General features: G+C 39.7%; 2 protein-coding genes across 2 annotated transcripts; both read right to left on the bottom strand.

Moving 5' to 3' along the window:
* Positions 1–3,864: 3,864 nt before the first annotated feature.
* crispld1a (cysteine-rich secretory protein LCCL domain containing 1a) lies at positions 3,865–17,464 on the bottom strand. Its single transcript, XM_053342664.1, has 14 exons — positions 17,204–17,464; positions 11,197–11,315; positions 9,755–9,887; positions 9,544–9,659; positions 9,254–9,354; positions 8,978–9,169; positions 8,235–8,295; positions 8,064–8,130; positions 7,827–7,957; positions 7,678–7,721; positions 7,491–7,563; positions 7,321–7,396; positions 7,074–7,207; positions 3,865–3,916 (listed from the first exon to the last, which is right to left on the bottom strand). Exons 1-14 carry the CDS (start codon positions 17,462–17,464, stop codon positions 3,865–3,867), a joined length of 1,560 nt encoding a protein of 519 aa, XP_053198639.1.
* Positions 17,465–28,568: 11,104 nt separating this feature from the next.
* On the bottom strand, positions 28,569–32,597 carry pi15a (peptidase inhibitor 15a). Its single transcript, XM_053342667.1, has 5 exons — positions 32,322–32,597; positions 31,240–31,358; positions 29,964–30,096; positions 29,757–29,872; positions 28,569–28,704 (listed from the first exon to the last, which is right to left on the bottom strand). Exons 1-5 carry the CDS (start codon positions 32,595–32,597, stop codon positions 28,569–28,571), a joined length of 780 nt encoding a protein of 259 aa, XP_053198642.1.
* Between the last annotated feature and the right edge of the window lie 28,351 nt (positions 32,598–60,948).

The following is a 60,948-nucleotide window of genomic DNA, read 5'->3' as shown; positions in this document are numbered from 1 at the left end:
TTTGGCAAAAACACATTCACAGTGTGGCTATGTACATGTAATATTTTTGGATCATGGGGGGAAAAAACCCACTCCCTGTCAAATTTTATGTTTGGTTCATCTGCCAAAGTAAAGGCTTGACAAGAAGGAACACAGTCATTACCACTGGCAACCATAACTTTTCACCTCAGCGCTGACGGCTTCCCTGACTGCATCACTGCTATCTGATTCTCATCCAACCACAGGAGAACAGGCGGCACACACATAGCACATAAACAAACAGGTGAGTAAGCGAAAAGAGCAGCATCCAACGTGAGCAATACAATTAAACCCAAACATACAGCACTTGCGCACACACACACACACATATACACACACATATACAGCACAGACAAATGCAGAACCACATACAAACTCTGTCTGCCTGCCTCCCTCTCTTTTTTCCTCTCCTCAGGTATATATGGTCTCTTTGACACAGTCTGCCAGTCTGCTGCCATTGCAGCGCCACATTTAGCTCCGCAAGACGCGCCAGACTGCAGCTGAGCAGAGCACAGTGAGGAGGTTATTAATGGCCTTCCTTATTTTAAACGACAGTCTGAAAACACTGGTGGCACCATGCAGACCCTGCTAGCTGCAAGCTTGTCTTTCATCCCATCTGTCTTCACGGCATTCAGTCTCCTTGGTCTTAATAAGCCAGTGGCTGTCACTCTGGCCTGTTCACACCCAGCATTAAATTGCATCTTGGGTGATCCAATCACAAGTGGACAGCTCTAAGTACAATGTTAATGCATCCAAGACGCATTGAGGACACATCCGATTGCTCAGACAACAGTTGGATGTTGTCTGGACTACATATGGTCACATTCTTCTTCTGGGCTACAATAAATGACAGACTATGCAAATGACGTCCTCTGCGTAAAGTCATATTAAAGTACATAACAAACAAAAAGCCACAACATGGTCAATGTGGATTCTTGGGGAGAAGTACACATGAAACACGCTGTCTGATTTACATTAGGTCCGAAGAGTTTTGATGTCTGCAAAATTCTTCTTCATTTAATTTCTGGCAGACTAGCCACAAGAAGTGCTGCCTCCCGCCACTCAAAAGCAACAACGCATTTGATCTTTGCCAACAGAAATTATGCACAAATTTTTATATAAAACGGGAAGCGAGATACGATCACAAGTGGTCACTCGAGATGCATGGTGTGAAGTGACATACTTAGAGCTGTCTACTTCTGATCTAATCACTCAATACTATGTCACTGTAATGCCAGGTGTGAACACGGCCTCTGTTTGTTCCTAATGTTCCTAATGCACACATACATTACTTTAAACTGATCTGTTCAGCTTTCTTCTTTAATTATTTGAGAAATTCTGCTATGCCAATGACGGAAAATAAAAACATCAAGTTGTCTCTAGTGTTTAGGTTATCTCTCTGCCCTTTCCTCTGTCCCTCATTTTCTCCCTTTCACTCTCCCCCTCGTCCTCTTGCCTTTCATTCTTCAGAGCCTCTGAACACCACCTATCACCACACCCTGCTGTGAATTTTGACACCTGTCTGATGTATGCCTCTTTTTTTCCCCTCACAGGACTTTGCCGCACATGGACGGCCTATCAATCACTCCACAGCCCTTTCTCCTGTACAGTTCAGCCAATCACAAGTGATCGGGGTTAAGCTAAACATGATGTGTCAGAGTGTGAATGAGTGTGTGCATGTTTGTGGGCACGTACTGAACACGAGTGTATTTTTAAGTGGTCTTTGAGGCTATGAGCCTGCTTCAGACATAGACAGACACACACCCACCCACACACACACACACACACACACACACACACACACACACACACACACACAAAATCATCTTTTTACCTAATCCATCTTCATCGAGTTATTTTGCATTTTTTGTGAATGTCAGCATGTTACATCTGTACACATGTGCAATGACATCTGTTAATATAGATAGATATATAATTACAATGCCCCCACAAAATTCATTCAACAAGGTTGCATTTATATTGTGTCACATCGGTGTCACCAGGCCAGTAGCTGTATATCCCGACCTATCATGTAAGATTTAGTAGCACTTGTCTGGGGGATAACAAAGACTGGCAGCTCGAGTCACAACCCATTGCAGCCCTCCAGACATCATAACACTGTCAGACATGGATATGGTGGAACCCATTATGGATTGGTCATTTCGCTCCATTGCTGCTCAGAAGCAAATGAGGAGTGACGACTGCACTCCCCGGTGACGGAGCCAATGGGAAGCTGGGACATTGAGAATGAGACGCTTCCACTCACTAAGATTTGACACCAAGATTTTAATAACTAACCAGTATTGATATTTGGAGTAAGTGGGGGGTGGGGGGGGCACCTCCTGAAAGACTTTCATGTAAGTTGTGCAGGCCTCTCCCACAAGTAGAGCAAGTATGGGGGATTGGGTTCAGTTGAGAAGCAGTTATTCTTCATCCAACCCACAAAACCTACCACTTCAGTGGCTCCCTGAGGTACTTTGATCTTTGGTGTTTGGCTCAGCGTGCTTATCCATTGGGTTAGAGCAAATGTGAAATGACTCATTGGCAATGGGGTTTTAGTGCAGATTGTCAGCTTTAATATGAAGGTATTATGACCCATATCAGATGAACTGTTCAAGGACTGCTGACATCCATCTGTGTGCATAGTTTGCCCGTTTTGGACTGCTAATATTTAGCAAAATGAAATCTAATACACTGTGGTGTGTGAGGCTAGGATAAATCACTACAAGTAAACCTTTATCTGAGTTATGATCATTTTACAAGAATAGTGTACATATTTGAAATGTGAACTAATTCCTGGTATCTATTTTGGAATAAATAGACAATTGTGAGTGCATTAACGGCACAAGTATTGTGGTTGATGTAATATTTTATTGCAAAATGAACATTTCCAAAAAACCTAGCTTAGGAAAATATATATGATGCACAGAGAAACAGAAACAAAAATACATTTAATTGCCCATTATAATGATGGCAGATTAAAGTAAGCTGAGAGCTGGTATATTTATTGATACTGTATAAAATAAAACTGTTGAATATTATTGTTTCTGTTCATCGATGTTACAAGAAGAGGACCATATATTACCTAAATCAGTTTTGGGTTCAGGCATCCAAATGCAATTCATGGTGAAGTCAGACATAATAGGTTTTGTTTTGTGAGGGTTGACTGTACTTCCCGACCTGCGGGGAGTTTTGACTAAACCACATTATCTGACAAACAAATAAAACCATCACATTGGAAATTACAATAACAATTAAAAAAAACATATAGCAGCATCCTTTATAAACCATATTGATATATATAAGCATAATCATATAAAAATAAATGCAACACTTTGTTCCCCAATCATTAAAAAAGTACAAAATATGATGCAACCCCTTTCCAGAGCACCAGTAAAAATGTGCCAGACAATAAAAATGATATTCATCCTTTAGTGCCATTCAAATGTTATATCATAGGATATCTATAATCAGTATTCATACACAGCTATTTGTTACACAAGGCAAGACAATGGCACAAAGATAAAACAAATGTAGGACTATTGACAAATATGTACAAAATACAACATTAGTGAACAATGCAGAGATATTTACAGTTTATAAAAAAATTCCCGTTAAAGATGACAAATTGAAAACTCCATGTGAGTGAGTCCAGACAGGTTCTCATTGTGTATGTGTCAAGTTTTTGTTGCTCAGTTTGTGTTGTCATGGAGACGACCTCTAACCTCTGGAGTGTAGCAAAAGCCAGAAACATTTCAGTCATTGAGTTTGACAACAGGGCTTGATTACTGCCTATTCACCAGCCCAAGTGCGCTTTCTGTTTGGTGAAGCCGCCCTCTGGGGCACTCAAATCACAGCAAACACCCGGAACGCCTTCCCTCCAGGAGGGTTTTGAAGACTGCAGGGAAGAAAGAAACAAGAGGGAGAGTCAGTCTAAGTGCGGCATGTGTCAAGATACAGAACATGTCCTAGCCTTTTGCAGAGAGACGTATGACAGATACACACAAACAGATAGATTTCAGGGTTTACTGAGAAATGTCCACATCAGTGTGTCGTCTGACACTCTGATGACAGATGGGACACAAACAGATAGAGGCTGAAGCTCCCTGAGAAAACAGATAAACCCTCATTTCTACACAAACACAGGGGACTTCATGTGTTAATCCAACAAAGACAGACATGTTGTGAAGTTAAAGGAGACAGATAAATGATGGGCAGATACTAACAGACGTCAGACCTCTCAGCAGTGTGACAAAGATAAATGTAGTGGTGAGAGACAAGGAAAGACAGAGGGCAGAAAGAGAGAGGGGAGGCTATATAATAAATGAGACTGTGTGTCTGTCCTCTGCACAGGTCACGCTAACAACAGTCATTCTGCAGACAACAGACCAGTCCAAAGTTGGAGAAATTTAATTTTTTCTAAATAAATGGAACAGAATATACAGTACAGTACAGTATGTGGGTCACTTTAGCTTTAAACAGAGGCTGGTACTGACCTGTCACCTTAATGCTGTTGTACTGGTACAGCATGGATTTAAGACATGCTCTCACTGTATTAGCATCAGAAAAGGGTTTCCTGAGTAATCACAAGCTCCCCTCTTTGTTAACAATTGCTTTCAGTTACTGATGAATCATTATGAAGGAATAATAATTTTTGAAGGGTTATGGTGACAGACATCTATGTTACCATGACAGTTATAGGCTAGTCTTTTCCCCAATATTACCAAAGTCATCACTAAAATCTTGGCTTGTAAGTTTAATTACATCCTGCCAAAACAAATCCTATCAATCTTCTAATTCAAAAAAGTTGAAGCTACTTTATTTTCTTAAGGCAGAGGAGCTATGTGACTATGCAGAGTGCCATACTTTTTTACACTCTGAAAATATTTGAATTGGTTGAGTTCTTTATTGCCTGGGTTAAGCTTCTTAACATTCCAACAGCCTCCGTACAAACCAATGATATCTCTCATTTCATACTCTGTTAGCACATGGCACTGAACAGGGTTGTCTACTTGCAACCCTCTTCTTTGAAGCACACATAACAAAAAGATAAGGTGATTTCATCAAAAATATACCCCTATGCTGATGATGCAGTTGTCTGCAGTGCTACAGGTCCTTTATTCTAACTTTGGCGTTGTCTCTGATTATGATATCCCTATGAAGTCCTGCTTTGTGGGCCTTTTTTTTTAAATGGCATCAAGTGAGGTATACTTACCTGAAATCAACAACACATGGGAGTTTAGTAATTGCATCTTACTGTACACTGTCGACATGATACATATGGCCTCAGTGATTTGACCTCTGCATGGGTTCAGATGCAGAGAGTTTATTTTGTTCCCCATAATTGATGCCCACTCTTACTCTGTTAGAGCAATAAAACACTCCATAAACGGTGACAGTTCAGATGTTTTGAATTTTAGGTTACAAGTACTGCCTGAATGAGCACACTCATAGCATTCCATAGCCTTCCCTATTTTCTATCCTTTTACTTCAAGGTTTGAGAGTTTGATGAGATAGCCATTCATCTGAAACTGTTATTAACTAACATCCAAAACTTTGCTGATAGGGGTGGTTTGTTCTGTATCTGAAACATTGATTGAGTTCTCAAGTGGCTTTTTCCTCACCTAAATACCATAGAATATCAATATCAAAAGTCTGTTTTGCAAGGATACTCCTGTTACCAAATATCACTTTTTAAATACCTGAGGCATGTCTTTTTAGATATCACAAAATCAGGTTTTTGTCTTAGAAAGTACACCTTTCATACAATTCATTAAACACCCACCTAAACATAACCAGACAAAGTACTGAACTATAATGTCCATGCATAAAAAGCTGTTTCTATTCCATTCCGCATGACCCAATTTTCATTCCATCTCTTCTCCAATGTGCTACGTGAGAGCAGTTAGGGACTAATTTGAAGTATGTGTTTTCACAGAAAGAAAAGACAGACTCTATGGCAGAATCCATCCCGAGTCCTCCTCCTTCACTATAGCCAACCTCATTTCATCAACCATATTGGTTGGACTAAGCTAAAACTGTCTACACTTTTAACCAATATTGATCTGGTTTGTGATAGATGCTGGAATGATTCTGCCTTCTCAGTGCATATGTTTTGGCTTTTCCCTGTACTGAATTCATTCTGGCATTAAGTTTCCATTATTGGAGTCACTACATTAAGCTTTGGACATTTGTCCCTTTTGGCTTACAATAAATAAACCTTTTTTCTAGAATCACAAAGAGATGCACTCATCTTTTCTACTCTGATTGCCAAGCAATTCATTATTTTAAACTAGAAGCATGCTAATCACCCTCCCATGTACACTGCGTGAGAGATGTAATGAACTGCCTGCATCTTGAAAAGATTAGGTCCACAAGGGAGAGCAGTGGATAAATTTCTCTCTACCTGAAAGCCATTGATTTCTCACTCCTCCTCTCTATGCCCCAGCAAATTAACCCCTTCACTTTCCACCCAAGATCTAAGACAGAATTCCGATGTAGAACCATAAATCTTACAAAACAATTAACTCCATGACAGTATACCAGGAACCTTCTGATGTTAAATTTATTTTCTGTTTTCACATTGTTCTGTTTTAATTTTGTTTGCACATGGCCACAAATGGCTGTCTGTTCCATAGCCCTTATTGCTAAGATTGTTGCATGTTTTTTTGCGTCTGTTTATGTAGCATTTGACATCTGCCAAGATGCAGCTTCCAAAAGCTAACCAATAATAATAGAGTGGGCTCATCGGGGGGGGGGGGGCTTAAAGAGACAGGCGCTAAAATGGCCTGTTTCAGACAGAGGCTGAACTGAGGGGATGCATAATGGGTGAGTATAAAATAAATTAGTTTTTTTTAAACAGTAAATTATGCAATGAAGATATTTCAGCAGAGCCTCAGAATTTAAACATATGCCTGGAAATGTGCTATATGATACAAAAGATTAAAAAATACAAACAAACCCACGTTTGGCAGTGGAACTCATCATGTTCCACCAGCCTGAAAACATACAGGTCAGCTCAGTTATTAGGAGAATAGCCATAAGACATCCCGTACCTTTCAGAGACAATGCCATTCTGATATGAGGCAATGTAGTGTTTCCTCTTTTCCACTGGCATCACATCGATGTAGCCACCCACATCGTTCTTGATGACTCCAGCATGGACAGCTGCCCGGCATATACTGGATTTCTGCAGGAGCAATGCCAGAAGAAAGGTAAGATCTGAGAAAACTTGATTCAGTTCTGTTTACCTGAATGTTGGAAAGGTTTTTACCCATTTAAATTAAAAAAACAGAGACTTACATCAGAGTATACTGTGGTGCCAATTACTCTGGATATGTGTGGGTTCTCTTCTAAACAGTAATTTGGGCAGAATAATCTAAAAAAGGAAAAGTTGAATATAGGTGAATTTACATGAAAGTGAGAACCTTGAGTTATTAAAGAGACTGATGTACATACAATCAGGTTCATACCTTGGGCAATGTTTTGCAGGTTTTTGGTATGAACACAGCTGTGCCACTGTGGCTTCACATGTGATGGCTCTGACTGAAAGACAGAAATACAACGATTTCCAGCACAGCTAATAATGAGTCATTTCATATGAAATGTAACACGTCATAATTAAAGTGTCACATAGTTGTTAGTAGTTGTCACACGTACCTGCTACTCTGGAAACTGTGAAGGAATTAGCGCTCTGATATTTTCTGTCAAGGGAAAACACACAGAGACCACATTATTTCTCCCTATTTTTAGTATATTTTCCTAACATCACACAAATACAGTATAAATTCTAAATATTACAGGCTCACCCTAGAGATCCGATTCCATTCTTGTTGGATTTGATGAAAAAGTCCTTTCTTCCTTGCCTTGTTACATCCATCCATCCTCCATCATTATCTATGACACCAGCATGTAGACCAGCTCTGCACACACTGGATTGCTGCAAAACAGAGAGCACACTATTCAGGCCATTATTTACTTTACATGTCATTTTGCTGACACAGTAATGGGCAAGTAGCACTTCAACGTTTCGCTCAGGGACTCACCATTTCATAGTAAACTGTCCCAACTACTTTTCCTGTAGCATCTAAGCATCCAGCTGGACACTCATATCTGTGGAGTAATACAGAATAAAATAGGTGAAAATGTAGATAGATAGATATATATAGATGTCATTGTGTTTATTTAGTTTTCAATATATTTCATCTTGACTGTACCTATTGCATGTTGTTCCCTTACATTGATCTCGAAGCTTAGTGTCACAGGTCACAAGCTGAGCTGCAACACGAAAACATAAAAGCCTTACAATACTGGTACAGGCACCAACATGCATCAGCTGCTACAGAGCCTGAGTTGAGTGACACTCAGTGAAGAGTATTGTTGTGATGCTTCAAGAACCAAAAGAGACGAATTCCTGCAACAAGGTTCAGGGTGGTCAGCAATACTGGAGGAAGTGTCTCAGCTTACAAGCACAGGCCCCTTGCACTGCAGAGAGGAAGCCATTTAAAAACCACAGCAAGCCCCTCTCACCCCTCAACCCCTCTCAGCCGGGCAAAAGCAAACACACACTCAGGGGATCATGCTAAAATAGAGATCCCCTCCCTTCGCCAAAGAGTGACTTGCAGTATTAAGTATACTTCAGAAACTGTCAGGGTTAATCAGGGAGATGACAGATAAAGGCTACAGAACATCAAGGCAATTTAAGATAAATTGCAAGAAAAACATTTCCGGTCAAGGCCTTTTCTTTTCTTTTTTCTCTCGTTATACATTATTGCTCATTAAGCTATTCATAAATTCTTTGGTTTTGACTCAATTTTGAAAAAGTTTTCTTTTTCTTTAGATCTTGTCCTATACAGTTCTTCTTACCACTCTGTGCACCTCCCATCCCCAAAACCAGATCCTATACCCCCCATTTTGAGATGAAACTGGATCCAGAATAAACAGTTAAATGGCAGCTTACACATCTGCTCTGTGTTGACCACTTCATTCTTTTGCAGGTCCTTTGTGGGGGGCTTGGTGGGGGCTGGGTTGGAGAAACTGGGAGGCTCGGGCCTGGAGACCCGGGGCCAGGACCTCTGCGGAGTACGTGGGGCCTCTGGCTCGATGAAGTTGTTTTCTTCCGTTTCCTCATGTGGAAGGTTGGAATTGTCATCTTCAAGTAAAGTCACAAAAAAAATAATGAACAAATATGTTCCCAGCTTCTCTTCCTCTGTCTTCCTGTTTTGCCAACACATACCTTTGTAGCAGAGGTTGTCCTTGCAGCCTCCTCCATAACTGGGAGGACACGCAGAGCATGGGGTCCCATGTTTATAAGGCGAATGGCCCCACCAGTTTCCCCTGTTAAGGTCACATAACAAGCAAGGCTTATTGAACATACTGCTTTCTGACCTCTTTTTGTGTGACCACTTTGAATTTAGCAGCAAAAAGACACAAAAAGATAATAGCATATCTAACAATTTTGTTATGTTTATAGCCTGTATAAAAGTCATGCATCTGTGAAAGAACATCAAGAAGAAATGTGCTTACTTTGGTGAATAATTGCAGACAAGATAGACAGCTTTGGCCCAAATCTGTCCCCACACATTCATGTTGTAACACATGTTGATGGCACAGCCAATCCGACTGCTGGTGGCCCACACCAACTACAAAAGACATACCAGAGAAAACTAAATTGCAGTACTGATAATAAAACTCCCAGAAATTCCGAAATGAAACTGTATGATCCAGACTTAGTTACCTGTGTGTAATGAGTGCAAACTGGGCCAGAGCATCTGAAGGGGCAGTAGGGGTTACACTCCTGAGGGTAAGGGAAGGAGTAATCTTTCACTTCATCATACCAGGCCTGCACATGGAACGTGGGTGGCTGGTACCTAGACGGAATGAGTAAGCGTACCTGTGATGAGTGTTACAAACAACATTTCTTTTGTCCTGTGTCTCTATTGACGTGGGAGTTAGTATTATGCATCAAAGCTGTTTGAACAGTATTTTTAACATACCCATACAGTATTTGAACTTTAAGTGTTAGAATATGTTTTATTCATAATAAAAATTCAAATGTATCCTTCCCAAAACATGTTTTTATAGCTATTCTTCAAGATGTGTAGATGTGGATGGTACTGTAGAAGAAATAACACACAGCAAACATGTCTGACAGGGTGCCTTTAAACTCTTGATACAAAATGTGGATAAAAAGATAATTTTCACTACTCTCAGCTACACAACAATTATTCAGCAGGCATTCATTGTTAACCGCAGTAATGTGAATACATCTGTTAAGACTGCCATTAAGGTTCAGACTGGCAGTCACACATGTGTGCTCTCTGAATAGGACTGACAGTGATTTTTGCACCAGGTGTTGCTGCTTAATAGAATCAAGTGGCCATCTTGACTGTGGAGTGATATGATTAGATGTGAAACAAGAATCTCTTATGTGAAGCAGTGCTGTATTCAGATACTCTGGGAGGACTAAGTGATTAAGTGAACAAACACATGTAACAGAGTCTGTATGCCACTTGCCATATGTGCAGTGTTGGCTCACAGCACGGTCACTGAGTCTGTAAATACTGCTGGTGTTAACTTTGCCAGTTCATGACAGATTTGCCCAAGGCAGGTTGTTTAGCTTAGTGCTTTGAACAAATATAATGAATTCATATTAATTATCTGTGTAGTTAGTGTTGTTGTAATGCTACTAAGACATGTAACAAGTGGATATAATGCATTTTACAGAGCTAAATTACACATAAAGGGTAATAGTCCAATAGTGCAACAAACAAGCAGCTAAAATAATTGAATATGCTAAGTCTAAGCCAACATATTCTGTTCCTATCCAGGCACATATTTTCATATTATTATATTTGTTATATAATTTCTACTGTGTAACTTTGCCAGTTCCTGAGAAATACACCAGACTGTGCTGGGTCTGAGCCAACCACTGTGACACAGCGGCCTCCCATCCATCATTCCTTCACCCAAGGCAACACAATGCAGAGTCAAAGGGTTGCTTTACAGGGCAGTTTCAGGGGTGTCTGGCTTAACTCAATTACATCAAGTTACATGCATAAAGATGCTGACTTTAAAGACCTTAAATGTTTTCACCAGGGCGAGTTTAACTTCAACTTTTGATAGTATTTAAGCCAGCATACAGTATGCCTAAACTGTACATACTGGATTTTTATTTACCTTCCCCAGTGAGCTCCCAGATTTTGTCCGATCTGTGGCAGTAAGCTGGCGGGACCGTGTTCCCAAAGACAGGTGTCAGCCCACTCTTCTGCTGTACGCTCCAACTCTGTGTCCCACACCTGAGCAAGAGATGAAACAGAAAAACAAAATGATGCATGATTCTGGATCATATTCAATGAGTAGTAGAAATAAACTGATCCAATGTAATGCAAAACTGCTTATATTGCTACTAATGGACTATAAGATACAATGTCAGGTCATAGAACGGCTAGTGAGTAATTGGAGATTTTCACTGCTATTTGCTCAGCTGTCAGTAATGTGATGTGAGGTGTTATGTGAACACACACTGAACCAGTGTTCCTTATCATATGCCATGAGGACTATGAGCTGCTACAGAAAAATATATACAAAAATAAGACATTGATCTCCACTGCTGCTTTATAAAGAGCTTTTCGACTTTCTTGTTGGAGCTCAGCTGACTTACCCCGGATGGGTTTTCCCCTAAGAGTGGGTGTTTTTCAAAAAATGCAAAAGCTGTTTTTCCTTAAGTAATACTTTCCATATGTCTCTGGTGAGATGTCTGGGTGCAAGCTTTTGTTTCACTTTACCTCTCCCTGAATTGCCCTCTTAGTTAAGTTTGGCTCTGGTTGGATACTTAGGGATCATATTCCCATTCTGGGGTTTTCTGGGAATGCAAAGAGTGTCCTTCCTCTTTGCTGACCTACATTCTACCATAAAAAATGCTAAAATAACACTAGCTTTAATTCCTCCGAAGGACACTGTATGTTCCTTTAATTGCACACCTTCACTTTCTCCTTCAGTGTGGGATGTGTAACAGTTTTCTTTAAGAAAGTCAATTAGTTTACATGTATTAGTGTACCAGTGGAGGTGTCAGAAGTTTTCACCTTTCACACATTGGGCCCTGGAAGTCATAGCTTACCCTCAGTGAAATCTCATCCAATAACAGACACTAAAATAACTCCCACACTTCCAGAACCACCGCCTCCTCCATCGCCCGTCACCCACTTTCAGTCCCACCAGAAACAACTGCTGTTCTCTGCATTACTCCCGAAACACACACCTACCTAACAACAGGATGTCTGGCAGCCCTGCAAATTAACTCTTAACTCTGAGCAGTTTCTTCAGCTCTTTCTGGTAATACTGCTCGCTGTTGAGTGGACATGTTTATTTAAATCAACAACACCAAGGTTGTATTGGCAGCCTTGATTACACAGTGTGGTATGTCAAATTGTCAGGTAAAAATGTAGAAATAGAATAGAAATATTACTGACATGTAGAAAAAATAAACAATTTGAGGTGTGGAGTAGGTTTTTCACTCATCTTTACACCTGCATAGATGTAAGGTACCAGTGTTATAACATCTTCATTGATTGTAACTTGTGTTGTGTCTTGCACAATGAGGCCAAATGATGACTGACAGGAACCAGGACTAAAAAAGGAAAGACAGTTTGTTTACCAGGAACAATATCTCGGTTCACAATTGACCTCTGTTGACACTGAGCTGTGAATCAATTTCAGTATGTCATGTCCATGTTGTAATCCTTGGCGGTCATGTTTTGTCTCTATAATAGCTAATGGAGAGATTTAAGCCTGGTCACTATCAGTGGTAGAAGAATGCTGAAGTAAGCTGTTCAGTCATGACCTTGATTTCTAACTATGTCATTTTCTCCTTCGATTTTCTCAACGAGTGACCTCCTCGCATGAGAAGATAATCAATGTTTACACTGATAAGCAGACAGAAACACATTGAATTGAGTTGTGGCAACTGCCATACGATCTGCAAACCACAGCACACTGGACATTCTGTACTTGAGCAGGGTCAACACAATGTTTTTGACCATTAATAAATGGTTATGGGTCTGAAAGCATTTAGCTGTGGCCACAAGTACAGTAGGTTTCCAGCCAGGAGTGGCCAAAACTGGTTACAGTGTCTTGGAGAGGAACATTGCTGATTATGGTTTGACATGATTTGTGACATTCTTGATGCATGTCTTAAATCATAAATAAAAGTAGAACCCTTCCAGATGAGGAACTCCTTCCATTGTCCTCAAACTTGCAGAGAAAGCAGCCAGCTGAGACTGATTTTTTAGCTGCTGAATCTAATACACAGGGCAGCCGGCCTGTCAAGCTGCAGTTGTTTGCACAGTTAGCCCAGCAGGGGAGAACTCGTAACCAAACCACCCCCCCTGCACCCACCCCTCCATCTCAACCGCACTTCTGCTGGGGCCCATAAAAAAAACACCTCCCCTGCTAAAGTCTTTCAACACTGTGCACACTGCATTGTTTATTTCGCTTAACACTTCATTCATGGCCAGATTTTTTTTTTTTTTTCATCCTTGGTCATCTGGTTGCATTCCAAAGGGTACAGAGGGGTACTTCCTTTGCAAGTTTGGGTTTCCTGTTCATAATCAATTGTGCATGCAGAGAAATACTGAAAAGCGGCAAAAAGATATGGGAATTGGAGAAGGTAAATAAATGAAATGAGAAACTTGACAGAGGATGTAGGAGGACAAGGTGTTATGATGTGTGAGAGAGAAGACAGGGTGCAAAGACATGTGATTCATAGGAAAGAATACTGTACGGCATTAGTGAAAAGCAGGTTTGCCATATGTGCTCCTATGTTAAATTGTCTGCCATAACCAAAGCATTGCTTTATTCCCACAGCAATACAGTCTAAGTTGGTATACCATTTTTCATACAGTGCTTTCCAGCTCACAGCTCATATCAAAAGGTCCCGGAACTGACCATTGTCTGAATTTTTTCAACCAGTGAATCCCATTATCTTCCTATTATCATGGAACATGGTTTGACCAGCACAGCACAGCACAGCAAATCATTTTAGGGTTGGAAAATCACATTTCCAAATTTGTGGAAAAAATATTAACCGTCAAGGGAAACTGTCTCAGTTCATAGGCATCAAAAGAAGCTTCACAGGTAAATGGTAGGGATAGACTGGTATTTTGGTTTGGCCTGATATTGGGCTTTAAATCCTCATAATATCAATAAAAACACCATCAACAATGAATAACATATTTTAGTATCATCAGCTACCAATATGAAAGTTCCTCCAGGGTAAAGCTCAAAAGCAGACTGTTTGTTTTTGTTCCCCACATTTTCTTTTTTAGGTGAACCTGCTGCTGGAGACCAACAGTCAGACTCTGAAAACAGAGGCCTTTCCAAGCCCTTCAGTACAGAGGGAGGTACTCTAAGATTCTGATTTGATGTAAATGAACCAGAAGGTGTTTTCCCTGAGTCAAGTTAAACCCCGGCCAAGAAACTCTCAAACATCAGGTGAGAGGTTGCAGATTTAGTTTTTTCAGATTTGGAGTTTTGCGTGTCTGGAGACTTTTATGGTCTTGTTCCCTTCAGTATCCTGTGAAAGTTGCCATTGCAAGTCACTCACTGTAAATGCATTTGCAGCAAAAGCTATTGCTGTTCTTTTTACATTCTTGGCATTACATCAAGCAGGTTCCGCATGGACACTGGACTCCCATAAGGATATATATTGCTACGCTTCATGTTTGCAGTATTTGTGCACAAAATATGGCCAGTGCTACTGAGACTGGAATAATGTCCAGTTCAGTGATATAAGGATGGCATCTCTGCTATTTTTGGATAACATTATCCTTTTGGCTTCACTAGAGCATGACCTCTTCCCCTTCTTTTTCTTAATCTGTGTCTTGTGAGTCCTTTAACTTTTTGGAAGCGCAACACTAAATGGCTGTATTACACTTTTAACATTGAAGCTGTCTAAATACTGTTTTGAAACCTTGTCCTCATTACCGTAATTAAACATCTTGTGAAAAGTTAATTCAAGGCAAATTTATTAGTCTAGACTTTAATTATTGTCTTATTGGCCTTCACAGGTCGTGAATCATAACAGCCACATTATCCACCAATAAATTGAAATGACATACGCCTACAGCATAACTCTGACTCATCCCGAACAAGAAAATGTCACTACAGCTTTATCTTAAACTGCTAATATCACCGCCACCTAAGACCAGACCTGAGTGCAGCCCTTTCTCCCAAGATGCTATCTGTTTGTCTTACAGCGTTCAAACACTGACACTTCTCCGTTTATACCTGTGGGTCAACATTTGAGTAAGAGGCAGAACCGCTGTCCCCTTGCTAAAGCAGCATTGAAGTTTTGTGGATTCCTACGGAGTGTGAATGCTTAATGGAATTTTTTGGGCCTCTGTGTTGGATAATGACAGAATGGGAACGGAGCCACAGGGATAAGAGAGAGGGAGGCAGAGAGAGAGAGAGGGCAAGAAAAGGAAACAGATGAAGAGGGAGGAAAAAGGGGGGATTTGAACTGATGTTATCTCTGAGTCTCTGTGATGATTGCCACAGAGGGTCTGCCGGGTTACAGTTTAATACAATGGTAGACAATAACAGCGCTGATGGGCAATTGGCTATGTATGTGCACAAAGATTCATGGGTGTGGGTGTGGGTGTGCATCTGCATGCATGAGTGTGTAGGGAGAGCAGAGGAGCATGTCGATGAAGTCTTCCAGTACACTGAAGCTGTGAGGTTTCTGAAAGGTGACAGCAGTTCAACACAGACAGATGGAAAATTTGAGAAATATGGAACTCTGTTCAAAAAAATGCTCAGAAAACCACTGAAATCCAAGTTGCATGTGATCAGAACCATTTCTTTTCTTATTAGAAAGATATTGACATCTGCAGGATTGCAAATAACACTTCAGCACTTATCCTCATTGTCTTCTCTTACTTTGCACTCCTTCCAAATGTCTCCATCTTTCATTTCATTTCCTCTCGCTTCACGCAGTCTTTTATTCAACCCTCTCATCTGTTTTTCAATTATTTTGACACCTGTTTTGCTATTCTGTCTCTCCCTCCATCTGTCTCTCATTGCCGCTCCTTTCGCATCTTAAAGACTTCTATTTCTGTTTACCTTTTCCTCGCTAACTTTTACTCTCTTTCTCTCACCTCACATCCTCCTGTTGCATGCCTCTCCATATTTCACCCCTGGGTGCCCCTGCAGCTAAAAAAAAAACAGCCAACTGTAACAGGAGACAGTAGAAAAGAACTGTGTGCTGCTGGCTCAGCATTTCTCCACTAGAGTGTGCCTCAACCAGAGGCCTGCCAGGCAGAGCAGTGCTTTCACGCACGTACTCGTACACACACACAAACACACGCACACACAAGCGGTCCTCAAATCCAACTACTCAATTATACAATTACACAGTCCAGCAATTGCCCCCAGCAGGAACTGTTTATTTGCCTTTACCACAGAATAATGCTGCCTTTTGTTCTCTAGCTCTTTAAGTGGAGATGAAAGGATGATAAAACCTCATTACCTTCTGCACACTGTATTGATTTTTAAACTCCTAAGTACTGTTGGTGGCAACGCACTGTAGTGGTCAAGCAATGCCTACACATGTAGTGTATTAGGAAAAGTTCCAGATGGTTGACTGTGGAGCACTGACTTTCTGAAGGTGTGTGGCGCATGTGTGTGTATGTGTGTGCAGTGGGGGGTGAGACAGCTGGTAAAACAAGCCTTGGTGCCGTGCTCTGATTCTAATTGCGCTGTGAAAAGTGATCTGGCGCTGTACACACACGTGATAGCCAAAGGATAAAGTCAAACAAATCTCTTAGCATGAGTTTAAAAAAAACGCAGTAGTAATGTGATCATTGGCAAGTTGGAGGAATTCTCTTCTGGCAAAACAACCAAAGTCACATGCGTACGGACTAATGTGTGTGGGGGTTCATGTGTGAAGGTGCTTAGATGCTGGCATGCTGCTTGTAAGTGAGCCAAGTGAAACAAGTGCCAGCCGGTCTGGTGACTGGGTCAGTTCACTAATGCTATATGGTCCACAAGTGTACAACACTCTTAGGGAGTTCAGAATGGGGTCAAAGCAATTTAACACAAGGAAACTGCACAGAAACGCATTGTATAGTGTTGTATGTATAAAAGCACTACTTCACAGACAGCTCCTCTGCATCCTCCATCTACCTACCATGTACTCCATGTTTGAAGCAGGAGGGTAGACTTGGCCTCGGAGCTTATTGTGAAGGTCCAGGATGAGCTGAGCGTCACTGTCGGTGATTGCCCTCTTTCCTCTTTGCTTGGCCTCCCACCAGTCCCCGTCCTCTTCTAGATACTTGTCCAGAATCTGCTGCCAGCCGGTGGAATTTGGAAGCATCACCATGGAGATGGCCGTCTGGAGCAGAAGCAGCAGGGACACACCCCTCAGCCAGTGCGGGAACACACCTTTCATCGTGGTAAATACTGTTGACCCTTTCCAAAACGTAGGTAGGATGGATGTGGTGCAATGGGGTACGGATCAGCACAGAAAGACTCTCCTCTACAATGTGAGCTGGTAAGGAAGGGAAAAAAGCATAACAGAATCAATTGAGACAGTTTGGAATTGGAGTTCTGTATCAAATTTACTGGATAACTTGGGTCAATATTGGACTTGGTGAGGACAGCAAATTGGACCGCAGAGCTACTGGCTTGCACACACTTGGTCTGGTGCAACCTCATGGGGTTCACTGGGGGTAAACTGGCAGCTGGGGATGACTAGTGTGGATTAAAGAAATCACTAGCTGTGTTGAACCTACTTGAACTGTTTACAACTTTTTTCTGAATTAAAAGGGAAGAAAAGCTGGAGAGCTGTTAAAAATAACTATTGCATTTCTAATGACATATTAGTTGTACAGCTGTAGCTGATGAATGCTGTAAAATGCACATACTGGTGCTGCATTGTAGCTAAATATTCATAATTCTGTATGTGCATATAGACTTTAAGTTGCATGCTGCAATGCTGACAATGCTGACAGAGGCTGATATAATGAGCCAATACCTAATGGAAAATGTGAAGAGTAATGCATATTGAAATAGAAATGGAGTGGTGTGATTTAATGTAGACATGGGATATAATTTACCTTTAATGAATTGGAGTGGAGCCCGCTGCCTGCTTGAGATCCTGACAGAGATCTGGCCGTGGAAAAAAAAACTTAAGAGGAAAAAAATCCGCCTTCAAAGTGATTCAAAGTGAGTTCAGGTGGACCGGTGAGGACTGTCCTTGGCTGCCATGTGATATAGACCAGAGATGCTGTGGTCGCTTCACTCCGTTTTCATCAGTTTTTGGGGAGAGAGAGTGAACCTTTCTTCTTCCAGGATTCTTGCACCAAAGCCGCTAAAGCATCACTTATCCACATTTTATCCTCAACTTGGCTGCGCTCTGCAGTGCCGCCCCTGACCACGCCTCTCCAAAGGTTGGAAACAGCCCACTCGTTTATGCCAAGACCTCAATGCGCGTCCAAGATGCGTGCGTGTACTATACGGTGTAATTTAAGCAGTTTATGTTTGTTGTCCTTAATGCTGTGCTCAAAAACTTAAACTTAACTTCTCATGACACTAAAATGCACAGAAAGTTTATATTCACTAGCAAAAACACACCAATATTCCTGCGGCAACTATTATTGATTTTGGAGGTTTATTTGACTCTGATACATCTCTTTATTGGTTATGGCACTGGATCTCAAGAGTGTCTCTATGATCTTCCAATAAATCCCTAAAATAACTTTATAATCTCAGATATTATAATAGAAGCAGATATTCTCTCTGCTGTCTGTATAGCATCTTTCTCAACAGGATTTCTCTCATTATTTTATTATGGTTCATCTTCTAAGCCATAACAGGCTCTAAAAACATGGTTTGACTGTTGCCCCCTTACCTGGCAACTTACTTTGTTCAAAAATACATTAATTTGAACCAGGTACACCTCCTGGCAGCTAAAGTGGCCCCCTTCTCTGGAGTCTAACTGTTCACAGGTGACTCCTTGGGGGGATTAAAATACAAACCAACTCTCTGTTAATTCCAAACCCTGAACTTGTCGTCACTGTTTCCCTTCTCATGCTCAAACACAGTGCAAATTCCATAATGGAAACAGGCAGGTTTTTGTCTTTTGTCATCTGGTCATTTTCACTGGTAGCTGGGGCACATGTGGAAACAGTAGCTAATCACCAGGCCTTGTGTGTTTGCCCCCTATACAGACTTTCCACAGGTTGGTGGGGGGACACACAATCTTCTTGTATTTTACCTGACAAACATAATAAACCAAAAGCTGGCCAAGCCAACCATGTGCCAGCAGTGATTTTGCTCCTTGTCTTTGTTAGTAAATCCCCTTGTTTCCATGACTCCCTGGTGTTTTCTAGTTTTGGGGGGCCCTCAGCCCTTTCCTGTCAGGTGAGTCAGCTGAGTGGACAACTCTGTCTATCAATTATATGTGGATGTCTTTGACTATAAAATAGCTTTCTAAGATGTATAATTTGTGTCAGATATGATTCAACATGATCACTGGAAGCAATCAGTTGAGCTTTGCTATTGCGTGGCAGTCTAAATTTAAAAACCATGTATTCACCTAATTAAGATGCACCAGATCAGTGTGTACTAAACACTATAGATATAGAAATAAAACCCTCCCTTTCAGGGCGCCTCTGCTGTCTAACCTACTTCTGAAAATGTGATAGAGAGCTCTCTCACATTGGGGACCCACCGCATTCTGAACTTCCATAAACCCAGGGTTTACTGTCTGCTCCTTGGGTCAGTAGCAGGGGCCTCGGCCACAGCTCTAGCAGCGGCCCTCTCTCTGCGGTCAGACCCGGCAGGCTACCCCCCACCCCCCCGCCCTCCCTTTACACCGCAGCTGAAATAGCAACGCTCTCGCTTTGCTCACAACTCCCAGGAGGGAAGCACTGCCGAAAACATTCATTCATCTGCTATAGAATTAATGCTGCACTACATTTTGGTGTGTGCGTGTGTGCGTGTGTGTGTGTGTGTGTGTGTGTGTGTGTGTGTGTGTGTGTGTGTGTGACAGAGAGAAGAGGAGTGTATGTGTGTATGTCTGACAGTGAGAGAGTGAGAGGTGAGGCAGCATGGAGTGACAGGTTGCATGTACATGTGTGTGTGTGTGTGTGTGTGTGACAGGATGAATTAATGTGTGTGTCAGTACACATGCCTTCACAACATAAATATATGAGTCAATACATAAAACATGTAATATTTTAAATGCTCAAATTAAGTTTTATAGGCTCTGGATATGAAATGACATATATTACATTAAGGTTAGAGCTGAAATACACAAAGACTGACTGTAGGAGTCACAAAAGCATGTCTCTGACCGAGGCTATGAAAATGAAATTGTGTGGATAAAGGAAATATTTACCAACTGCTCAGGGATTTTTATGATTTACAGTGTGGTAATTGAGGTCAGGCCATCTGTAACAGAGTAGACATTCTCTGATTAATGTTTATTACAATGCCTGCCAGTAAATATACACTATTTGCGCCAGCCATGGAGCAATATAAATGATTTCATGCTTCTGCTTCTTGTGTTAGCAGCCTTTCATGTGATTTCTCTCCATCATCCTTTCTTTTTTTTATTGCATCTGTTATTTCCTACTGCTTCTTGCTGTGCTGTTTGTCTCAACATTTCACGATTTTTCTTTGGTTCTCTGATGCAGGATGTCACTATCTGAGTCCTCTCTACCTGTATCTTTCTGTCTGGCATGTGCACATACACACACACACACACACACACACACACACAGACACCAGACCTTTTTATGTTACTCTCTCTCACACACACACACATACACACAAACATTCACTTTCCATTCCTCTTGTCTTTCTCTTCTTGTTGTTCCCCTCCTTGCTCTGTCTACTGTATCTTGTCTACATAGTCATTGTTTAGCCACGGTTCCAGATGCTCCATTTGGTATCTCCTCCATTCAGCATTTGGTCTTGTGAGAAACCCCATGAACCCTGCAGAATGCATCAGCTGTGCCAGGCCCCGCATCCACACAACAGTAGCCTCTGGACACAAAAGCAACCACACAAAACACTCTCGAAGAACACTTTTGTTGGCCCACACATTATCTGGCACATTGCTCCCTAATGGTTCTGGTTGAGCTGAATTGAGGTCAGAGCATTGGAACGGCATCGGGGTGAGAATGGGAGTAAGGAGCGTCAAGGTCATTTGGCAGACGTTCAACATCATTGCTTTTGTGACATTATCAGCAGCGTTCAGCAGAAGGCTGCCTCAGATATCCACTTCAGGTCAGTTTGGGTTAGTTTGTCTGCCTCCACCCCCTTGTGGTGAAGATATGCCAATGCATCTCTGAGCAAATATTGTAGGTGGTAAGTTTCTCTGTGTTTTGGTCACAAGTATTATTGTAGACATCTGCAGTTGTAACAGATGGCTCCAAATAAAATAGAAGTCAGAAAGAAATCAGAATTGTGTAAGATTTCTACTACACCAAAATGATGCTTGCTTGCACTGACTGCAATGTACTGTCTTTTCACCGTCCTGTAACTGTAGCACAGAGCATCACTTTGTATGTTAATTCCCTCTTTTGTCTTTTATTTCCCTCGATATATCCTTGTCTTTCTTATTCTCTGCTAAAACTGTTTGGTTTAACCCCAATTCACCTCTAATTCATTCATGAAATTTACCATTTTGAAGCAAAATTTCACACCTATGATCATTTTTAGTGCACTTTATATACTTCTATACACAGTGTGTGGATATGACCTCCATGATGTGTTCCATATGTTCCTCCATATGCTTTATTTATGTACAAAAATATGAGGCATGAGTTGCATATAAATTGAGCAGTTAATTATAAACAGCAGCCGAAAATAAGCCTGGTTTAGAATTCATTATTTAAAATTAATCAGACTGTTCTTTGATCTTTAATTTGTGATCTATGAAATATCAGTAATTTATCACCGTAGCAGTGCATTCAGTATAAGTCTGAAAAGATCTATGTCATCAATATGGATTTAGGCAGTGGGTGAATAATATGATGTCACTGACTGCAATGACTGCACCCATCAGTGTCTATGACATGCAGTAGTTTATTGAATTGTATTGAATATGTTTTTTCTCCTGTGAAGTAGTGACTTTATAGATTTCTACATGATATCGCTGTAACTTACACTAAAGTTTATAAAGGAAACTTGTGTCATTAGAAATGTTGGAAAACTAGCACACTGCTCACATAACCACCAGGTGTCAGTGTCCTTCAACACACAACCAACATGCAATGAATTCCCAAGTGCATCTCAGTGTGAAAAAAGAAAAGAAACTGCTCATGATCACAAACTAATATCTTTCAGCTCCTTCACTTTTCTACTGCAAAGGGAACTCAGTCTTGCGGTTGATGAGATATTTATCCATCTCTTTCACAGTGAGATCCTAAAGGCTAAAGTTTTGGTAAACTGATACTGTTGAGGCATTGGGAGATGAGGAATTGTGGGTACCCAAATACTGTTTTGTTTTATGTCAAATTTCATGAAGCTAGCTACCAATTAAATAATTGTGCCAGAAACTCTTATTACACTGTTTCACAGTGTATTTTTGCTTCCCTGTTCTGAATGTTTAATGGGTTGCTGCTTGTGGTGCAAACAAATTGAAACCAAGAAATTTTGCAATGATGCCAAATGCAGTCTGGTCAATGTAATCTAATATCATGTTTAAATAGTGGGACAAAATGCAGTAATCATGCATTGTCTTTCATTTGATATGTGGGTTGGTTTGCCAAAAAGGATGTCAAATATAAATATGAAATATGAACATTGCAAAGTGTTCCTGAGTTGAGCTAATAAAATGTGCGTACAACTGATGTTTGTAGTTCTGTTTTGAGTAATGATATCATGAGAGCAAAGAGGCCAGGGTACTTTAAACCAGCACAAGCATCAAAGCTGCAATGAGCTTGTTGTACTTTGGGTAAAAGAGAGTTGAGAGTGAAGGAGGAAAGCCCATCTGATTATGCAGCACTTTTCCCAGCGCTGTGATTCTGAGTGGACATTGATTTTGGCCCACATCTTGCAGCTGCAGGATGTCGCTCGTCTGAAGTCCCTGCTTGGCCCCGCACGGAGGCTAAAGTGGCCCCATCCAAGACAAAGACTACAGTAGGATATGGAGGGTAAACACAGAACACGGGCCACCTTTGCCTCAGTTTGTGTTCTTAGACCGAACCAGAGGGGTCAAGTCTAGACTCTCTCAGGGTTGAGCATACTGTATTCTTATAACCACTGTGTTGGAGCAAAACGGTGCCAGGATCTGACATGTTGGGTTCTCAACATGTGATTACTTTGTGTTATGTTATATACTGTGTATGGGGTGAATACAGACTATACAGTTTCATGACCCAACACCAACTTATGTATTTCATCATAACATAGAATATCCATACTGAAGTATGCCAGATATGCTTTGTTTATGTTTTAGTAGACCATATGAGCAGCTTACTTTGCCAAGGAAAAGTCACTAGACGAGAAAAGTGACCATAACATAAGCGATTCAGCTCAAACTGAAATGGTGTCTTATTTCATTGTGGCTGATTACATGAAACATCAGCACTGCCTGCCTGTGTGTTGTTAATGTAGGGGGTTCATGTAAATACAACCATAAAAACCTGGGAGAAATGAAACATTTCCCCACATGTTAGGGCAAATGTCTTAAATAAACAGCATTACAGACCCAAAATAGGCACCTGAGACACCGCAAATGATTTGTATACGTGAAAAACGTTATTTTTTACTCCTTGTTTGAAGTAAGGGCATCCAACTCAAAAGATGGGAGTGCAAAAACGTGCCCTGCAGTTAACTCTGCTGCCCCAAGAGATTTATAGTTGCAAAAGGGTTTTAACATGTACATGCCAACATTTGAGGAGATCCCAAAACATGCTTCAAGTAGCTGACATCAGTCTCTGGGAAACACATATGTCAACAGGCTCCCACCTGACCCATGCGCATGTTACGGATATGAAAACAGCCACTTTGCTTTAGTTTAAAAGTTATAATGCAAATCTGTGGAAGCTTTTTGTGCAGCATGTAAAAATGTGTCAGATTGGTTTTTAATAATGATGATATATATGTATTTTGTCATTTTCTATGTGTCTTCTATTTAATGCAGTGCCAATGTACAAATGAAAACAAGAATCCCCTGTTGTCTTAATAACCTTAACTCAATGTCCACTCACTTGCTTGTTTCTGAGCTTTCAGCCGTATCACACAGTGTGAAGTGCTCAAAATGACTGGAAGTGCGAAGCTTTCAACTGTATCACATGGCCTTCATTAGCAGATGGAGTATACTATGATAGCATGAAACTAAAGACATAACTTTCAATCATAATTGTTGTCTATGTAATGCGATACAGCTGAAATCTTCAGAACAAGCAAGTAAGTGGTGCTTGAGTTGAAGTCGTTTTTTTTTTAATTGCTTTGTCTAAGGGCCTGAATGAACTGAACAAGCTAAACTTTTAAGGAGTCTTAAAGTGCTCAGAGTAATGGGAAGTTTAAATACCTACAGTTACATGACAACTGCTGATGAAGACCATGTGACTTGGTTAAAATCCCTAGAACAAGCAAGTTATTGAATCTTGGCTTGTACTTGTTTTATCATAGTAATTTGTTGTTTTGTGTGGTACATAATGACAACAATCTATCTGACCTAACAATGCAGCATCTAAACAAAGAGACATGTTTATTTGGCAATAAGTAACCTCTGTGGACTGCCTCTTCTGTTTTATCCTCCCTAGCAAGAGCAGGTAATAAACATCAGTCCAGATGCAAGCATTCACTCTGCCTCTGCAGGACCATCTAAAGATAAGCTGTTGAATGCTTGAATAACGAGGTGAATATTGATATTGTCCGTGACCAGATTTACAGTCTTGTTTTCCTACATTGAGTATTAAGTTCAGCTTTTCCTGTCCTAATAGCAGCTTCATTCTGATGTCCTCAAGCGGCAGTGCTGCTGTGGCAGTGGTGGGTTTTAGGGAGGTTTGTAGACAGAGTGAGGCTTGGACCGGGCACAGGCTGCATTTCCGACGGTTGAGCTGCTAGGGGAGCAAAACAAACATAGTTGTTTTTCTTCCAACAGGGAGAAAAGAAAAAGAAAAATACAACGAATTAGAAAGAGGCCTCGCCCGATATCCCCCTCGAGGCACTGACAAGCCAAGTTTTCAACCATTCAGCGCTTGAAGTCAGGGAGGGCAGAGAGGTTGTAGAGTACAAAGATGGAAAAGAGGAAAGGAGAGAAAAGGAGGGTTTTTTTTCCCCCTGCAACTGCACAACAAACTTCATCCGCAAAAAGATTGATCACCCTTTTTTAGTGTTGTAGTCACTCAAACTGTTGTATGACCTCTTTCTCATACTTCTCACCATTATTGGAGTTGGATGGCTGCTTGCACGTTTGGAAACCCCCAACTTCACCCACTCCCTGTTAATAATCTATCAGCCTGCCGTGGTCCCTATGAAGTCTACATCTTTTTTCCAAATAAATGTTTCACCTCCTTCACGCTTGAGGTAGACAGAACTGTTTCAGCAATAACAGTGTATCTGACAGGTCAGTAATTCACATGTGCAGTTAGAAAAAGTGGTGCACCTTCGGATGAGCACACAGATGCGTGATCTTGAGCCTCAGAAGAAGTTGGCACTGTCTGATAGCATAAGCTGACTGAATGGGATTTATTGCTGTTGCAACTGGAGACTTAAGATATGTCATAAAATAACAATAGAGTATCACCAAAAAAACAACATAAAGCCAAATGAAGAGATTGTGCTCCACTTGCAGGTCTTAACTTGCGTCCTGACCCAAATCTGTACCCTTAACCTTTTCATCTGCATCTGCCACTGATGGATAAGCCAGTTAAATGTCAACAGCAGGTTGTCTAACTCATCAATGCATTCTGCTCCTCATCCCGCTGATGTGCCTTTTAAACATCCACCAATCATCTGTTTGGCTCCAAGTCCAGGCACAGAGATTTTTCCCATGCATACTAATGTGTTCCTCGAAAACGCTCTGCTGGTCGTTTCCAAGGATTGTGCTGTGCTGGTCTGCTCGACTAGATGAGACTTCTTAATAAAATTCAGGAAGTGATTTGAAACCATCACGCTATGCAAAGTGTAGCGTTAAAATGTGAGGTGTTGTATTCCAACCTGCCAAAGTGCATAGTGGAGCAGCAAGCATCTCAGCCTGGATAGATGTTTTCTGCAGCCCAGTTTGCAGCTGAGCTAACACAGATGTTTCACTAACAAATAAAACCCTAGTCTGCATCTAAGTTTGATGCAGGCTGGCTCAGAACCATATCCTACTATCCCAGCTGGAGAAAAGTGCAAGGACTGGAGCATCTGTCCAACACATCAGAGCATTTACGGCTTTGCATCCAAAGCTCTTCTTCTCTGTTTGTCCCTGCCTTTTCCCAAGCTTCTGCTACTTTCTCTATCATCGTCCACACAAAAGGCCTAAAGCTGTAAAAGCAGCAGGAAAATGTCATATTTTTTAAGATTGTCTGTCTGTCTCCTTGCCCACTCTTTGATTTAGTCTCTGTGTCTAGGGGTGACACACATTCTCTCTCTTTCTGCTTCAAGCATTCCATTCTGCTGCCTGTCTCTCCCTCTCTCTCTCTCTCAGTGAGGTCAATGGTTTCATTGGACAAACTCAAACAAGACAGTCCCATGAAACCCTATCAGTTGTCCGTTCATTTGTGTAGACATGGACAGGCGGGGCCAAAGTCAACCATCTCTTATTAGGATTCAGTTGTAGCCCTGGCATGTTTCCCTTGCTCTTTCTAAGCCTTTGATACGCAGGATGTAGGACTTTGCAATGGCACTGTTGAAGCAAAGGAGAAAACTGAGGGGGCAACAACCTCTAATCAATATCAGACACAAGGAAGAGTTCACACAGCTCAGCCAAGACAGCACAAACAATGGACAAAGATACTATTGAGGCCAGAGGCAACATGGGTGGAATTGTGCAAAATAAAAAAAAAGAACACAATCAAAATAGACCATTTTATTACAAATACAAAACACAACAAGAAATGCGCAGTTCATTGCATAAATAGCTTGTTGTTGATTTAAATACAATCAGTGCGGAAAATGTTAATTTCCTATTCTGTAATGCATTATTTTCAACTAAAGTTTGTACCAATAGCAATTTTTTTAGCTTCTTATAGGTTTACATTATTGATATGTTTAACTGTTCCGGGTTGAAAAGGAATTCTGATAGACTTGCAGCTTGAAAATGGTTCAGGCTTTTTCTTGCCACTATTGTGCTAGTGCTTAGCTCATAGAAATCTATCAAGTTCATTTACATTCTAGCAAATGTCTTTCAACATCATAAAAGTTGGCATGCAAATGAATCATACACAGTACCGTTTACATTGTTTAGCTATATATACAATCCTTTTACAAAACAATACAAAAATTAATATCAATTAAATATTTTTCCCATATAAAAATGAATAACTTATTGAATACTTGAAGTTTAAGGATAGTCAAGGTATAATGATTATGTACAAAACAAACAACAATTTCCTGGTATTTTGGAAATGTCCAAACAATTAAGGTGCACTAGAGTGCCTAACTCTGAAAAACTAAATATATCAGTGATCACCACAAAATATAAACAATGGATTTGTCCAATATATCACTAAGTTGGTATAAAATATACCAATATACAGTATAACAAATATGATTATAAAACAAACATCTGGGTCAGAGTTGTTGTGTCCAGCAGAAATATTAGATGAAATATGAATTAAATGCCCCAAAGGGTGAAATGCCTGTAATGACACACAAACGGTGCAGATTTAAACTGCAAACACACTGTGTCAATGTTGTAACAAAGTTTTATGCTGATGTCAGGTGGTAAAATGAAGACTATATGGTTTTATATAGTTCAGTTTACAGTAAGTGCACTTTTGTCAAACTTTTTGCCAATAAGTTGTAGGACACAAATGGGAGTGACAACTGAGCCTGAGTATGAAGTCTGTAGTACTGACAGCAGCAAGTGAGCTGACACCGCCAGTGTAGGTTTTCCCTCTGAGGTTCAAAGCTTTGATCTGTATATCACAACATTCCTATAAAGGCAGAGCACACAACATGAAGATGTGAGGCCCATAGCACCATAGTGAGCAGGTATGAGCAGCTATGTTGGTGTTATGTCCTTAATTACCACATTGTCAACGTTAAAGTGGTCCTGTATAGTAAAATAAAAAAACATGTATGCAGCACCGCATGTACACTGTGTTTAAGGACCCATTCTACACATAAATTATAGTTCATCAATTAAAATAGTCATGGCAATTAAAAAAATCCTGGTAAAAATGTAAGACATTAATTTACAGTTTATATACAAATCATCAACACTAAATCGTCTGCTGCCTTCAAATGTATGTTTGTGTTTTTAAATAAGCCATATATACAAAATAGTGTTGTCCACGACTGTTGTGCAAATCCTTATGGCATTAGAATAATGTCTCTGTGGTATTGCTGGTTGTCAGCTTATGCGGAGAGGAAACCTGTGTTTATTTGAACCAGTGCAGGTAGTTTGTCTTCAGAGCAGGGAAGCACATGTTGTTGCTGCAGGAGCCCCCATAGCTGGGAGGGCAGGTGGAGCAGGGTACACCTACTTTGTAGGGAGCTTCTCCAATCCAGTTACCCCTGGAAGACAGAAATATGTTGGTGTGAATGGACCTGGAAGTGACCAGAGATCCAAGATCAGAATATCCTTCATGTCTAAAAGTACATAAACAATAAACATGTTAAAATACAGGTTGTAAAGACACTTGTGCATAGGGAATAAGTGAATGGAACTGATTACCAGTCCTATCAAAAATGAAGATATTGAAGTTAAACATTAATTCCTGACATTGGAAACAGCGGTTGACAAAACAATGTCAGCTCATGTTCCACTTAGTTACAATTCTGGAGCTTTCAATCATATCACATGGTCTTCGTCAGCGAGTTTATTCAGTTTGACCAGAATTGTTGAGAAAATCTACAATTTACACGTGAATTGTGCACACTCTCTCTGCAGATGAAGATCATGCAATATGACTGAAAGCTCCCGAACAGCTACAATAGATATTTTCAAGAGTAAAGTATAACATAAAAAAGTGATTTATACTCATTTAATGTACACATACATAGAGAATGAGAAGTCAGATTTCAGTTTAGTATCAAAGACTCTATATCTATATCTATTGTGCTAAACCAAGTTTGACCTCTGCAGAGCAAAAGGCTGGGTCACGTCTACACTCAGAAGCTTGTATCTGAATAGAGGTCACATTTTTTCATAATAAAATAGGTCATCAGTGTCTTGAGCGTGTTACTCTTACATATGTCTCAAACTGATGGGATTAAAGAACCAAGGTCACAAGTCAGTCACATGTCCAAGCGTGCTTTGATTCTTGGAATTTTTTTTTTGCTACTTTTTCTTCTGTTTTGTAGGTCTCAAGAGCTTTGGTAATGCAGTACCTGTTCACAGGCTTGTATTGAGGTTATCTGAATCTCCCAGCAACATGGGTGGCATTTCATAACTTAGCACAGAACAGAGCAGTCTGTGTCGAGATTAAGCCTGTCGTCACCCTATCGTCATCAGGTTAATAGGTTCATTAGAATTAACAGATCTCCGTACAGCATGTAATTAACACAACATGAGATGGCCTTAACTGATCCATACAGTAATGCCTGACCTAGCCAAGTATACTTACTTAGGTGAATAGTTGCAAACTAAATACGTTGCCCGTTTCCACACTGAACCCCATACATTCATATTGTGGCACGTGTGAATAGCACAGCCGACTTTGTTAGACGTTGCCCACACCATCTGCGAAAAGAGAAAGAAAGATCATCTGTCAGTAGATAACAATGCTACAGCGATTCATAGGCATTCCACATCATTGTAATCATTTGTCTACCTGTGTATAATGGGTACACATGGGTCCATAGCATCTGAGAGGGCATCTAGGATTGCAGTCACGGGGATACGGAAAAGAGTAATCTTTGACCTCATCGTACCACGGCTTCACCAGCTGAAGAATGGATCGATAGCTGTGAACAAAAGACATGGTGAGTAAGCTAACATCACAACATCTGGTATAACTCTAACAAATAACTCCAACCAGGCTGAGAGTGATATGCCAACTGGGTCAGATTTGTCAATAAAATTTGTCAAAATCAAGCAGTATGTTTTTAAACAAAAAACAAAAAACAAAAAACTTCAATTGTTGTTAGCTCAAAGTTTTAATTTTATAGTTCTACTATGGCGCACAGTAAGAAGCTCCTGGTTTCAAATATTGGCTCTCCTCTAGTGTATGTAACATTTGAATATAACTGTTCTTTTCATGTTTGTGTACATTTTCTCTAAGTACTTCAATTTCTTCCTACAGCATGTACATCCAGAATCTACTGTAAGCCCATCATCTAATCATACTTGGTTTTATGTTTACTTTTTGATTCCTGGAATTTCTTGGACATGCAGCTCAGATAAAGACAAGATTATTTTTTTAAATCAAAATTTTTGCCCCAGGGTGCACTGGGCCTTTAAAGACTGTGTTGTTTAAATGGTGGTTGTTATGGTGTTTAGAACATCTGCTATATTTTTCAAGCTTCTCTGACCGCAATAACAATACAATTATTTGAGGTTCAGGAATACAAAACACTTTGTCTGCAGCATCAAACCACATACATGACTGTAAGAAATAGTATTGAGAAACTGGCTAAATTTCAAGATTTCAAGGCCAATCTGAAGATGATCCAAAATGATGAAATCCCAACATGCTCTGCACTGTGAAATACAGACTTGCCTTCAAAAATGAATTGCAGCGTTCTACTTGTACTAGGTTTAGTGTGTTTTCGGAAAATAGAACAGTCAGAATAAGCTGTACTCCCTTGAGCCTCAATAAAATCTTAAAGTATAGCAATAGGTGTGTTTCCAAATGGAAAGTCAAGACCCACTGAAGGGATGCTCCTTTGTCCTCATGGGTCATGGCTGAAAACACAGCTTTTGTTTATTTGAAGGGTCCCAGGAGCATTCCTCAAGCAGTCACCAGGTCACAGTGCAAAAACTTTTAAGAGAAAAAAGAAGGGGGCTACGACCATGACTGCTGAGAGCGAGTCATCCCTGAGAGGAGCAGCAGATGTCGGGGGAGGAGAGGGGTGGGGGTGGGGGGTAGGGGGTCAAAGGCCACTCACCGTCCTGTCCTGACGGAGAGGTTTTGACCCAGGAACCTGAGAAGGTGAGGTGGTCCATGCTCCCACATGCAGGCCTGAGCCCAGTCCTCAGCTGTCTTAGCCAGAGTTTCATCCCACACCTAAACCACACACACACACAGACAAGGTGGGAACATGGAAACCTATTACATAACTGATGGAAAATATACACACCAGATCTTCTCCATCTATGCTTCATTCAGCAGTGAGATGTGAGATAAGAGTCGGCACTTTCAGAGTTCATAGCACTGCTACAGGTGTTACCATGGCAAGAAGCATCAAGTCATCCATCAAAACAGTTACGTAAGAGGAGTAATTCAGTTGCTTCATCCTCCATGTAACACTTTTACACAGCAGACCTTTGCATGGTGACAGAAAGTTGGATAGCCTCACAACATGATGGTTTAGAGAATGTAGGATTTCCAAACTTGTCAACACCCCATTGCACGTGGTTGCATTGGGAATTGATTATGACTGGAGTAATGGGGAATCTCTTCCTCTGATGACTTCATTCTACAGTTTATTCTACTTATCGCAACTACAGAGAATTAATATTGTGCCCCGTTTTTAAATTTAAACATCAGCCTCAGGTGCTGTTGTCAGCTCAAGAAGTACATTAATCATACAGCTAACTTTGTAACTTAAATTAACATTACACTATAGACTTTTATAGAAAATAACCAAATGATATTTGATGTATACATGAAACATACATTTAACATTTTTACAAGTGTTTTTACTATTGTTCTCTCCATATCATTCTGCCAGCAGAGTACTGGTACCATACATGACCCCTTTTCCCTTTGGAAATGATTACTTTGGTGGTCTACAACAGAGAAATCTGCTGAACAGCTGAAAGTGTCAAGAAACTACAATATATTTGTCACTGCAGCATCTACCAAAAGATCTGTCCATGACATGTTATTTCTTTTAGCTGTTTTGCTTGATTTATACAGGTTGGACACAAACCAAATCAGTAAAAGCAAATATGAGCCCAGTAGAAATCATGCATCGGTTGGTAATATAAAAAAAAAAATAAAGTTTGAATGAAAGCTTTCACTTACCATGTATTCCATATTAGATGCTGGAGGAAACACTTTCCCTCTTACTTTGTTGTGGTAATCAAGAATGGCAAGCATGTCGTTCTGGCTAATATAACGTTTCCGTCTGGTTTTAGAAATAGCCGTGGTGTCTGTTCCATAGCTGTGCGCTACGCCAAGACTGGTGAAATTGGCGGCTGGCAAGGATGTGGACACAGTAGGAATAGTCGTTGCCAATACACTTGCTCGGCAAGATATGCAAAGGAGTATTAGTTCTACGGCAAATAACAGAGGTTTCATGTTTGGTTTTAAGAAACTGCAGACAGAAAATCCCCCGCCTTGGACTGATCTGGAAAGAAAGCAAAAGACAAACTTTGAGTACTGAGCGCACATTACAGATCCGACTAAGCAATCTTTACAAGTCCCGTGCTTTGCAATGCAGGGCAGAAATTCCAGTGACATTCCGCCATACACACACACACACATACACACACAAACACACACACAATCTTTGGTCTTACCTTTTCTCGAGCAGCGTTACCTTGTGCCTGCCTTGCCAGGGATGTATCACAATCTAAAGCCTCGGTAATGGGTTGGAGAGGGAGGGAGGGCTACTGGTGAGGAGTTTTTGCGCTTAGCCAACTGTGTGAGGGCTTCAGGAGAAGTCCTTCTTTGCGGGTTTATATATTGCTGTGGACGATGAAGGAAGTGCGCCTGCCTCGGAGGTAGACGCACAGCCCCTCCTTGTCACCTGAAACACAGCATCATTTGGAGACTCTGTGTTTGGTTTCTTCTAACCCGTATTCCCGGCAAATCATGTCGATTCTTATCAAGACATCTGCTTTAGGTTTGCGCAGCTGCAGAATGTGAAAGGACAATTCATAAGCAAATTAATAATTGAGAGTACCAGACAGGATGGAGCACATTTAATACCCATTAATAGCTCTTTATGTGTTCTCAGCTGGGGATGATACCATTTTACATGTATGTTGTTAATGTGTTTTATGTTGAATGTAATATAGGTGTGACTGCATACTTGAGATGTTACCTTTTTCAATATGGACCCTCAATCTTAAGTAAATTAGTTAAATTGATTGAATGAACTTGACTAAAGAGTTTGATAGTTCTTTGCAATCAAACTGTCACATTAGTTTCATATGCAGGTGATAAATTGTGTGCTTCCCACTGGTCATTGGTCGGAACATCCATTCATGGGTGGAAGCCAGCAGTTTTATTAGTCAAATCAGCGTGAGAGCTGGGTCCATGTGTCTTATCAGTCTTCTTTGTCATATTCATTATACTATAAAGATTACACTTGTTCAGTGTGTGGCTCCAGCTGTGTGTTTTGCCAGGGTAGATGCAGAGCCAAGTGAAAAAAAAGACAAAAACCTTCTGCAGGTCATCATTTTCATTGGCAGCTGCTGAACAAATTAAAGCAACGTGACGCAGGAACAACCCCCCTCCTTTTTTTCTCTTAACTTTATTTCTCTCCTCCTCTTCTGTTGCTGACAACTGTTCTTTTCCCCAAAAATCCTCTTGGAAGTGATGGGCTTTTCAGCTGCTGGAATGGTGGAAGGGATATATCACTCATGAGTGGTTCACAGAAAATATTTTCTGCTCAGTTGCACTTCATCCATACATTTCAGCTCTTTCTCACCACTGCTGCACATCTTCAGTATAGTTAGAGGATCAATCATGACAGATTAGTTGAAAATTTCTGTTTCCGAAACTAGATCTAGTTCTATCCTCAATGCTAAAATAGTGTAGTCTAATAGTCTTTTCCCCCGATAAATCTTGATTTTTTTTTTTAAACAGGAGAATCTTTCAGAAGTTATTGTCAGCCGGAGGTTTGGAGATGCGATGTTGGCTTTATTTATTATTACCTACCAGGCCAGAAAGGATAAGCAGGGATTCCATGAGGATGCATAGGATTTCAGCTTTCATTTTATACTAAAAAAGACTATCAGCTACCTCTGAGTGAACTCTGAAAACTGTAAAGATGAAAATCAAAGCGATCTAATTTAGGCATTGATTTTACAAAAAAACTTGCTAAATTATGCACATATCTTAAAACAATTTCCACAGAATTATATTCAACAACCTACAACCCATTCAATATCTTTTGAGATGTGCTTTCTTGCTCACTATAATGACTCTGCACCATCACATCTGCTCAGTATTTTGACTCATCCTCTCATCTGGAATCAATAGTCAGGCCACTCTCCAGCCAGCATCGGCCTGCCGGCCAAAGATTCTGATCGACACAGTGCAGCGATGATATCCCCAGGTTTATAGCCATATTATAATGCATATCATCAGATTAGCTGACGTCCACCTGTTTCACAGCTTTTCACACTATCTTAATGTTTATTTGGCCATAGGTTTCTCATCCAAGACTAAACAATGGACTCAAAATTTTAGCTTTGCTCTTGAAAAGCTGGAACTGGGAGAGAGTAGAATACTATGCTTCTACAGTATGCCTCTCTCCCTCTCTCTCTCTCTCCCACACACAAACACACACACACACACAGTTTCTTCACATGAAGTCTCCTCAAGGCCCCAGATGATATTCCCTCAGTCTCCGAGAGCTGGTCCTTGTTTTCACAGTGAACCCAGTGACTTTGCAGAGGACGCAGCATTATTATCATATTATCAGTGGAATAATTGGGGCATTATTTGGGGCACATGCTGATCAGAGGGGCCTGGGTCCGTTTTGGAAAGGCATTCTTTTTCAGACAGAGCATTTATTTACCTACAACATATTGTTCCAAGTTTCCCCATGCTTCTCCCCCTCTCCGGAGGCCTCTTGAAGCCCAGTGTTGATGCCAGTACAGCAGACAGAATGAGGTGCAGACAGTAGTGAGCAAGAGGGAAAAGCAAGAAAGAAGAATAGCCTTCAGACTGCAAACAGGCACAGACTCAACAAGTGTTGCACTGGTTATGTTTCTAGATATCCAATCAAGTCAGAAGAATTCAAAACTCAAGTGCAAACAAAATCTGGGTAAATAGAATTTCCATGGTTTTGACTAGTATGAAGCATCACTTACAGTAAAATAGTCCAATGCATGTCCAGAACAACCAGTCATCTGTTTTCACAAGCAAGCTATAGCAAAAAAGTTTTATTAGACAGTTTTTGACCAAGGCCTTGAGCACAGTGTACTGACCTGGGCAATTCAATAAGTAACAAAATCTCCTAAGGATGGCTCTTTGCTCTATGCACTATTCCAGCAATCAAAGCACATGACTCCAGCTCAGCTGTGCACTCCACCCAAGGCTATTGTTACTGTGCTGGCAGAATTCACCGTGCATGGGAAAGCAACTAAGTGATCGGCAGCATGTGATGCATGAATGAAAAAGAGGTCTAATAAGATCAAAACTTTCCGCAGCATTTTGAAAGATGAGATAGTTAGCATATATGATCAAGTTGTTTCAGTGGAATTCAGCATTTTGGGAAATGTATTTCTTTGGTTTCCAGTTGAAAGTTAATGTTAGATGATTAGAACAACACCTCTCTCCTGTCTGTACAGTAAATATATGAAGCTACGGCTGGCCAACAGCCAATTAGCTTAGCTTAGCACAAAGACCAAAAAGTAGGGGAAACTGCTAGTCTTCTTCTGTCTGGCTCGGTTATGTGCCAGACTACCTCATCACCAGTGACTTATTGGAATCTCCGCCTGTAGCCTGGCAATGTCACATTGATGACAAGACTCCAGGAAACAATCGGAAACATAACTCCTCTTAAAATTGCAACAGTGTCGTTTATACCCTGAGGTTTTTTTTTTGTTTGTTTTTTTATTTTAAACTAACAAGATATAACGTGAATTAATTAGCATTAGAGATGTTTGTAGGCAGATCATATTTACCTTTGGGAAGAGCTAAGCTAGCTGTTCCCCTTTGTTTCTATTTCTCAGCTAACCAGCTTCTGACTCTAGCTTCGTATTTACCTGAATAGACATATATGGTATCAATATTCTCATCTAACTCTCTGCAAAAGAAAGTGTATATACCAAAACATTATACTATTACTTCATGCAGACATTCCAAGTATAAAAAATGATAATGTAAGGAGTTTGACAAAAGAGAGTACTTATTATTTGTACAAAAAGAAGTATAATATATTGGCTTTTGGAAAGGCAATCGTATTGGGGCAGCTTAGAGGTTGGGAAGTTGTGATGTCATGAGTTGGTTTTTGTTGGCCAGAGGGTTCGAAAAGAAATTGTGACATTTCAAGAGTGGTTTACATTGGTAAGAAGCCCAGTCTCTAACTTCAAGCTGTCCAGGCTGCTTTCTTCCACACACAGCTGTTAAACATTGTATCAGTGGAATATACAGTTACATAGCAAATACTGTATGTTTCACACAGTCTGCTAAGTTACAACAGGGCAAAGGCTTGTTGACAGTGAAAAAAACAACTTGTGGGTGAGAAAGCTTCGACCCTGTGTCCCCGTTAAAAGTTCAGGAGTGGATTGATACTTCTCCCTTGGCTGAAGAGTAACAAACAGAGTAATTACGTCAATAAATATCTGAGTCTTCTGATCAAAGAGTGCTTCAATTTGATTCAAAATTAAATTCTTGCTGTGTTTTGACTGTAAATATCAAGGTGCTAATATAATATCACTGATAATGTACCATTTTTTTATAGTATCCAACTATGCCAGTTGGTAAATAGTACTATAACTCCAGCACTTATTGTTGACAGATGTCCTAATATAACCCAAACCCACATAGCCTCGTATTTACTGAATAGCTATGTAGCCCCACAAACATGTCCATAGACAATCTATTCCAGACTGGATGTTTTGCCCTGTTGTTGTCTAGATACAAGTCTGGCTGTTGTGTGGTTGCTTAGTGGAAACTAAGGTGACTTTGTGCCCAACCTCAGTCACAGGAAGGAAGCAGATTGTAAAGACCAAGTAAACAGCAAATGACACTAAGGGCCATTGAAGAAGAATAATTTTCCTCCAGTTGAGATGGGCGATTCCTAGAAGTACATGACATAAGAGACATCACAGACAACCAAAAAACTAGCAAGTTGATGCCCCATTGGCTTTATGCAAGGGCCTGTAAAGTGCTTCAAACAATCTTAACAAACATTATGTCGGCAGAACATACACAATTAACCCCCCCTTTTCCCATAACACTGTTTAGAGTGTGGGAAAAACCAGGGGGATTACTAGAGGGGTTCTTTTTCTTTAGGAATAAGTCGCTCAGCTTGTCTATCTATTTTTGACATGTTACATTCCTTTGCCCCCACATATTCTCACCCATCTATAAGACATTTACAGCCAACTTTGATGCTTACGCCTTGTAAGACTGGACAGAGGCGGGACTGTGGTTACACACAGACATTTCTCAGGTTCAGATGTCAGCTGAGAGCGAGACAGGCAAACATGAAAAATCCAGCAGGACCTAAAGTTAGAGCTGAGGCATTTTATGATGTATATTCATGACAGCAGGTAACAAAAACTATCACCTGGGACTCAGGAGTGAGCTGCCAAAACCAAAACAAACCTACATACAGTACAAAGCTTTTTTAAAAAGCTGTGATATGCTTTTGCTGTAATGCCAAGAGATGAGCTATCACTATCTGTCAGTAGGTATTATAGAAAGATGCTGCATTTTCAGGGCAGACAATTTTGGCTTGTTACAGCTTCTATGTCTTTTATAGCTTTCCTTATGGTTTGACATTATGTCTAAATACTTGAAGGAATAGATCCATATTTGAATATGCTTTTATGCATTCTTGCCAAGTGTAGGATGAGTGTATCAAAATGCCATTTTATATTTGGTTGCTAGCTAGGATGCTAAAACCAGGAGATAGCTAGTGTAGTTTTGCATTAAGACTGGAGACAAAAAGCCTGCCAACACCCCTAAAGCTCACTAATGTTTTAAAATGTTGCACCCTAACCCTAACCCAACCCAACCCTAACCCTAACCCAGAAATAGTCAGACACATAAATGAGTCAGATAGATTCAGGCTAGCAATTTCCCCAAGTTTTCAATAGTAATGCTGAGCTAAGCTGTCTTCTGCCTCAAGCTTTACATTTAGCATGCAGACACAAGGGTGGTGAGTAGCTGCGAAAAAGCAAATAAGCGTGTAAAAGTATTCCTCTAAGTTGTGTTGTAGTCTTTTCCAGCAAAGTGCAAACACAGATTTAGCACTCTTAGAAGGAGATTTTGTCTTCTGGATTCACATTGGACAGTGATGAAAGTGATTCTGAAAGGTGGATTACTTGTGATCCGTCACGGCCAGTTAGGAGCAAAACCAATGGTCAGATGCATGTTGGCTGGCCGGCTGGCTGGCTGGATCAGGTTGTGGCTGAGTAGGTCTGGAGGCAGTCTAGACAGCAGATGAGCAATGGGCTGGGCCCTGGCAGATAGGTCATGTGGCTGGGACTCTCTTAGGAAGAGCAAGGCCCTTGGGACTCCTGTCCTTGACAGAAATAATACCGGACTATTCTAAGGTCGAGAATTCTTAGCTTTTGTGATTCAAAGCGTATGACATTTTATAGAAGAGAAATGAGGACAGAATCCAATATCCACATGCATACCCATACCTTCTGGTCCCTGTTCTGAAATCAGATCTGTTTTTCCTATAATCAAAACATTGTTCAAGATTTATGATTACACTAAATTTTTCACCACTACTCCTTAAAACATTATCACAAAGTGAAAAAAAAAAGCTTGACTTACCTACGTGGGTGGTTTAAGGCTTGATCCTTGCTTACTTGGCACTTGGTAAGAGCTTTTGTGTGGCTGGGAAGCACAGGCAAAGGCTACAACTTGCAGAATTTGCGTCCAGAGGGCAGTGGTGACATCTGGTGAACTGTACCATTCATCGTTAAAGAATATGCAAATTGTTATGTTGGATTATTTTTATGTCAGCTTTTCTTCCTTGATCCTATTAGAGCCTGTTCAAGCAGCTACCTGCCAGAAAACCATGCAACAAAGTACAATAACACAACTGATACCATTGTTACACCCTTGGTTGCTCCTTTCATGATCTGAGTAGACACTATTGTTACAAAAACCTTCATTTTACAATTGTTAAGACAAATTTAATTTCTGCTTTATGTATGGTGGTATTAAAGGTTGTTGTGAAAAGTTTGGAAAAAAGACAAGACATGCCAAATGTAGCTGTTATTAAATGTTCTGTTTCTCCCTACATAAATTAAATGTTCTGTTTCTCCCAACATATAGTAGCTTTTCAACATGCGCCTGTCCATGATGAATGATTGGTTTCTTAGACCTAAAACAAACTGGTTCTTTTCTCAGTTTCTACTGTTCTCCCATAGTTTGTGCTCTGGCCTTGAGGATGACAGAAATCTGGATATCAAGTCTCAAAGTCCAAGGAAAGTTCAGAAGGCTGTCTACTGAAGGAGCTATAACACAGGAATTCAAACTGTCATTTCTAAGTGTCTCACATTTGATTTGTGAGTCATATCATATCATAAAAGAAATTTAAGATGTTCAGAATCAAACAGACTTCTTGCGTGTTTAACTCATTTGAGTTTCTCGTCTCGTGTTAATGATGTTGAATGACTAATCATTAATCTGTCATTAGCAGGCCCTTGTCCAGGCTGTATTCGTGATGACATCAATGTTTTTCTTGGATTCAGCTTATCAGTAAAGCTCAAGCTTTCTAGTGCTCTGTGTTCCATGGAAGTGATGGATTTTAAGTTAAGATTAAGCAAAGTCTCTGTGGATTTCTGGGAGTCCCTTTTTGGCCTCTTGTCTATGTCACTCCTGCAGTAGACTTTCTGTTTCTCAGGTTCTCCCAAGTGCAGTTGGTGGGACAGTTCAGATGCTCATACTTAATTGCAACATGTCCAAATAGTGAGCCAGAACCCACTTGTTGTTTTGGCACAAAGCTGCAGACATGCTAGTCACCATTTTCTGGAAAAATGGCAATGTACGTCAATTGGTTGGTAATCCCACTACTTTGATCCAAACTGAAATATCTCAACTACTGTTGGGAGGATAGCCACAACATTTTCTTTTAACAGACATTCATGGTTCCCAGAGAATAAATCATAACAACTTTGGTGAACTTGACTTTGTCTTCAGTGCCACCATACAGTTGACATTTGTGGTTTTGAGAGAAATGTCTCCCTAATTATTGGTTTGGATTACCATAAAATTTTGTAGAATTGCAATTACAATTTTCTACAAAATCACTACACTGTTGTGCGTATATGTACAACCTCACAAACCTGCTTGCGTACAATAGCTTATAGGTTTTTGACTTGCTTATGCTGATTTGATTAAAGCCAAAGTTGTTGAAAATAAATGTGTATAAGATGGGAGTAGTCCTCTATACACTCTATATATTCTGAGACAGTAATTATTTCTTTTTCTTTCATATTATTGCCTTTCATCACTCTCAATCTTCCTCTCACAAGGACTGTTTTTCTCCAAACAAGGTGACTTCAGATGTTTTGCACTGCACTGTCTTTTGTGAGGCTTGAACCTACTGCAGCAGGTGGCATCCCTCGTAAGAATTTACGGCTCGGTTCTTCTGGTTCAGTGCAAACAAACCAAGTTTTATGGAGCAAATACTGAGAGGTCATGGTCCCTGCAGTTTGATTGTACCATGACAGGGAAACATGTCTTCGTTCATCCTGTGGTACCTATGAGATGTTTTAGGAAATTCCATACTTTTCTAAACAGGTCAGATTTGATGTGCAGTGCATAATACCAAGAGGCAATTTATGCATTTTAACGATAATGTCATGAAAAAGAATGGTGTCCATTTACATGTTCATCCTTCGATCTACATTATGATGACTTTCTGCAAAACCAAAGTCATAGTTAGTGATTGCTGACTCATTAAAACTCAATTAAATTATGGGGCATTACATACCTGAAATAGTCCCAAAAAGCCATTTCCTTGTATAGTTGAACCTTTTAATCAATATTTATTTTCAAACATTCAAAAATCCATTCTCACAACAGATATTTATATTATAAAACAATTATCCCTGAATATGATAAAGGATTCTTTACTCACAGATCTATAGGTTGTAAAAGTCCACCTCACCATAATTCAGGCTCATGGAGAAAAAAAGCGGTTGAAAATGTTTTTTATCTTTAATGCTTTTATCTATTTTTCTATCTTAAAACATGGAATAAAACAAACACATAACTGGCAAACAGTAGGCTATACCTGTAGTTCATACCGTTGCTTATTAACACATCCGTCAGATATGGAGCAAAATTGGCATTCATTTGGAATTAATGGCTACCTGACAACATTTACACTTATTAAAGATTTGTTTTGTTTTCCACTAACTCATTTATGTGGCTGTTTAGCTGCTAAATGTGCCATTATTTTCACCAGCTAGTCATTAACATCATCTGTCTGCTGCTGGACAGGTAGTAAAGTGCTTTTTTGCTGTGTGCATGCATCTGAAAAGCTATAAAAGCACTGACAGGGAACCAAAACAGTGAAGTTTTGGGCTGTCAAACCAAAACAACAAGCTAAAGGACTCTGTAAAGCTCAGCCGATCTGGACCAGCTTTAAAAACAGGTCTCGAATTTATAGCTTAATTATTAAAATGGCTAAGCGATTACCTAAAACAGCTGGGCATTGTAAGTTTCAGCAAACATTGCTCAGATGGGGTTGAATTGTGCCTTTGTTTTTATCCATGAATAATACACATTTGAATATTTACTACACATAGAACAGTGTACAGTATAACGGGCTCTGATGTTCCTTGTAATGAAGAAAAAATGTCACCCAGTGGCTAATTGATGTGTTTGATGTGTGCCAAAAATGAAGAAAATGAAATGAAAAGAATCTGCTACTCCTGCAACAACAGAGCAGAGAAATGAGAAGTATTGTATTATGTGTTGTGTTATGGATTGTAAAAGTATTGTATTTCCACTTTCTTTAAAAAATCTTTCATTTCATTTGTCATGTTTGTGTTGATAGGTTCTTTCCCTCTTTTCTTCTGTTTACACGAATATGAACTAGAGTAGAATATAATCAACATCTTCTTGAACTTGGGTTAAAATTTCAAATATTAATGAGCACTGTCAAACTTTCATTCAATACCTTACATCATACTAGGAATGTTTTGTAATTCTATCCTTTTAAGCCTTTCCACATAGTAAACTTTCTTTTTGTTGCCATAAACCCTTGACCCATGTGGCGTAAATATGCAGCTGTGTGTCTGACTGTTGTGAATTGTTGTGGTGGTTTTAACCTGCTTTGCATCAGCAAGTGTTTTGACTGTTCTCTACAGCTTGGTAGCTTTCCCATTTGTTTCTTTCTGCTGGCCTTGATTCTCACATTAATCCCATCTGCCAAATAGTTTCACACACTACAGTCTATGGTTTAATCAGCTAGAAACACTGGGCCAATCTCAAATTGTCCTATGCATGAACATGTATAGATTATCAGAAGATTGACCCTGCCACTGACATACAGTCTAAACTGAATGCAAATGATCACCGTTTCTAGAAAACAACACATCATTACTTCACTTCCTATCGAGCCTTCCCAGTTTTTGACCTATTTATCTGACTGGCGGCAGATATTCTCATGTCCCTCTGCTGTAGTACCGAACATCCAAAGTTCGTCATATCAGATAAGATGAAAACTAACCCGGGTCTCAATGAGGACCATCCAAAGGTCATCTTTATTTTTCACATAATTGTTGTATAACTGCAAACTGCTCATATGATTTAGCACTGTGTCTGACCTGAGCAGCAAACTCACTTATTCCTAAGGTTTCACAGTTTTCTCCAATGATGTGCTTGGCAATAGTTTTAACCTTTTAATGTTATCACAGTTAAGGGAAAGTCCCAGCCTCAGATATCTTTACACTATTAAATGTCCTCAGTACGTGATGTTCCATTTATTCCAGGTGTTATTTTGTGAATAAATGGTGTGTCTGATTATTGATGTTCTACTTACATTCCTTCATCATGCCTTTAACTTATTGGCAGTTTTGTGTCAATCTCACTACTCTCATCAACCTCGTTTCCAGCATTGGGGCAGCTGTTTTGAACCTATGACACACCTACTGTAGCAACCTGTCCAGCACCAAACACTCAAAGTATCACTCATAGTCTATCTTCCCAGACCTGTGCTGCTTGTTGTGACAGATATTGCTTGTTATCAACCAGGAAATTTGTCTGGGTCTTGCTAGGCTCTGGATTGGTCAGCCCTAGGCCAAAACAAATCCAACCAGCTGCTGCCTTCCACTCTGGTTTGTTCAACAGTGAGTGTGTACAATGTTTCCCTGCATCCCTAAGCCAATGCACATTTCCTGTCCCTGTTTCCTGTTGAATATCAAAGTGCTATAGAGACTCATCAAGACACAGTGGTGCTACACAAATGGTCAGTGTTTCCATGACCTGCACATGGTTACAATTAGTGCAAGTCTTTCGTCTTCTTTTTCTTCCTTTTGTCATGTTTTTTCTTATCTTATTATCTGTTTTATTGCCTTTAAGCAGATGAGCATAATCTCAGAATATAAATCTGAAATTGAGGCCACAAGAGGAATGAAAATAGAGCAAACCTAAACTGCAGATATTTGCTCTCTGGGAAGGAAACTGTAGAATTTGTGGTCCTTGGAACAGCAGTGAATGTATTGAAAAACCTACAGCTGTCAGTTCAATGAGAGCAAATACACAGCAGTAGGATTCAATGAAAAATGAAAAGGCAGAGAATTCAAAGCCATGCTCATTTTTCAGCACACTAAATCAAACTGTGTCTGTCATTTTATAAGCTGATATTTATCCAAAAATGACAAAAAAAAAGAAAAAAATTATGGTGATTTCGTTGACAGATGTGAAACAGTGATTTCCTTTCCTTGAAGCCAAAATATCCACAACTGTCCTCACAGCTCATCAAGGAATCGGTTACTATGACTCCATGCCCTGCCACACACATTTCATACAAACATTTTACAACAATTTATTTATCTACGTATAATGCAGAAATGTAGTCATGCAATTCTGGCCTTGTCAGAGGCTTGGTTAACAACATTTCCATTTAGGTCCAGCAGTAAGGGTCCTTATAGTATAATATTATGTGCTGCTGGGGTCATCAGTGTTTCTTTTCCTTCTATGATATACTATCAGGATGCCACCTGTGATACAGTGTGTGTATCAGGGTAATGAAGTTCAGCCTGAGGTCTGGTCTATTGGTCCACTGTCATGTGTCCTGCTGGCTCCTCCTCCTCAGCTTGGAGGACTCTGTGTTGTTCTTCATTCAGTGTCTGGAGGAGCAGGGCCTCATCTGTATTTCAAGCATCCCTGCCCCCTACTCCATTAAGTTTCCCGCCCCAAAAATTTCCTGTCACACTGCACATCCTCCAAGCATCCCATAGACCCTTCCCCCTAACCCCTACTCCACCTGGCACCTTGGACTTGGTATGATCTATAGAATTGACCATTCTTTGGACTTATTGGACTCCTCTAGCTGATGCAGGATATCTAGATGTTTCCTTCCTCTTTTCCCTTTGTGCTAAGTCTGATCAAATGTAGACATGAAAAATGATTTTCTCCTTCTTAAATAGCAATAGCATGAGTAACCAGTTTAACTGTCAGGTTTAGGCAATTAAAGCAACTTTGCTAAGGGTTAGGCCCAACTTCTAAATAACTAAGTTTAACAATGAGCATAGCTGAATTTTAAAAAATGGCAACAACATTGACACCATTGAACTGGAGCTGAACTTAAGTATTATTCTGCGTCAGATGTGTTTTTGTCTCCCTCTCGTAATGCTTTGATAGTGGAAAAACTTCTGTCCTTTACTTTGTTTCTGTGAAATCATGTTTTTATTTGAACACATTGTTCACAATTGACTGCCATTCCCATCAGCTTGCATTACACCTCTTCCTCTACGTCTACTGTTATTATTGGGTGGACCGTGGTTCAGCAAAGTAGCAGTGTCCTGTCGAGGTATTTCTCAGCATTGTTGTAATGACAAACCTTTCTGTGCCCTCTGACCCACAGAGCTCAGTCCCCAGACACACAGTAGCAGAGTGATTCCAGATGGAGGGAGTCTGTGGTAGGAAAGGCGTTGCTGTTAGAGCATCATCACCACAATTTTGGGTTTCAATCACATTCCAGGATTAGTCAACCCAGTGACTGTAGAAGTGATGAGTATGGATGCAGATTATTCGGTGTTTTGCCCCAACTTGCCTTTAAGAGTTCCTATTAAAAATGTGGTTTCTATATTTCATTGACCTGTGTGATTGGTGCAGACTTGCAGACAATCAAGTCCATTATCCAAAACAGTACCAGGTGTTTCATGTAAAAGAGATGATTTTTCTTCTCCTCTCTCAAAGTTTTATCGTTTCTGTGAAACTCATTCCAATCAATGTGCATTGCAGAGTGTGTTTAAGGGATGGTAGCGAGTCCACACTATCAAATGACTTCTCACCCAGTTACATTTTTCCATTGCCAATAACACAGTCTGTGAACTTTCTTCAAATCCATTCCAACAAGTGTGGATACGCTAATGATATAAACAAACCCATCAATAAGAAAAACAGCTGCTCTCTCCATTCACATGTCAGGATACACTTCAGCTGCCATGATTGCGGTCAGAAGGAGAAAGAGGTGGTCCCAACCCTGGTGACCTTTGGGAGGAAGAGACATTTCCAAAAAAGTGTAAGTCACCATAAAAAACAAATAGCAGTCTCAACCGTAATCATTCAATCACTTTCTCTTTCTCATTCTGCATGTGTGTTTGTGTGCGTATCCATGTTTGGCTGGAGAAACCAAGGAGAAAAGGTGGTCTTTCTTGGACAGAGTTCCTGGTGGTGTCAACTGCTTTGAGCACGCATATGGTCAACAAATTATGTAATATTAACTACTCTTAAAATTCTACACTGAGATCAGTTGGCAAAATATATTGTACTTGTTTTTTTTCAAAAGCTTTTCTTAATGCATAGTAAGACTCTGACTCACCAACATTTCCATGAATTAAACACCAGCTGTATTATTTTTCGCTTCTGGGCGGGCAAGATTGGGTATATATTTGTGGTAAAGGTTGAAATGGTTGAATACATTCTTGGTTAGAGTTTGAAAATGTGGAGCACTGAAGATGAATTAGCAACATTAGTGTGAGCTGAGTTCAACGGCAATATAGTGTAAAGCAGAAGCCAGTTCATTCCATCAAGACACCTGTACATCACCAGAACCTGAATTATGTGGAAACTGTCAAATATTTAGTGATGTCAGATTTATTCCAACTCAATTATTCCATGGCTCTGTGAGGCTGAATAGTACTTCGACACAGTGGTGCTTTTAGTTAAAAGTTGTGTATAAATGTGGACAAATGTTGGCATGGGCGTTGGTGGGAGTGATACTTTGTAGGTATTTGGTCATTAACCAAAGTATTAGACAAATCAAAAGGTTGCCTGATGATGGTGCTAAATAATAAGCCAGGGGAAATGATTCAAATTCATCCTGAGGGGAACATGAATGTCTGTGCCAAGTTTTTATGGCAATTAATTCCATATTGAGGCATTTCCCTCACAACTACTGATGTTAACCTCATTGTGGTGCGAGAGGAAAAATCAGGGGATCATATTTTCACATTTCATTGTCTGGAAACCATGAATGTCTGTAAATGTTATGCCAATCCATAGGTGCTGAAATGTTTCACTGGATAAGTGAAATGTTTGACACGCTTGTGGCACTACATTAAAGTCAGGGTATGACTAAATTCATTAAGATACATTTCATAGCAAACAATATGGCCAGTAGTTGTTCCTAGAGGTAAAGAAGGAGATGACCAATATAATCAGGATTTGTCCTCTGGGAACCATGAATATCTGTGCAAAATTTCATGGTAACCCATCAAGTAGTTGCTGAGATATTTCCATCTGGATTAAAGTGGTGGCCAGATCAACTGATTAAGTGACAGACGTACAGCCCAGGATAGCCATCCCTAGAGCCATGCCTAATGTGGATAAAAATGGAAATGACTGAATTGAGGAGCAACACTGGCCCACAGTTTGGAAAAGCTAGAAATTCTCTTAAACCACTCTAAATGATTAGTTAATCCTTTTATTGCTTAAAATGATTTTTTCACAGTTTTGCATTAGGTTTTAAGGATAATCCAAATATTTTTTTGCTACCAGAAATGTCTTCTTTTTTGAACACTTGCTTCTCATATTAGTTGACCCCACAAATGTGGTGCAAAATCTGGAAAGTGCAGACACCACAGTATGCAAACAATGGCCAACTCTACATAAATATCTCAATTTAGCATTCAGCTGCATCCAAGTGGCATCTAAGTGGGAATCCACAAGCTGCCGCACTCTGTTTTAACTGGAAGACTCTGAGCTCCAGATTTGCCTCGAATCCCCTCCAGCTGGACACAGAATCGGCCTTTACACCAAGCACCACCGGGTGTGAAATTGATTATTTAATACAGGTTTCTTTACTTGTAAATTTGCTGTCTATCCCAGATTTGCTCAGATTTAGAGATAATGCTAAGGAGTCAAATGCTTTCTTACGAAATGTTTGGGTTTGGTCTAAAGTACACTAAATTGGGGATTTCCAACCTTCTGAAATATGTGAGTTTTATTGGTTTAGTGTCCCTCATTCTGGGACTTTCAGACATTTTTACAGAGTATAATATAGCCTACTTATCATATGGAGAGAGGAAAAATTAGATGACGAGCCAACAAAAATTAAAGTCAGCCATCCTGCCAGCAGAAGAGGGACCTGGCCTGGTCTTCTTCTGTCACTCTCATTTATTGAACTGTCACGGAAAATAACTGAAACGGTAAATTTGTTTCAATCTAGGAACCACTAATCTGCTACTTTCACGTTACAATTCTAATGAAAACTTAAATTAAATTCCAGTTTGCTTTTTTCAGCTTGAACTGATAGTTCAAGAGAATAGTTTGATATTTTTGGAAATATTCACTTTTGTACTGAGTTAGATGATAAAAGTGATACCACTCTGATATGTGTGCACAAAAAATGAAGTAAAAATGAAGATCTACAAGACAATTAGCGTTCCTTTTGCAAAGACAGTGGAAACGGGGGAAAACAGCTAGCTAACTGTTTGTATCCAAAGGTAACAAAATCTGTCCAGCAGTACTTCATTCATTCATTAACAGTTTAATCCATACAAAAACTAACATGTCAAAACATCAAGTTGAGGTTTTACAGGGGGTTATGTGTCTGACTATTTCTTGGCAGTTAGCAGTGACTTAATTCTTCTGGTTGCCTGGGAACTTCTCAGCAATGGCGAGACATCAAACCACAACTTGTTTTTTACCCTTCAGTTTTTGTAGTTCATGTTGAAGTTTAGAAAGGAAAAGAAAAAATGTGATCTAGTGTGGTAATTCAGGAGCTTGCAGGTGCTGGTAGGTGGATTTTTTCACTTTTGGACAGAGCAAGGCTCTTTGCCCCATTTCCTTTATTTCGGCTAAGCTAAGCTAACTGGCTGCTGGCTATAGTATTACATGTAACAGGCAATCATGAGAGTGATATCAATACTGCTTTTGCATTGTTTTCATTATGTCTTCTAACTTTTTTTACATTAGAAATAAAACCTGACCCAAGTTAGCTTAGTTTCAAAGTGAAGGGGTCATCAATAATAATAACCTGCCTTTTTGGAAATTCAAGGTTATTGTCTAAAAACACTGAAGCCAATATCCTTCCTTCAAGTTCTTTGAGTCTAGAGTCGTTGGTCCATCTCTCCCCAGCATGTGCAATGTCAGTGAGTTGACCCATGTCATCAAGAACAGGCTAAGGAAACACATTCCTGGAACTCAACCATATGTGGAGGAAAAGCAGTGGGTGGTAGTGACGTAAAACACGCTCAAAGAACATACTATTAAGACCCCCAAAACAACATTCCCTTTTCCCCTGCTTTCCCTGTCATCACATCCTGGCAGGGTGGAAATATTAGTAAGCATTTTAAGCATAAATATTTGCCAGTACCTGCGATTCATAATAAACATGTTTACACTTGTTTGGGTTAGTGGACATGTTATGAACATTAAAGATTTATGTCATTTGATTTATGTCCTTTGTGTTAAATGTCCTCAGTACTAGATGTATTGACTTTCCCCATCTAACTGCATCTGCTTCAGGGAAATGCATCAGAGAACTAAACAGGACGAATGAGTCTTGATGACTGGTTCTTTTCCCAAACCTCTGTGATTCCCCATACGCAAAACTGACGTAACTCTGCCAGTGCTTTTGCAAAAAGCCATTAGTGATGACGCAGCTTGGCACAAAAGCTGGTGCAGTAAAAACATGCAATTCAAACACACACATGGACACACATGGGGCCTATTACAGCAAGAAAAAGAGATTGCTAAATGGGCTTGTGGGGATTGTTGGCAGAACTCTCTCATGCATAAGGAGAGTCAAAAATGATTTACAAGTTAGATGGATAGGGGAACTTGTGTATATATGCCCATCTTGGCATGTAGTCTTCAGGTTATAGAAATAATGAATCAGTGTAACCAATATGTCATTAATGTATTTGTTGCAAATTAGTAACCTTTCTCTTTCACTTTTCTTTGTGTTTGTAACTTCTGTGGTGAATAGCGCAATATAAATAAAGTTTGCTAACTTGCTTGACCCTAAATTATTCAGGTCACAATTGACAAGGTGATGAAATTATGAATTTCTGAAAAGAAAAGAAACATAATACAAAAACATCCTCAGTTTAACAATTATGCTCTTAAAAAACATAACCAATGTGACTATTTCTGGAATCACAATCCTGTTTTTTAGTTTTGAATACACTTTGTATTACATAACACATTTTTTGAAGAAGTTCAGTGACATCATCTTGTTTAAAGGTTTTTTTGTGAATAAACCAAAGTAAATTCAACAGACATCATGGCTCTGTTCACAGTTCAAAGCCGTTTATTGCACATTTATGGATTTTGGAGGCAATGCAATCCAAAAAAGAAAGTATTCACATTATGTAATTTACTGTTAGGGGAAACATTTTCATTGTCATCATAAATATGTTATTTAATAGTAATTTGATTTCTCTACACAGGGTGACCTGGCTGACCCCGCCAATGGCAGTGTAGACTCTTCCTTGAGATAATAACGACATTCGGACAGCAGGTATTTGCTGAGGTCTTGGTTATATTTGTACCGTAATCATCCATTCACTAAGCCATGTTTTAGTGGAATGGAAATAAAATTATCCAGCACAATACATTATCCAACCCAAAATCAAAATAATGGTTACCCACATTTTAGGCCAAATAAATCCAAACATAAATTTAATTGCCTGATATACAATCCCTCCCTAACCTCATTCGACCCCTTGGATGTTCACTTTTCTTTCCTCAATAAGATGCAGATTCCCCTTCTTAGACAAAAAATATACTGCCCAACTGTTTAGGTGCTTCCTTTTGTTTATGTAGAAGGAGTTTCACCTCAGTGAGTTGATGATTGGATTTATTTTTCTTTGGCCTGTGCCCACTTCTACTGTTGGTTACCTTGTCACTGATGTCTAGTTGAGCTTCAGGACATGGGACCTGTGGTGGCTGGTCGGGGCACAACGGTCACAGCCTACGTTAGGTTGAGTCTAGTCTGGGTTTGTGCAGGGCAGGGTGGGATATGCAGAAGTCAAAAACTGCAGTTATCTTCTTCACTTGGCCATTCAACAGTTCTGATGAAGCTAGCATTGTCTCTTAAAATTTCATGAAAGGAGCAGCCAGTCTGTTCTTGAAAATACATCTTCTGATGCACCTGAACACATCATCAGTTAGTAACTGGCTTGCAAACATAGTGGAACATTTAGCAGCTAGTTGGAGGAAACCAAAACAGTTAGTGGAAACCAAAACAGAGCTAAAGTGAAATTGGACTTACCGTTCATTTGTTTGGTTACCAGAGACATTACTTCAAATTAATGCTAATGTTGCTTCAAGTTTGTTGGCTGTGTAAAAAGGCAACTGTTTGCCAACAAATTCACTAAATCAGCTTTACAAGGTACAAAGTCAGTGTTGTGTTTAAGGCTTGGTGCAGTGCTCCCAAGGGCCCAAATTCATTTAAAACAGGTTTAAGGTTAATAGGTAAGTCAAGTATTTGTCATGTTTAAATCATAGAATTGAAATTCAACTGTCCATGAGGAAGAAGAAAACAATTTCTGACTTTGACCTAAAATACCTTTAAATAGTGTTGATACAAGTTTTATATCTAATGACATATAAAAGCAAAGGCTGTGGTATACATATATATTAGTTATCTTTCAACTTGGCATCACTGACTCCCTTTCTAAGTTTGAGTGATCACAAGATAAAATGGCTTTTGAGATTGGTGAAGATGAGATTGAGATTTTTGTACTTTATTTCTTCCCTTCCTCCTTTTCCTCTGTCTGAAGTTGAGAGTGTAAAGAGAGGAATGATGGATGGGGAGCACAACAGAATGTGTGTGTTTGGTCCCATCTGACCTTAATCCTGTTACTTTTGAAGACTGGGGAACATGAGCGCACACATTCCTACTTGAACACACACATTGCAGCATTACATATGCTCAATTGTGTGTTTTTGAAGGACAATACAATTTCCCTCTCTCACATTTACTCTCAACATCTGTGTTCCGGTTATTAACCACAGAAATTCCAGCGAGCATTACATTTTTCTGTATTTTCATTTCAGAGCGAGTGTCAGTTTCCATGATTGTATAAAGTCAAGCTGATCTAGCCAGGTGAACACAGAATAATTCACTCTCAACACTGTAACAATAGGCCTGATAGTGCCAATAGGCACTCGTAACATACTATTACGAGTGCTTGGAATTCGGTAGTAGTACCAAACTGTACCTTTTTTAGGCACTTTGCTCTGCCTGTAATAACAAAAATGTAATTTCAGTCATAAAAAGTTTTATTTTAATTTCTTCTTTATTTTGAAAATGTTTCTGTGTAAGGTAAAATAAACGATAATACATCATAATTAATCATTCATCAAATCAAATCATCATACTGAAGTAAAATATGTTTTTGAGCCTACCTGGACTAAACTATTTGCTGAAAATGCACAAAGAGCCTGTCGTCTGTAGCTCTTGATCAAACATCATCACAGGTGGTTCTTTCTGCTCTTACTGTTCCTCTTTGCAGTATTCTTACTGCAGATCCACTGAATAAGTATCTCCAGCGAATATCTCAGTTTTTTTTATTGAAGATTAACACCTCTTACAAAGCACCTCTAACGAAGCACCACTAACTCAGCAATAAACACATTACATTTTCTATAAGTTCTTCACAACAAAAGCTGTACATTACTTTGTCAGTGGAAAGCTTTATATATGAAGCAGCAGCACAGGACATGTTTTCATCTGCAGTAACATGGCTCCAAAAGCGATCAAGAGACAAATAAAGCACAAACGGCAACACAAGAGAGAGGGCTCATACTGTAAGGAACCATACATATTTATTTGAATTCACAACACAACTTGCTCTTAAGGTACCAAAATGTGGCACAGTTTGATCACATGAATAGGTCATCTGTAGTACTGACATAATTCAGGCAGTCACATCCTGCAACCAATCACTGAAGACATACTCCCAGGCCTATCCAAAGCCAGAGTGTTTTTGGTGTGTGACATCCAAAGTGGCTTCTGGCATGTCAAGCTAGAAGATGAGTCCAGTTACCTGACAACATTCTCCACTCCATTTCTACACTGCCAATGGCTGGGGATGCCAATGGGAATAAGTCCGGCTGAGATCTTCCAGCGAAAGCTCACACATGCGTTGGAGGATCTGCATGGTCTGCAGGAATAGTGCACACTTTGGCAGACCATGCAGATTGCAAGTTGAGACAAAAGAGGGATCATGTTCACGATCATGAAAAAAAGATTAGCCTGTTTCTTAACCGATGCAGACAAAAGAACATTAAACTAAATGTAGACAGGTTCAAAATTGAGACAAAAGGAGGTCTCATTTATAGTAAGAAACCTCCTGATGGTGGATGGACTAAAAGTTGTGTGCCATCAAACAGATGCTGAAACCAACTAAATGATCTGCCTAAGTTTTGCCCACATCTCTCAGAACATTGTCAGGTGTTGCTACGTTGCTATGATATTCAGCATGGAAATTTCACCAGCACACATACAGTATGGCTGCAAAGTTAGTGTTTAAAGTGATCACAAGACGTCAAGACCATAGTGTGAAACCCACTACTGATTGCACCCAAAAAAATGAGGTCCCCTATTCAGTATGATCAAGTGTGATCTGGATGTAGTTTAGGTACTGTGAAAAGACATGTTGCTAACCTTGAGCAGAGCCTATCTTTCTGGGTGTTCATCCTACAGCTCAGTGGACGTTGAAATGGAGACTGTTAATATGGTACAACGCTTACCTATTCTCATCAAAACCATGCACCATGGATGGCCAAACGATAAGACAAAGACAATCAGGCGGTACTTGTCAGGGAATAGTGTCAGGGATAGGGTTGTGTACCATTCACATTTTAACTGACACTGGTGCAGGTCATTCGAATTCATTACCGTTATCCAATATAGTGTCTTTTTCAGTATTTCACTTTTTTCTGTAATAACAAAGTAATATGGTCTGACACTGCCCAGCACAATGCCATTAAACCAGGAAGACAATGGCTGAGAATGTGTTGTGGTTGGGGCTGTACTCACTCTCAGTCCAGCAAGAAACTGGAAGTTGGCACTCATTGATCTAATGTAAATGGGTAGTACCAACATAATTCAGTAGTTACTCAGTATTGAATTTGGTGCCTAACCCCATTCAGGATAGAACTCACCCACTGTTTAAACTCTTCTCATCTTGCTGTGGAAGGATGCCTATGGAAGGCTAGAGAGTGTGACTACTGGTAGGGCATGAACGACCAGATCAAGATGTATTTAGCTAAGTGTGACATCTGCAGGTCAGTGGACAACAACAAAAAGAAACACTTCTCTCGAATAAAATGCTGAGCAGACAATGGACAAAGGTGGGCAGACATCTGTTTTTGTTTGACAATCTCAACACTGTAAATTATATTCAAATTTTTGGGAAATAGACTACATGTCAGATACAAAGTTTACTACGGTGATTCATGCTCAAATGGTTATATGCAATTTTCAGGAATATTTACAGTACTTAGCCAGTGCTTTTGAAAGGCTTAACTGTGGGCTGTGCAGGAATACTAGCGGAGAGAGGAAGTATAACATTGGGATGTTATAACTGAGAAATAGCTCAAAAAGAGAAAGGATGTTACAATATTAACTAATGTTTAAATATATGTTGCAGTAGATTTGCAAACCTAAGCATTATTTGCAGCACGGACCTAAGTTGTTGTTGTAAGTTGAATAAAACTACTTTCCCAGTTAGGTAGAAATAATTAATTCTGTGTCCTCATGTGTGTAAAAGGAATACCATTTAACAAACTCAAAGATACAACAGTTGGAGAAATTATTTAGGTGGCCGCGGTGTATCACTTTCTGAGAAGTCTGACCCACAGGACTGAAACACTGCATTTACAGTTTGAGTGCAAATGTTTGTTAGTACTATACTGCCATCCAGAAATGGAGTCCTCACACCAAACCTCCAAAAGCATAAAGCCTCCGATGTGGCCTTGCACTTCTCACCTTGAATATCATGGTAATTCAAGCAGAGAAAAATATGACTAATTCATCTGGACACACTAGGTCCCACTGATTTCTGTGAGACATTAAACTGTCATTTTAACATTTAAATCTGCTTTCACTATTGCTGAAATGTGAGTTAAACAGACTCATTGTGAGAGAAGTATGACTGGAAACACTCAAGCTTTCCATCGTTCAAGGGCTGCAGTAAAACCCACAAATCATATCTCATTATTACTATATTTTTTCGGTTTGAAAGCCATGTGACACATACAATTTTGTGCCCCTTTCACAGCCTTGTAACCATCCCACCATGGAGTCACTCTCCATCTTTTGAAGTATCCCATACCTTTTCTCTGGCAGGTAGGAGTGGAAAGGAGACAAATCTTAGCCCAGCTTGTTTTCTCTGGAGGAATACTGTGGAGATTTATAAAAAAGAAGTGGTAGATCTATAAAACCTTTAATGCTGTCAGAGTGTTGTGTTTTACTCTCTCAAATGAATTGAGCAGTTAAAGATACTTTGTGGGATGATTTCCCTAATGGCTTTTCTGGATAAGGTACGTCCCATGTGACTGTGACATTCTGGTTTTAAATCTAGTTTGGGACAGAGATTATGCCATATATCATTCTGCTGTTGTGCTTCCAGCTAGTCCTGTCTCTATCTATTGCATCCATCATTAACATGTAAAAGGAAATTTACAGCATGCATTTGAAGCAATATAACTGTACTGAAAGTTAGATTATATGTACTGTATATCTGCAGTAATTACAATAACATAAGATGCAACAGTTTCCCTTATTTATTCATTCAGCCTTTTTGCTCTTCTGAGATTCTGGCTTTGGGAAGTCAAAGATCAAAACTTCAATTTTAAGTATGGCTGATCTCACTGCCTAAGTTTTGCTTTTGACAACTGTTAGAAAGCACCTGCTGTGAGCATGTGACATCATCAGTTTTTCTATCACATTTGATTTAGACTTAATCTCACAGGAAGTTGAGTGGAGGGGCTCCACCTATCCCCTCAAGAAAATCAACTTCATATTATTCCCCCTTGTTGTAATGGAGAGGTTTTCAAACTGGGAGGTGAGAGTTGAAGAAAATATATTGCATGAAGTGGAAGAGACAGGTGCATGTCAGTGGTCAGAAAACAACAGGAAGTTAGTTATTGTAGTTTTGCCTGCTGATCTGGCAACGTGGTCAGCAGTTGCAGCAGTGGCTTTGGCTCTGGGACAAAGCATAAGGAGGCAATTGAGGTAGCTTTGCCATTAAATCTCTCCTTTCATGTATGAAGCATAACACGTTTGTAGAATATTAGCTTATTGTAAGGATTGACCTCAATTCAGAATCTGTCACTTTCTTTTGGAGCCAGTGATGTGCAAAATGAAAAGCAAGTATGATGTTTGTCAGTATGTCACCTATTAATTATAAATTAGACATTGATGATGTTAACTCCACAGCTCAAAGATGCATGCTCTCGAGTCTACAGCAGTGTTTCCAATCTATTAGAAACCATAAATAAATACATGTCAGTTGCTGTGGTTGAAATCAGAATCTGTAGTGCTCTAGTGGCGACCAAACAACCATGCAGTTGGGCTCCTTTTCTCTCTCCCATTGCACAATGTATCCCAAAACCAAGTTAGTTTGTTGCTATCACTTGTATTTTCTCTCATATGAAACTAATGAGAATACTCTTTCATCACTTGTCCATAGATCCAAGGAGGCTGAGTGGCTATAAAATACTTCAGGAGCTTGGGGTTAACTTGCACAATGTGCATTAAAGCACCTTACAGGATTTTTCACCACAAAATCACTACTAGTACTTCCCTTGCCCTCATAGAGTCATAGTTAGCACTTCATTTCTCTGGCTGTAGTCTTGAGATTGTGAACTCCAAGCAGTGGAAAAAAATGTCTCTCTACACTTGGCTGGTGTTAATGGGTTCAGGCTACTCAGGGAAAACAGACCTCTCTAATCCTCCATGGATACAGCCATGTCAATAAAACCCTCTGCCATTTAATACCTCTCTTTGTAACGGTGAAATACTGCAGAGATACACAGCCAAACGAGAAACTTTAAAAGACCATTTTATTTTCAGTTGAGACAGCATTCTAGCTTTTTTTTCTTTTTTTTTTTTACAAGTCAACAGAATTGAAATTGGCATCAAATAAACAAACACTGAAGGGCTGTGTATGGATCTCTTTGTTTCTGGTTGAAGGGATATTACCATGCAATTTTCCCCCTCTCTTTTCCATAGATGCATTAACTTTGAAAGCCCAGTGTGTGTAATTATAGAACTGTCTCAGAGATGGTATGCATAGAATTGACCTTTGGCATCGCACAAACCCACTCACCAAGCAATTTTACTTATGCCATGCCACCATATTCAACATTTAGAGGCCATTATGCTCATAGAGATACAGTTTTATGGTTTGATTTTGTTATTCCTATTGATTCACGTCTCATTTATTCTTGGATGATATTTTGTCACAAAGAAACTGATCATTTATTCATTTTCTTTCCACAACAGCATGTCATTTTGGGAAAGTACTCAGCAGTAAAGAGAAAGCCAGGTTTCTGGGAAGCAGTTTTGAATGTGACTTATATTGCAGTTGTCTCCCTTTTCATTTTCTTCGCAATGCTTTGTTTTATTTCTCAAAATCCTGTACTGGACACCTCCTGTTCTCCAGTTATGATCTATACCTCTCAGGCATCTACAAAGTACATTTTTATAGGCAATATTGTAAGGGAATATTTCAGTGGCTCTCAGCCAAGGCCACCAAACATAATCAATGATAATGGTATACAGTAAAATGTGAGCTCCCTTGGTTGCTTTTGAATGCTCTGCGGTTTTGGTGGATTGCTCATTTTGAAACAAGTGTTTCTCATTATGTTGAGTATTGTGCTTGGCAAGGAGGCCACAAAAATCCTGCCAATGTAAAATCTGCTTTCCAGTGCCTGCTTAGAATACCATATATAGTTTCACCTGTTATCCTGCTCAATTCACGGAGATAATCCACACAGTCAGCATGTTTTCACGTCTTTGTTTTTAGAAGTGTGTTATGGCTGATATTCTATGAATCAAAGTGTTTCATGCAGTTAATTTAATTTCGATGCCAATTTTAATGTGCAGTTTTTGCATTTTTTAAAGGTAATATTCCGGTCATAATCCTCTTAGCTCCTTGGTGTGTCCCCTATGACCTCGATGATTTGTTGGTAGCACCATCTGACCTTACTTTGCACTTTGGAGCAAAAGTAGCCATGCATGGAACAGCAGGTAGAAATGCTGAAAAGGGCCTGACTGTATTAACAACAACGAGGTAAATTACTAGTAGCATTAAAATCAATCTAATCACATTCTATGCTTGCTAAAAAGCCATTAAAGCTCCTCTTACTCTGCACAACTAATAACTGTAGCAGCAGGGTGTTCATTCATTTTAAGCGATTTAAAAAAAATCACACTGTGAGCTTGAAGTTGGGTTTGAAATGCAGCCAGCTTCAATGCTATATGCTCTGCTCCCAGTTTAATGTATTTTCTGGCAGCCATCTTGAAAATAGCATGTTGGTTTGTAACAGAGATGTGGAATTTGTGACACTGTGATGAAAGTATTCAATGTTTGACCCATCTTTGTAAATGGAATGTCTCTTTGAAGATATGTGGGCTTTTAAAGGACTATTCTATTAGGTCTATGTTGCAGACTAAAAAAGGACCCAAAACATTAAAGATATCTGCTCATGCACCAGGACAACCAGGACAACAATAACAGCGAGAATCAAATCACACAGAAAATGGGCATCCAATAGTTTGTTTTTAAATCTTCACACTGTCAGAGAAAAGTCCCCTCAGGAGAACATTTTTGCAAATAACAGAAGAATCATTGTTTTTCTCTGTTGGGTCACTGTCTTGGAGGATAAACTGTTTAGTGGAGCACTGACTGTGACTCAGCTGATTTTGATTAATTCAGTTCTTGACATGAGTTTTCCACCCTGATCTTTAATTCTGAACATTAAGATTTTGTGTGCATATTCACTTCTAACATTTGAACAGAAAATAGAATCCAATTATAGGATTATAACAAAAAGGAGCACATTAACCAGAGAGATCAAGCAAAGGCCAACTGGCAACAGAACAGTCTGTTCTGCATGCATGCATGTGCTAATGTGCAGGTATAGCCATACCTGCTGATGTTAAGGGTAGCTTTAGTTCATTTATCTGTGATTTAGGAGAATTACCTTTTGGGTAGAACCAAATTCAACAACTGGTCACTTTTACTATGTTTGTGTCCATCTTGTAGATTTAGCAATAGCATATCATTGGCTGTATAGGATTTAAACTGGGACACCACTTACAATTACACCACTCCATATTTTGCGTTTTTTTTTCTCCAGTGTTGGGCAATCCAGCCTCTTTCTATGAAACAAAAACTAAAACATCATGTGGTTCAACCAAAAACTGAATCGTCAGCAGAAACTTTACAAACACTGATCACTGTGGGTATCAGATGTTGCAGATTGCACAATACATTTTTTAAACCATGATACAGTAAGTGCTATTTTGGTATTGAGACTGAGCATGAATATGTGATCATATTGTCATAATTAGTTATATAGCAATTTACAGTCACAGTAGTATGCAATATTTTTTCAAAACAGAAAATAACCAAGCTCCCATTTAAATTATATCTATTTAAATCTATTATGGTATTCAGTACATGTCATTGCAAGCTACTGGCATGTAGTAAGAAAGTCACTATAAAGCAGCAATCATTTCAAAATTCCTTTCACTGGATAGGGTGCTGCATATCTCAGGAAGTTTGATCATTTTGCTGATGTTTCCTCTGTCTGCCCACAAGTAAATGCCTGGAATAATAATTTCTGCTTTGCTTGATGTCCCTGCATTACCACTGAAACCACGCCAAACATGGGGACAAGCTAGACTGTTATACTTGATATCTCCATAAAAGCAAGCACAGGACCATTAAGTCTTTCTTACTTTTGCTCTTCCTGTTTGCTTTGAAATGCGTTTTCAAAATGTTCCAAGGTACAAGCCAAGTAATAGCTACACTACCTGAATAGGACCAAGTGAACCTAAAAATTTGACTTAAAGGACCAATGTGTAAGATTTAGTGTTATCTAGTGGAATGTACTTGGTGGAAATTGAATATGATATACATACACATGTTATAATTAGTCTATAATCTCATTGGAATAAGTATTATTGTCTTTACATTACCTTAGACTGAGGCCTTAATATCTACGTAGGGAGTCGGCCCCCTTATACAAATCCTGCCATGTTTCTACAGTAGCCTAGAGTGAACAAATGAAACACTTAAGAGAGAGAGAGAAAGAGAGAAAGAGCCTTTTGCATTTTTCGCAAGCTTCATGGGAGGATGGGGACCTGAGTATTCATTTGGTTGCAGTCTGCAACCTCACCACTAGATGCCACTAAATCCTTTTTGAGGGGCTGGTGCGACTTCCCTCTGCATTTCATCTTTGAGATATGTGCTTAAAAAGACAACACAACATGCCTGTATGCACATGACCCTTGCTAACTTTCAACCCAACACGAGATTGATTGAACCCAGACCTCTGCCACAGTGGCCAAGTGCTTTTCCTTAAATGTTATCAATGAAGTCCCATAATCACAGAGCTATGTTAATAGACTTAAATGATTGGTTTTGATAAAGTTTTGATTAAAATCTGAACTTTTCATCCAATGTTTGAACACAACCGACCAGCATGTAACTTGTAATAATGTGTCTTGAATAAGATTATCAATACATGGTGTGGTGTCAAAGTCATCAGTAATAGTTTGCTTACTACCATGCCTACTACATACGATGCTTTCTATGATTTTCTGTTATTATTATGCCATCATGATGTTGGATGCCTATGTTAAACATGGTCAAAGGCCCAAAACTTAAGGGTGGACACATGTAGATATGCTCTATGACAGTCAAAAGCCAGGGTTTCAGCTGAAAGCTTTCTCTGTATCTCTTTCTACTTGTGATGACATCAGATTGTTTACCTACAAACAGCTGTCCATTCCGTAGCCTTTGTTGCTAAGGTTGTTACAAAGTATGCTCCACAGGCTGTCCACTTTATATAT

Source organism: Scomber japonicus, chromosome 21 (genome assembly GCF_027409825.1).
Source record: "Scomber japonicus isolate fScoJap1 chromosome 21, fScoJap1.pri, whole genome shotgun sequence".
Taxonomy (NCBI): domain Eukaryota; kingdom Metazoa; phylum Chordata; class Actinopteri; order Scombriformes; family Scombridae; genus Scomber; species Scomber japonicus.
This window is presented reverse-complemented; position numbering and strand designations above follow the sequence as displayed.

Bases quoted from the DNA above. Each gene is read 5' to 3' on its own strand.
- crispld1a (XM_053342664.1), bottom strand. From the start codon at position 17,464: ATGAAAGGTGTGTTCCCGCACTGGCTGAGGGGTGTGTCCCTGCTGCTT. The intron at 9,170-9,253 runs GTATGTGTTGGC...CTTTACTTGAAG, and splicing joins GGACAACCTCTGCTACAAAG to ATGACAATTCCAACCTTCCA. The intron at 3,917-7,073 runs GTACGGGATGTC...TCTTCCCTGCAG, and splicing joins AATGGCATTGTCTCTGAAAG to TCTTCAAAACCCTCCTGGAG.
- pi15a (XM_053342667.1), bottom strand. From the start codon at position 32,597: ATGAAACCTCTGTTATTTGCCGTAGAACTAATACTCCTTTGCATATCT. The intron at 31,359-32,321 runs GTAAGTGAAAGC...TGTGTGGTTTAG, and splicing joins CATCTAATATGGAATACATG to GTGTGGGATGAAACTCTGGC. The intron at 29,873-29,963 runs GTAGACAAATGA...CTCTTTTCGCAG, and splicing joins TGTGTACCCATTATACACAG to ATGGTGTGGGCAACGTCTAA.